This window comes from Bombus affinis, chromosome 4, assembly GCF_024516045.1.
Source record: "Bombus affinis isolate iyBomAffi1 chromosome 4, iyBomAffi1.2, whole genome shotgun sequence".
NCBI classification, from domain to species: Eukaryota; Metazoa; Arthropoda; class Insecta; order Hymenoptera; family Apidae; genus Bombus; species Bombus affinis.
In genome coordinates, this window is record NC_066347.1 from 11265756 (window position 1) to 11319670 (window position 53915).

Genomic DNA, 53915 nt, shown 5'->3' on the forward strand with positions numbered 1-53915 from the left:
CGATTCGATGCGAACGTCGAGCAGTCGTCGAGCAGTCACCAAGACTGAGGTGTGCTTGGGCCGCCATACGAATCCAAAGAGTTGTCCAGTGCACGTTGACCCGCACGTACCCGGAATACGCACGAGCGAGTACGTCACGCGACAGTTTGAAACAACTGAGCGATCGCGTACCGACAAATCGCGGATACAATTTTTCGTTCCAAGATGGATAAGTGTCGTTGTACAGAATGAGCTCACAATGCACTGAACATAGGTGTCTATCTTACCATTAATTAAGCCTAAAACGCACGCATTCTACGGTGTCCCCCGGCGTCCAACGATGTCCAACGACGTCCAACGACGTCCAACGGTGTCCAACGGTGTCCAACGGTGTCCAACGGTGTCCAACGGTGTCCAACGGTGTCCAACGATGTCCAACGGTGTCCCACGGTGCAGCCCAGTCTGGATCATCCAAAATTCTGTTCGCGGCATTTGGAGATCCAAACCGGACTGGTGCGTAGTTCTTAGCTTGGCATCGTTTTCCAAAGATTAATCAACGGATTAATTTTTTGGAAAACGATGCCAATTACCAGGTCTCACCACGAGGAGGTGACTACGCAAGAGACCCGCCCATGGGTTATTTATCTTTATACATTCATCTCGACATTCAACCCATTGGCAGAATGTCGAGTACCGTCTCTACTTGACCATGGGCCTGCGTGAAGAAATAGTTGTTTCGTACCCTAACTGCGAAACACATATCTCCAACGCAGCATTTACATGAATCTTCACAAACGTAGAACAACATACATAAAACAACATCTATCTCCCACACAAAGATTACATCGATCAGTACATATATCGTACATATATCAGTACATAATTCGTAGCCCTACCGGCAGCATTCGGTATCAAAGACACATTTATCTAACTTGGAACGAGTGAAAGAAAATGAAGCTAACGAACGAACTCACAAACTTACGCGACGTACTCCCGTGCACCGGATAACCCGAAGGATTAGCGGAAAGCCCAAGTATTGACCATAACTCGATTCCTGTTTCGCCGTTCGAAACTTATACGAGTCGCGGTCGATGGCGCCGACCGATGATGCCAGTGATCCGCTGGTGATCCAGCCGTGGATCCAGCACATAGGCCGGCAACTTAACACACTCCAACTGAACATGTGGAACCCGGGGAGGGGCCGCTGAACAGGATTACGAAGGCATGATCTTCGACTGAACAGTGGGGCCCACCCCCACGGGCCCGAACAGGATTACGGAGGACGTGAAATTACAGGTCCCTGCCCGAGTACCGAAGTACCAATCGGACAGGAGTGCAGATCCACGACTGAATCCCCAACAGATTCGCAAGCATCAGCGGCGCGACGACAACACCCGCGATTCGATGTGAACGTCGAGCAGTCGTCGAGCAGTCACCAAGACTGAGGTGTGCTTGGGCCGCCATACGAATCCAAAGAGTTGTCCAGTGCACGTTGACCCGCACGTACCCGGAATACGCACGAGCGAGTACGTCACGCGACAGTTTGAAACAACTGAGCGATCGCGTACCGACAAATCGCGGATACAATTTTTCGTTCCAAGATGGATAAGTGTCGTTGTACAGAATGAGCTCACAATGCACTGAACATAGGTGTCTATCTTACCATTAATTAAGCCTAAAACGCACGCATTCTACGGTGTCCCCCGGCGTCCAACGATGTCCAACGACGTCCAACGACGTCCAACGGTGTCCAACGGTGTCCAACGGTGTCCAACGGTGTCCAACGGTGTCCAACGGTGTCCAACGATGTCCAACGGTGTCCCACGGTGCAGCCCAGTCTGGATCATCCAAAATTCTGTTCGCGGCATTTGGAGATCCAAACCGGACTGGTGCGTAGTTCTTAGCTTGGCATCGTTTTCCAAAGATTAATCAACGGATTAATTTTTTGGAAAACGATGCCAATTACCAGGTCTCACCACGAGGAGGTGACTACGCAAGAGACCCGCCCATGGGTTATTTATCTTTATACATTCATCTCGACATTCAACCCATTGGCAGAATGTCGAGTACCGTCTCTACTTGACCATGGGCCTGCGTGAAGAAATAGTTGTTTCGTACCCTAACTGCGAAAAACATATCCCCAACGCAGCATTTACATGAATCTTCACAAACGTAGAACAACATACATAAAACAACATCTATCTCCCACACAAAGATTACATCGATCAGTACATATATCGTACATATATCAGTACATAATTCGTAGCCCTACCGGCAGCATTCGGTATCAAAGACACATTTATCTAACTTGGAACGAGTGAAAGAAAATGAAGCTAACGAACGTACTATCAAACCTACACGACGTACTCCCATGCACCGGATAACCCGAAGGATTAGCGGAAAGCCCAAGTATTGACCATAACTCGATTCCTGTTTCGCCGTTCGAAACTTATACGAGTCGCGGTCGATGGCGCCGACCGATGATGCCAGTGATCCGCTGGTGATCCAGCCGTGGATCCAGCACATAGGCCGGCAACTTAACACACTCCAACTGAACATGTGGAACCCGGGGAGGGGCCGCTGAACAGGATTACGAAGGCAGAGGCCTCAACTGAACAGTGGGGCCCACCCCTGTGGAGGGGCCGCTGAACAGGATTACGAAGGCATGATCTTCGACTGAACAGTGGGGCCCACCCCCACGGGCCCGAACAGGATTACGGAGGACGTGAAATTACAGGTCCCTGCCCGAGTACCGAAGTACCAATCGGACAGGAATGCAGATCCACGACTGAATCCCCAACAGATTCGCAAGCATCAGCGGCGCGACGACAACTCCCGCGATTCGATGCGAACGTCGAGCAGTCGTCGAGCAGTCACCAAGACTGAGGTGTGCTTGGGCCGCCATACGAATCCAAAGAGTTGTCCAGTGCACGTTGACCCGCACGTACCCGGAATACGCACGAGCGAGTACGTCACGCGACAGTTTGAAACAACTGAGCGATCGCGTACCGACAAATCGCGGATACAATTTTTCGTTCCAAGATGGATAAGTGTCGTTGTACAGAATGAGCTCACAATGCACTGAACATAGGTGTCTATCTTACCATTAATTAAGCCTAAAACGCACGCATTCTACGGTGTCCCCCGGCGTCCAACGATGTCCAACGACGTCCAACGACGTCCAACGGTGTCCAACGGTGTCCAACGGTGTCCAACGGTGTCCAACGGTGTCCAACGATGTCCAACGGTGTCCCACGGTGCAGCCCAGTCTGAATCATCCAAAATTCTGTTCGCGGCATTTGGAGATCCAAACCGGACTGGTGCGTAGTTCTTAGCTTGGCATCGTTTTCCAAAGATTAATCAACGGATTAATTTTTTGGAAAACGATGCCAATTACCAGGTCTCACCACGAGGAGGTGACTACGCAAGAGACCCGCCCATGGGTTATTTATCTTTATACATTCATCTCGACATTCAACCCATTGGCAGAATGTCGAGTACCGTCTCTACTTGACCATGGGCCTGCGTGAAGAAATAGTTGTTTCGTACCCTAACTGCGAAACACATATCTCCAACGCAGCATTTACATGAATCTTCACAAACGTAGAACAACATACATAAAACAACATCTATCTCCCACACAAAGATTACATCGATCAGTACATATATCGTACATATATCAGTACATAATTCGTAGCCCTACCGGCAGCATTCGGTATCAAAGACACATTTATCTAACTTGGAACGAGTGAAAGAAAATGAAGCTAAAGAACGTACTATCAAACCTACACGACGTACTCCCGTGCACCGGATAACCCGAATGATTAGCGGAAAGCCCAAGTATTGACCATAACTCGATTCCTGTTTCGCCGTTCGAAACTTATACGAGTCGCGGTCGATGGCGCCGACCGATGATGCCAGTGATCCGCTGGTGATCCAGCCGTGGATCCAGCACATAGGCCGGCAACTTAACACACTCCAACTGAACATGTGGAACCCGGGGAGGGGCCGCTGAACAGGATTACGAAGGCAGAGGCCTCAACTGAACAGTGGGGCCCACCCCTGTGGAGGGGCCGCTGAACAGGATTACGAAGGCATGATCTTCGACTGAACAGTGGGGCCCACCCCCACGGGCCCGAACAGGATTACGGAGGACGTGAAATTACAGGTCCCTGCCCGAGTACCGAAGTACCAATCGGACAGGAGTGCAGATCCACGACTGAATCCCCAACAGATTCGCAAGCATCAGCGGCGCGACGACAACTCCCGCGATTCGATGCGAACGTCGAGCAGTCGTCGAGCAGTCACCAAGACTGAGGTGTGCTTGGGCCGCCATACGAATCCAAAGAGTTGTCCAGTGCACGTTGACCCGCACGTACCCGGAATACGCACGAGCGAGTACGTCACGCGACAGTTTGAAACAACTGAGCGATCGCGTACCGACAAATCGCGGATACAATTTTTCGTTCCAAGATGGATAAGTGTCGTTGTACAGAATGAGCTCACAATGCACTGAACATAGGTGTCTATCTTACTATTAATTAAGCCTAAAACGCACGCATTCTACGGTGTCCCCCGGCGTCCAACGATGTCCAACGACGTCCAACGACGTCCAACGGTGTCCAACGGTGTCCAACGGTGTCCAACGGTGTCCAACGGTGTCCAACGGTGTCCAACGGTGTCCAACGGTGTCCAACGATGTCCAACGGTGTCCCACGGTGCAGCCCAGTCTGGATCATCCAAAATTCTGTTCGCGGCATTTGGAGATCCAAACCGGACTGGTGCGTAGTTCTTAGCTTGGCATCGTTTTCCAAAGATTAATCAACGGATTAATTTTTTGGAAAACGATGCCAATTACCAGGTCTCACCACGAGGAGGTGACTACGCAAGAGACCCGCCCATGGGTTATTTATCTTTATACATTCATCTCGACATTCAACCCATTGGCAGAATGTCGAGTACCGTCTCTACTTGACCATGGGCCTGCGTGAAGAAATAGTTGTTTCGTACCCTAACTGCGAAACACATATCTCCAACGCAGCATTTACATGAATCTTCACAAACGTAGAACAACATACATAAAACAACATCTATCTCCCACACAAAGATTACATCGATCAGTACATATATCGTACATATATCAGTACATAATTCGTAGCCCTACCGGCAGCATTCGGTATCAAAGACACATTTATCTAACTTGGAACGAGTGAAAGAAAATGAAGCTAACGAACGTACTATCAAACCTACACGACGTACTCCCGTGCACCGGATAACCCGAAGGATTAGCGGAAAGCCCAAGTATTGACCATAACTCGATTCCTGTTTCGCCGTTCGAAACTTATACGAGTCGCGGTCGATGGCGCCGACCGATGATGCCAGTGATCCGCTGGTGATCCAGCCGTGGATCCAGCACATAGGCCGGCAACTTAACACACTCCAACTGAACATGTGGAACCCGGGGAGGGGCCGCTGAACAGGATTACGAAGGCAGAGGCCTCAACTGAACAGTGGGGCCCACCCCTGTGGAGGGGCCGCTGAACAGGATTACGAAGGCATGATCTTCGACTGAACAGTGGGGCCCACCCCCACGGGCCCGAACAGGATTACGGAGGACGTGAAATTACAGGTCCCTGCCCGAGTACCGAAGTACCAATCGGACAGGAGTGCAGATCCACGACTGAATCCCCAACAGATTCGCAAGCATCAGCGGCGCGACGACAACTCCCGCGATTCGATGCGAACGTCGAGCAGTCGTCGAGCAGTCACCAAGACTGAGGTGTGCTTGGGCCGCCATACGAATCCAAAGAGTTGTCCAGTGCACGTTGACCCGCACGTACCCGGAATACGCACGAGCGAGTACGTCACGCGACAGTTTGAAACAACTGAGCGATCGCGTACCGACAAATCGCGGATACAATTTTTCGTTCCAAGATGGGTAAGTGTCGTTGTACAGAATGAGCTCACAATGCACTGAACATAGGTGTCTATCTTACCATTAATTAAGCCTAAAACGCACGCATTCTACGGTGTCCCCCGGCGTCCAACGATGTCCAACGACGTCCAACGACGTCCAACGACGTCCAACGGTGTCCAACGGTGTCCAACGGTGTCCAACGGTGTCCAACGGTGTCCAACGGTGTCCAACGATGTCCAAGGGTGTCCCACGGTGCAGCCCAGTCTGGATCATCCAAAATTCTGTTCGCGGCATTTGGAGATCCAAACCGGACTGGTGCGTAGTTCTTAGCTTGGCATCGTTTTCCAAAGATTAATCAACGGATTAATTTTTTGGAAAACGATGCCAATTACCAGGTCTCACCACGAGGAGGTGACTACGCAAGAGACCCGCCCATGGGTTATTTATCTTTATACATTCATCTCGACATTCAACCCATTGGCAGAATGTCGAGTACCGTCTCTACTTGACCATGGGCCTGCGTGAAGAAATAGTTGTTTCGTACCCTAACTGCGAAACACATATCTCCAACGCAGCATTTACATGAATCTTCACAAACGTAGAACAACATACATAAAACAACATCTATCTCCCACACAAAGATTACATCGATCAGTACATATATCGTACATATATCAGTACATAATTCGTAGCCCTACCGGCAGCATTCGGTATCAAAGACACATTTATCTAACTTGGAACGAGTGAAAGAAAATGAAGCTAACGAACGTACTATCAAACCTACACGACGTACTCCCGTGCACCGGATAACCCGAAGGATTAGCGGAAAGCCCAAGTATTGACCATAACTCGATTCCTGTTTCGCCGTTCGAAACTTATACGAGTCGCGGTCGATGGCGCCGACCGATGATGCCAGTGATCCGCTGGTGATCCAGCCGTGGATCCAGCACATAGGCCGGCAACTTAACACACTCCAACTGAACATGTGGAACCCGGGGAGGGGCCGCTGAACAGGATTACGACGGCAGAGGCCTCAACTGAACAGTGGGGCCCACCCCTGTGGAGGGGCCGCTGAACAGGATTACGAAGGCATGATCTTCGACTGAACAGTGGGGCCCACCCCCACGGGCCCGAACAGGATTACGGAGGACGTGAAATTACAGGTCCCTGCCCGAGTACCGAAGTACCAATCGGACAGGAGTGCAGATCCACGACTGAATCCCCAACAGATTCGCAAGCATCAGCGGCGCGACGACAACTCCCGCGATTCGATGCGAACGTCGAGCAGTCGTCGAGCAGTCACCAAGACTGAGGTGTGCTTGGGCCGCCATACGAATCCAAAGAGTTGTCCAGTGCACGTTGACCCGCACGTACCCGGAATACGCACGAGCGAGTACGTCACGCGACAGTTTGAAACAACTGAGCGATCGCGTACCGACAAATCGCGGATACAATTTTTCGTTCCAAGATGGGTAAGTGTCGTTGTACAGAATGAGCTCACAATGCACTGAACATAGGTGTCTATCTTACCATTAATTAAGCCTAAAACGCACGCATTCTACGGTGTCCCCCGGCGTCCAACGATGTCCAACGACGTCCAACGACGTCCAACGGTGTCCAACGGTGTCCAACGGTGTCCAACGGTGTCCAACGGTGTCCTACGGTGTCCAACGATGTCCAACGGTGTCCAACGATGTCCAACGGTGTCCCACGGTGCAGCCCAGTCTGGATCATCCAAAATTCTGTTCGCGGCATTTGGAGATCCAAACCGGACTGGTGCGTAGTTCTTAGCTTGGCATCGTTTTCCAAAGATTAATCAACGGATTAATTTTTTGGAAAACGATGCCAATTACCAGGTCTCACCACGAGGAGGTGACTACGCAAGAGACCCGCCCATGGGTTATTTATCTTTATACATTCATCTCGACATTCAACCCATTGGCAGAATGTCGAGTACCGTCTCTACTCGACCATGGGCCTGCGTGAAGAAATAGTTGTTTCGTACCCTAACTGCGAAACACATATCTCCAACGCAGCATTTACATGAATCTTCACAAACGTAGAACAACATACATAAAACAACATCTATCTCCCACACAAAGATTACATCGATCAGTACATATATCGTACATATATCAGTACATAATTCGTAGCCCTACCGGCAGCATTCGGTATCAAAGACACATTTATCTAACTTGGAACGAGTGAAAGAAAATGAAGCTAACGAACGTACTATCAAACCTACACGACGTACTCCCGTGCACCGGATAACCCGAAGGATTAGCGGAAAGCCCAAGTATTGACCATAACTCGATTCCTGTTTCGCCGTTCGAAACTTATACGAGTCGCGGTCGATGGCGCCGACCGATGATGCCAGTGATCCGCTGGTGATCCAGCCGTGGATCCAGCACATAGGCCGGCAACTTAACACACTCCAACTGAACATGTGGAACCCGGGGAGGGGCCGCTGAACAGGATTACGAAGGCAGAGGCCTCAACTGAACAGTGGGGCCCACCCCTGTGGAGGGGCCGCTGAACAGGATTACGAAGGCATGATCTTCGACTGAACAGTGGGGCCCACCCCCACGGGCCCGAACAGGATTACGGAGGACGTGAAATTACAGGTCCCTGCCCGAGTACCGAAGTACCAATCGGACAGGAATGCAGATCCACGACTGAATCCCCAACAGATTCGCAAGCATCAGCGGCGCGACGACAACTCCCGCGATTCGATGCGAACGTCGAGCAGTCGTCGAGCAGTCACCAAGACTGAGGTGTGCTTGGGCCGCCATACGAATCCAAAGAGTTGTCCAGTGCACGTTGACCCGCACGTACCCGGAATACGCACGAGCGAGTACGTCACGCGACAGTTTGAAACAACTGAGCGATCGCGTACCGACAAATCGCGTATACAATTTTTCGTTCCAAGATGGATAAGTGTCGTTGTACAGAATGAGCTCACAATGCACTGAACATAGGTGTCTATCTTACCATTAATTAAGCCTAAAACGCACGCATTCTACGGTGTCCCCCGGCGTCCAACGACGTCCAACGACGTCCAACGGTGTCCAATGGTGTCCAACGGTGTCCAACGGTGTCCAACGGTGTCCAACGGTGTCCAACGATGTCCAGCGGTGTCCCACGGTGCAGCCCAGTCTGGATCATCCAAAATTCTGTTCGCGGCATTTGGAGATCCAAACCGGACTGGTGCGTAGTTCTTAGCTTGGCATCGTTTTCCAAAGATTAATCAACGGATTAATTTTTTGGAAAACGATGCCAATTACCAGGTCTCACCACGAGGAGGTGACTACGCAAGAGACCCGCCCATGGGTTATTTATCTTTATACATTCATCTCGACATTCAACCCATTGGCAGAATGTCGAGTACCGTCTCTACTTGACCATGGGCCTGCGTGAAGAAATAGTTGTTTCGTACCCTAACTGCGAAACACATATCTCCAACGCAGCATTTACATGAATCTTCACAAACGTAGAACAACATACATAAAACAACATCTATCTCCCACACAAAGATTACATCGATCAGTACATATATCGTACATATGTCAGTACATAATTCGTAGCCCTACCGGCAGCATTCGGTATCAAAGACACATTTATCTAACTTGGAACGAGTGAAAGAAAATGAAGCTAACGAACGAACTCACAAACTTACGCGACGTACTCCCGTGCACCGGATAACCCGAAGGATTAGCGGAAAGCCCAAGTATTGACCATAACTCGATTCCTGTTTCGCCGTTCGAAACTTATACGAGTCGCGGTCGATGGCGCCGACCGATGATGCCAGTGACCCGCTGGTGATCCAGCCGTGGATCCAGCACATAGGCCGGCAACTTAACACACTCCAACTGAACATGTGGAACCCGGGGAGGGGCCGCTGAACAGGATTACGAAGGCAGAGGCCTCAACTGAACAGTGGGGCCCACCCCTGTGGAGGGGCCGCTGAACAGGATTACGAAGGCATGATCTTCGACTGAACAGTGGGGCTCACCCCCACGGGCCCGAACAGGATTACGGAGGACGTGAAATTACAGGTCCCTGCCCGAGTACCGAAGTACCAATCGTACAGGAGTGCAGATCCACGACTGAATCCCCAACAGATTCGCAAGCATCAGCGGCGCGACGACAACTCCCGCGATTCGATGCGAACGTCGAGCAGTCGTCGAGCAGTCACCAAGACTGAGGTGTGCTTGGGCCGCCTTACGAATCCAAAGAGTTGTCCAGTGCACGTTGACCCGCACGTACCCGGAATACGCACGAGCGAGTACGTCACGCGACAGTTTGAAACAACTGAGCGATCGCGTACCGACAAATCGCGGATACAATTTTTCGTTCCAAGATGGATAAGTGTCGTTGTACAGAATGAGCTCACAATGCACTGAACATAGGTGTCTATCTTACCATTAATTAAGCCTAAAACGCACGCATTCTACGGTGTCCCCCGGCGTCCAACGATGTCCAACGGTGTCCAACGACGTCCAACGGTGTCCAACGGTGTCCAACGGTGTCCAACGGTGTCCAACGTCGTCCAACGATGTCCAACGATGTCCAACGTCGTCCAACGGTGTCCAACGATGTCCAACGATGTCCAACGTCGTCCAACGGTGTCCAACGATGTCCAACGGTGTCCAACGATGTCCAACGATGTCCAACGGTGTCCAACGGTGTCCCACGTTGCAGTGCAGTGTAGATCATCCAAAATTCTTTTCGCGGCATTTGGACATCCACACTGAACCAATGATGTCCCACGTTGCAGTCCAGTGTAGATCATCCAAAATTCTTTTCGCGTTTTTTGGTGATCTACACTGGACCAACGGTGTTCTACGGTTTCCAGCGGCGTCCCACGATGTCCAACGGCGTCCCACGGTGTCCAATGTCGTCCCACGGTGTCCAATGTCGTCCCACGTTGCAGTCCAGTTTAGATTATCCAAAATTCTCTTCGTGGCTTTTCGTAATCCAAAATGGACTGTATTAGCGTGATTCTGAGCTTGGTATCGAATTATTGTGCAATGTTTGTACTTATCAATGTAGTCGTTTTCTGAAAATTAATCAACTGATTAATCTGCGAAAACAATTACATCGATCAGTACAAACATTGTACAATAATTCGCAACCGTACTGGCAACATTCGGTATCAATGATACATATGTCTAACTTGGAACCACAGAAAGGAAATGAAAGTACTGACACTGTATATACAATTTAGAGTTTTGCAAAAGAGACATACGACTCGTTGTACTAAGCTTATGAAGATATCGAAAAGTTATAAACTCCAACGTGGCCGCAATATTCTTCTTTTAAAAATGGGAAAACGGGCAGAAGCCTGAACAATCAGACGATGGAAGAAAAATCATTTGGGCATCTAGCATACATATTTAATATGCTGTGAAATGTTCATATATGTAACTGAAACGTATTTTCTGTAAATTGATAAATCTGAAACAAACTCATTTACTGGATTATGGTATATGGAAGAAACAGACATCTTTAAAACGAGAACATTTTATGAAACATTTTATGAAAAATAAACTATTAATAATGGCCAATTATAGATCAAATTACTATTGATTAAATTTTAGCAAATATAGAGAATCGTGTGTATCTTTTAATCGAAACTAGGGTTACGTTGGAAACAAGAATTTTAAGTAATTGAATTTAAACTAAATTAAAAATTGAAAAGTTAGTTTGGAATAACTAAGATGAGAGAAACCCCGGTTATTATACAATCACTTGCTTTATCTTTTAACTTTTAACAGTATCTGTTATATTCTACAACAACGTAGTGATTTGCAACATAATAAACCGAAAGGTATGTGCATAAGTCATTTTTTTCAGAATTTTTGCTACAAACGTGACGATGTCTTTGTTTCGTGACGAAACTTTTGTTTCATGCAAATGAAATTCGAATATTTATAAAATTCTACATTACTGTTAAAAGATTGAAGTGAAAATATCGCGGTCGAATAAATTCTAAAAGTTATGGTTCTAAGAACGAACAATCACCAGCACTAATTCCAATTGCAATGAATTAAATTTTAAAAAATATTTCCAGCCTTCCTAGCAACATTAAGGTATTTCGTTATAATACTTTGTTGCGCATGAAATCGCTCACAATTTCATACATGTAAATATATATATGTCGGAGATGGAAAAACACCGGAACCTCTCCTTGGATTCTCGGGAATACCGTAATGTCGTAATTTAGATTAAACAAATGTCGCTCCGATTGTTCGAGGTTTATGATAGTGAGCTTGGGCTCGAGGCGACAACCAGTCGCCGAACGTAGCCGCGGTCAAGGGATGAACGTTTTATCTAACAAAGGCACAGAGTAACTCTATACCTCTCCTTTAAAGAAATAGCCGTAGCGACACGTGGCAGTAAATATTTCAAAGGTTTCTGTTCCGTGGCTCGCCACACGCAGATCCTATCCTTCGGGTAAGATGATCTCCAGATGTCAATATACCTCCGCAGTATGTTTAGCTAACTTGAGGACCCGCAATAAATCTTAAGATTTAGTCAAGCAAAGTTCTTCATTTAGACAAACAGTCCTTGTTGCAACTACGGGACGATAGGAGAAGCCTATCTTCCACGAACGATGCCCCCGTCAACAACCTCCCCTCAAGGGCGGCCAGCATCTCTTTCAAAACGCCGATATGGAGATCGACCAATTAGCAACAGCGCTAATTTCCCTCACCTTTGGAACGAAAGCTTTCTTTGACGAATCCGAGGATCTCATGTCCTTAGACCCACCCATTATAGTTTTCCTCGACGGCATCGTCGAGACGGAGAGTCACTATCCGGTACGATCTCGACGACGATTCAAGTAACTCTCGGATACGTAGTGATGGCCCCATGCATTAACATTGAGTACAACTTAGACGCTAAAGAAGAGTAGAGTTCGTCATCCCGTTGACCGTGGATTCGTTATTGAGCCTAAGATCATTGTCATTAGCTTCTCGAGTATCAAATTATCGCGATTACTTGTCCAATTCCAACATGGTCATGTTTGCACTAGTAAATATCTCCTCTATTGCATAGTGATCACGTCTAGTGTCAATAGGGATTCGTTTACGCCCTTAACCCTAACTCTAATCGTAACGCCAACCCGACATATATATTATACATTCGTAATAAAGTTCTGTTTTTAGCAGTCATGGTAACGTTAACGCTGACAAAGGAATATGTCTTATAGCAGTATTTTCAGTAAAAAACGTAGTAATAAGGGGCGCAAAATAAGGGGCGCTGAAAAAGAAACAAAGCAGTAGCCAGAAGGGCTACTAAAATTCGATCGTCTTCCACTCTATATAAACCCGATCAACACGCCGAGAGTGGAACTGAATATTCTTGTTTCGCAACGCTAATTTACTACTAATATTTATGAAGCAGAAAATTCTCAAAATCAAACGCGACGAGTGCTTCGTTATATTTGCAATATCGATTAATCTACCATTAAAAAAAAAAAAAGAAAAATCTGAAAATTCCCGATATCTAATACGCAACGCTAATAAGTATAAATCTACGCACTCGTATTTAAGCAATACGCAACACTAATAGCGAGAGATTGCAGTGCAACCATTTAGGAGGTTGCCCATGAACGATCACACTTGTACAGCTCTTTAGGCTGTACGTGTGATCCAGGAGCAGTGTCCGACAAATGCAGTCGGAGGGTTTGGGCAGTTTGTGAACGCAACTCTACTTAACAAAACGCGATCATTCATTATCGCAACGCTAACAGGAAAAATAAGTAGAACTCGCGATGGAACAATGTCGCAACGCTAATTCTTAAAGTGAATTTAATGAAAATTACTATTTACTATTTGAAAAAGCTACTTTAAATATCCTAGTATTGCTACTTAAACAGAAAAACAGAAAAAATTCTAAAAATTGCAAAAGACAATCGCGATATCGTAATTCGCAACTCTAAAGCAAACGCGATTATCATTTTATCGCAACTCTAATTCAAACCGTAATCATTTTCTCGCCACACTAATGAAAAGCCGTGATATAATTTCGCAACTCTAATACAACCCGTAATTAATTTGTCGCAACACTAATAAGAAAAATCGCGATTTGCCCAATGGGACGATGGACCGATATATACATCGGCCAAAAAAACAAAGACTACTACTACTACTACTACTACTACTACTACTACTACTACAAATACTAAAAGCGAGCATAGTGACAAAGTAGTAACGATAATGACTTCCCATGCTCCGGATGACCCAGAGGATGGGGAGCCATTAGTAGTTGCCCTCTTGAGTGACAGTTTGTCGGGCCTCTTCGGCTTATAGCCTCTTCCTTCTTCGGGCGCAATGCCCGCTGTAACTTAAATCTAAGCTCGAGACTTCTAAATCGCAAACAAAAAAAAAACTTATAAAGGTAAAATAAAAATATAAACCGCGGAAGCTGATTGAAGTGCACATGGACTGACCAACGATCACAGCAGTGATCGTTGCCCACTCGCACGTGCGTGCTCGAGCAATAAACGTTCGTTTCGAGCCCATTCGCGACCGCGACCGCGAAATTCGAAAAATCGAAAGGCAAAACCAGAGACGAGAGCATGCTCTACTCGTGCCAGTTTCACCGTCGATTTTTCAAATAAATTTCCAGAAACAGGTTGGTCACGCGAAAACGCGCCTACCCGACCAGAGACTGTGCCAACCTGCCCGGTCCTACCTACTTATAATTAACAGACATACCAGAAAGTATGCTACCTATCCTACCTAGCGCTATATTTAAAAATGGCAAAACAGGCACACCAACACACTCGCTCCACGGTTCTCACACAAACGCCCGGGCGCAAAGGTCCTACACTAGAGAGGACGTCCCGGGACGCCTCCGACACCCGAGCTTAACATATCATGCATGCTCTAAGGTACGTACCTTTTTCCTGAAATCGACTGACGAAGGCTAGTGACCATTGCGTAATACGTGATAAAACACGTCTGAGAAAATTATATTTTTAAAATAGATATAAGTAAACTTGGAATTATAATTGCGATTGATAGCGATATTAAGAGTATGAGTACACTTAGTCGCGTGGATGATATTATCAGAAATTCTAATTGTATCGAGACGTAAATTGAATCGATATATGTCTCGACATTTTTCATATTTCAAGTTTTAAGGAATGAGAAAAAGCGACGCAATTCCACGACCTAACAACACACACACGTAATGTGGAAAATACGTCGTGCACGATACACTAACACATGGTCAGTCGCTGAGAAATTATTACATTACTTAATTCTAGGTCATCGTGCCCAATGTCTTTCTCCCATTCAAGTAGCACCTGGGCACGTGAATGAGATCCTGACAATGGGCACGGAAAGGGTTAAACCTGAAAATCCTGATCTAAAAAGATGATTAGTTTGTGTAATTTTTATTTAACGGACTAACGTTCTTTGCTGCTTCTTTCTGATTAACTCTATTTTATTAATTTAATACTAACTAAGTAATTCTACTTTATTAATTTAATAAATCGGAAGAAAATTTTAATATTGCAGAAAATGTAGCGTTCATTGAAAAAGACTGAGACTCGATCAAATGGAATAATTGACTCTAAATATATTAGTAAGAAAGAAATAATCTCAGGCGAACTCTTTATCAAAGCAAATACTCGAAAATGTAAAAGCAATGTTTAAAATTATTGCTTTGATTAAAAATTCTGCCTGTCGCGAAGTGTCTTCTTGCACGTAAAATTTCACACATTTTCGTACGGAAAAAATGAATTTTAACTCATATTTTAAGTTCTAGCCAAAGTGAAATAAACGAACGTGACTTAAGATTGTCACGATCAATTCATTGCTTAAGATCAAGTATATTCGTGTCATACAGATATATTCGTGTAGATATTTGCCATTTGCAAATATTCATACGGAATATTAACATGCATATTTATAACTAACACGAATATATTCTCAAGTGTATATGTTTAACCTAATTATTGAAAAACTAATTATTATAATCGCGATGTGCGAGAAGACCTATCCTAAACTAATAAATTTCAAAAAATGAGTGTTACTACTCACGGGTATAAGAAATACCCGCGGTCACTATGCTCGCAAAAAAATTCTACGTAATACAACCGATCACCCGTGCCGATTCGGACCTTTCATCCTACGACATGATTGAGTGACCGGAGGAACAGAAATGCATGCGACTCACCGTTCGAAGCGGAGAAACAAAGGACGTATCGTGGATGCTGCGCCACCCCAGCGAATATCATCAGGAACTGTGTAGAGTCCAGTGGTGGAAATGGAGATTGCGAAAAATCTGTTACAGAACAAAACACGATGAGTGATTGCTGATTATTTAAAAAGTTGGAGATAATGAAAAATGAAAGTTTATTAACTTTAGTAACTTTGGTAATAATAAAGATTGAAATTCTAATAAACTTTGATAAGTGTAAAAACTGAAACTTTAATATGAAAGTTTAAAATCTAAAAATTAAGAATCTAAAGATTTCTGAAATATGTTAGTCATTTGTTTCATAATTCGGTATTAAGATTTTAATAATTATTTTATTTTAATGAAAGAATAACCTCAGAAAATGCTAATCTCCTAAATTTTCAATCAAATTGTATTTCTTAATTGATAGTGATCAAAGAAAAATATACAGAATATACATAATTGAAGTACAATGTGTAAAGATAATTACATTTTTGGCTTTTTAGCCACTGTTAAAACATTCCCAAAGAAGACGAAGGAGTTGAAGCAGTGATATATCTATAACAAAACATAAGATATCATTAATATCGTTAATATATAATAACAAACTTGAAACTTTAGCAATAATAAAGACTAAATTCTAATAAATATGTAAATTGGAAATCTAATATAAAAATTTGAGAACAAATATTCAGTGATTTTTTATGAGTATCAGACAGTTTTATTGTACTTTAATGTTAAGACTTCAAGACTTTATTTCAATTAAAAAGGACATTTACAGCTTTCTAAATCATCCATCATTTTTATTTTGTAATTAACGACATTTCAAACAAAATATACTAAATATAACAAATTGAAATACAGTATATAAAACTACTTACATTCTTGAGCTCCTGGAGAGGCTTTATCCTCTTGAGCGAGGCACTGACTCTAATACCGGAAACGAATATTCAAAAAATAAATATATAAAAAAAGAAAAATAAAAGACTACGTTACCGCGACCGCTTAAATTATGATCGGCGAACAATAACTCTAATATCGCGTACAAATTTGATTGATAAAATTTTATTATTTTCGCGTGTGATTATTCGATCGAATTTGATCAAAACTATCGTGATTTTAAAATATTGAAAAGAAACTATTGCGTGGCAAACACTGACTCTACAACCGCATTGCACGCGATCACAAATATTTCCTGAAAATAAAGCAGTTTAGGGGCGGGGGGGGGGGGGGGTGAAAAAGAAGCGAAACGTTGTTTCGACAATTTTCTCCTTTTTCCTATTGAACGTTTATTTAGAAAATACTGCTATTTCTTTACACTTAAAAATTATTATTAAGAAACTGGAACAAGTATGAAACTATAAGTTGAAAATTGTGAGATATATCTCCATAGCAAACAAATGCTTACGAATACCGTGAATGCAATGCAATCGATTTCAAGAATTATACTGTTCGCAATTAGAATATATACTGTGAATTTTCGTTATTAGAATACGAAATATACATTGCACTAATACACTATAGACGCCTGTTATAAATATTGGAAAATATTTGCAAGAATTCAAAAGTTCGCCACTAAATATGTTTAAAGAATACTTGTTTCGAGGTATTTGAATCTAACTGTTACTATGTTGCAAGTTTATGACGTTAACTGAAGCAAATTCACATAATACAACAAAAAAAAATTGAATTCCATAAGTGAATTATTGAGATATAACTCAATTTGAAACAATAAAATAACTTATTAAAAATTCGTTTGAAATAAGAGAATGATCTCATATATCGGAAATAAAACAATAATTTATTTAACCGAACCTATTGACACTGCATGCACAATCTCGTGTTCTGAAAAAGGGACATTCGAGTCATTGTTCTGAACTGTTTAACGTTCTATTTTCGCGGCTCAAAACTTTTGAATATATCGAAAAGTTATAAACTCTAACATGACCGCAATAATTTTCTCTTAAAAATGGGAAACTAAGAAGAAGCCCAAACAAACAGACAATGAAAGAAAAATCGCGGCGCGAACTCGTTCGTTCGCGATCTTTCCAAAGAATCAATGGACTTACGCAACACACTCCCGTGCACAAAATAACTACAAGATTCAATGCAAAAAAAGAATCGATTTTTATACTAGATTCCAAGTCAGATAAGTACCATTATACAGAATGGGCTCAGAATGGATTTGAGAGACAAGACATATCCCACGGTGTCCAACGGTGTCCCACGTTGTCCCACGTTGTCCCACGTTGTCCTACGCTGTCCCACGTTGTCCAACGGTGTCCCACGATGTCCTACGCTGTCCCACGTTGTCCAACGGTGTCCCACGGTGTCCAACGTCGTAAAACGGTGTCCAACGGTGTCCCACGGTGCAGCCCAGTCTGGATCATCCAAAATTCTGTTCGCGGCATTTGGAGATCCAAACCGGACTGGTGCGTAGTTCTTAGCTTGGTATCGTTTTCCAAAGATTAATCAACTGATTAATTTTTTGGAAAACGATGCCAATTACCAGGTCTCACCACGCGGAGGTGACTACGCAAGAGACCCGCCCATGGGTTATTTAACGTTATACATCCATCTCGGCATTCAACCCATTGGCAGAATGTCGAGGTACGAACCTACTTGACCATGGGCCTACGTAAAGAGATTTGGGAGTATATCACGCGACAGTGTGAAAGAATTAAGCGACCGCGAAGCGAAATGTAAGGAGGACAATTTTTTCTGTGTAGTAAGCAAGAGGATGAAGAGAAAAGAGATTTTTATTTTTCGTTCCAAGATGGATCATTGTACCGAATAGAATCACAATGCACTTTACATCTGTATTTATCTTGTGAATAATTAAGGCCAAAGCGCCCGTACCCCGCGGTTGCCCACGACATCCCACCCATCAGGAGATATTAGTCCGGTCTAGATCATCGCGACAGTTTTGGATGATCTAAACTAGACTGTGTTGAAACAGTTTTTACCATGATATCGTTGTTCCAATGTTATAAATTAGTGGTTTAAATATTATAAATTAATGCTTTGATTGCTATTAAGTAATAGCTTAAAAGTTGTTCATTAATGGTTTGATTGTTACAAATTAATGAACTAATTGTTATTAAGTAATGACTTAAATGCCACAAATGAATGCTACAATTGTTTTTAAGTAATGGTTAAAATGTCGTTAATTAATAGTTTGATTGCAATAAATTAATTGTTTAATTGTTATTAATTAATAGGGCAGATGTTGTAAATTAATGATTTAAATGTTACAATAAATTTTTAAATGTTGTTACTTAAAGGTCCAATTATTGTAAATTAAAATCTTATAAGTTACAAATTAATAGCTTATATGTTATAAATTAAAGGTTTGACTGTTAGAAATTAATGGTTTAAATGTATAAAGTAGTAGTTTAAATGTTGTAAATTAATGGTTAACACGTTACAATTTAATAGCTTAAATGTTATAAATTAATGGCTTATATGTAGTAAATTGAAGAGCTTAAATGTTATAAATCAATAGATTAAATGTTATAAATTAATAGTTTCACAGTTAGAAATTAATGGTTTAAATGTACAAAGTAATAGTTTAAATGTTGTAAATTTATTGCTTAGACGTTATAAATTAATAGCTTAAATGTTTATAAATTAACAGTTTAAATGTCAGAAATGAATGGTCAAGAAGTATAAATTAATGGCTTAAATGTAAGAAATTAATGTTTTAAATGTATAAATTAATAGCTTACATGTTATAAATTAGTGGCTTAGACGTTGTAAAATAATAGCTTAAATGTTATAAATAAATAGCTTAAATGTTATAAATTAATACCTAAAATGTTATAAATTAACAGTTTAAATGTTAGAAATGAATGGTCAAGAAGTATAAATTAATGGCTTAAATGTTGTAAATTAATAGCTTAAATGTTATAAATTAATAGTTTGACTGCTATAAATTGATGGTTTAAATGTATAAATTAATAGCTTAAATGTTATAAATTATTGGCTTAGATGTTATAAATTAATGGCTTAGGTGTTATAAATTATTAGCTTAAATGTTATAAATTAATAGTTTGACTGTTAGAAATTAATGTATAAATTAATACCTTAAATGTTATAAATTATTAGCTTAGATGTTGTAAATTCATGGCTTAAATGTTCGAAATTAATTCCTAAAATGTTATAAATTAATAGCTTAAGTGTTATAAATTAATGGCTTAAATGTTATAAATTAATTACTCAAGTGTTGTAAATTAATGGGTTAGACGTTATAAATTACTAGTTATTATTTGATATTTTGTTATTATTTGATGTTTTTTTTATTTACCTTATGTTTAAATTCCTTTCCGATGTTCACTCTCCGGGAGTTCAAGCACGAAAAAGCTCGCGCGCGACTTGCGTGTTCCTTATATAACTTAACAAGGTGTCGGAACGTTAATCAAACGGTAACAATGTTTTGACACAGCTGGAGGTGGTTTTTTCATTATAACAAAATCAAATTGAACAATTTCTGAATTTTTATCGTAAATTGACGTCTTTAACGATTTAATACGATATCCATTCTTCCCATTTTTATAGTTTCTACTATAAACTAAGACTAAATTCACACTTCTTTGATACTAGTTTCCGACTATCAATTAGTTTGAACAAAGAGGGGAAAAAGCCTAACGGCGGTCGATAACGTTACTGTGAAATTAGTTAAAGTATTAAATAATCGGACCGATAAAATTTATATTATATTATCGATATTCGTTCATTTACTCGTGCTAATTAAAAAATAAAATGTTCTTTTTTCTTGAATAACACCTACATCACTGTCTGCGATGTTTAAAATTCTTACTTAATGCTTACTTAAAATTCAGGTTCCTCTTTAATTCCTCTCAAGTGAAACGAGTAAATTTACTCGTCATATTTGTAACGTAAAATGGCTTTTTTTCTTCAGTACCGCCCGCGTCGCTGTACGTGATACAGTTATTAATTTTGTAGCGAATAACATCAATTAATTGGCTGTAATCGCGGTTAGGTATTTCTTTGTTAAAACTATCGATCTATTAGGCTATTAGCGAGAGACTTATTGATGCCTTAAAGAATGGTTTGATTCTTATAAATTAATGTTTTACATGTTGTCCATTAATGTTTCAATTGTTATAAATTAATAGCTTAATCGTTGTTAATTATTTGCTTAAATGTTATAAATTAATGTCTTAGACGTTATAAATTAATAGCTCAAATGTTAGAAATTAATGGTTTAAATGTATAAAGTAATAGTTTAAATGTAGCAAATTAATGGCTTAAATGTTATAGATTAATAACCAAAATGTTATAAATTAATAGGCTTAAATGCAATAAATTAATAGTTTGACTGTTAGAAATTAATGGTTTAAATGTATAAAGTAATAGTTTTAATGTTGTTATTAATGGCTTAGACGTTATAAATTAATAGCTTAAATGTTATAAATTAATAGCTTAAATGTTATAAATTAATAGCTTAAGTGTTATAAATTAATGGCTTAAATGTTATAAATTAATAGTTTGACTGTTAGAAATTGTTGAGGTTATTTAGTATATAAAGAGAGAAAAACGAGTGGATAAAGTGTAAAATACAAAATATATATTTGACTTGATAGTGGAATACAGGAAAACAATTTGAGCTGGTCCAGATCCGCACGCTAGTAGTGTTACTTTATAACTGAAAACCCCGAAGCCAACGTCGCCTGTATACAGTTTATGGTCTGCCTCCCTGCTATTCTTTTGTCTATATGCTGTCGATGGCTTCAACGCTTGAGAAAGCTAAAAAGACCAGATGTGGAGTTTTCCTAGAAGTGACCACTTCAACAGAAATTAATGGTTTAAATGTATAAATTAATAGCTTAAATGTTATAAATTATTGGCTTAGATGTTATAACTTGATGGCTTAAATGTTATAAATTAATAGCTTTGATGTTATAAATTAATAGCTTAAATGTTATAAATTAATAGCTTATATGTTATAAATTAATAGTTTGACTGTTAGAAATTAATGGTTTAAATGTATAAAGTAATAGTTTATATATTGTAAATTAATGGTTAACACGTTACAATCTAATAGCTTAAATGTTATAAATTAATGGCTTATATGTAGTAAATTCAAGAGCTTAAATGTTATAAATCAATAGATTAAATGTTATAAATTAATAGTTTCACAGTTAGAAATTAATGGTTTAAATGTATAAAGTAATAGTTTAAATGTCGCAAATTAATGGCTTAGATGTTATAGATTAATACCCAAAACGTTATAAATTAATAGGCTTAAATGCAATAAATTAATAATTTGACTGTTATAAATTAATGGTTTAAATGTACAAAGTAATAGTTTTAATGTTGTTATTAATGGCTTAGACGTTATAAATTAATAGCTTAAATGTTATAAATTAATGGCTTAAATGTTATAAATTAAAAACTTAAATGTTATAAATAAATAGCTTAAATGTTATAAATTAATGGTCTAGAAGTATAAATTAGTGACTTGTATGTTGTAAATTAATGGCTTGGACGTTATAAATTAATAGCTTAAATGTTATAAATTAATAGCTTAAATGTTATAAATTAATAGCTTAAGTGTTATAAATTAATGGCTAAAATGTTATAAATTAATAGTTTGACTGTTAGAAATTAATGGTTTAAATGTATAAATTAATAGCTTAGATGTTATAAATTATTGGCTTAGATGTTATAAATTAGTGGCTTAAATGTTATAAATTATTAGCTTAAATGTTATAAATTAATAGTTTGACTGTTAGAAATTAGTGGTTTAAATGTATAAAGTAATACCTTAAATGTTATAAATTATTAGTTTGGATGTTGTAAATTCATGGCATAAATGTTAGAAATTAATTCCTTAAATGTTATAAATTAATAGCTTAAGTGTTATAATTTAATGATTTAAATGTTATAAATTAATGGCTTAAATGTTATAAATTAATAGCTTAAATGTTATAAATTAATTACTCAGGTGTTGTAAATTAATGGGTTAGACGTTATAAATTACTAGTTATTATTTGATATTTTGTTATTATTTGATGTTTTTTTTATTTACCTTATGTTTAAGTTCCTTTCCGATGTTCACTCTCCGGGAGTTCAAGCACGAAAAAGCTCGCGCGCGACTTGCGTGTTCCTTATATAACTTAACAAGGTGTCGGCACGTTAATCAAACGGTAACAATGTTTTGACATAGCTGGAGGTGGTTTTTCCATTATAACAAAATCAAATTAAACGATTTCTTAATTTTTATCGTAAATTGGCGTCTTTAACGATTTAATACGATATCTATTTTTATCATTTTTATAGTTTCTACAAACTAAGACTAAATTCACACCACCTTGATACTAGTTTTCGACTATCAGTTAGTTTGGATAAAAAGGGAAAAAAAGCCTAACGGCAGTGGATGACGTTACTGCGAAATTAGTTAAGGTATTAAATAATCAGACGAATAAAATTCATATTAAGCGTTCATATATCAATTCATATTCATATTATATTATCGATATTCGTTCATTTACTCCTACTAATTACAAAATAAAATGGTCTTTTTTCTTAAATGACACCTACATCACTGACTGCGATGTTTAAAATTCTTACTTGATGCTCGCTTAAAATTCAGGTCTTTTGCCATTCAGAAAATTGTTGCTGTAGCGGCACTCGACATCAAATACCGCTACTCGACACTAACTAAGCAACAGACACGGTAGCGAAGCAAGACCAAATTAACATCCCTATAATTTATCATATACAAAGAAAAATAGGGATGAAATCAATACAATACGAGGAAAACTTAGATGGTCGTACTGCAGACACTAGGTGGAGATACAACATGGCCCTCCCCCAAAAGGACACAGAAGACAAGCACAGAAAAAACATAAAAAAATATTGGTGGATACGGAACCCATCATAATAACAACGACATAAAGAGCCACAGAACGGCAACGCTCACCGTATAAAATTGTAAATATGTAAATATTGTAAACATATAAATAAATATTATAATAATTCCACAGAATACCCCTCCCCTCCCCTCCCAGTCCACCCTCTCCCATCCTTTCCCAAATAGGCTAACGAACTGTCCTGTTTTTGCGACCAGACTTTCAGGACATAAATTAATATATCGTACATAAGCGCAGAGCGACAGCGGCTTAAATTTAAGTTACAATAATAATCTTAAAAAAAAAAAAATATAATAATGCATGGCTATGTCGTACAGTCGCGTATCGGTACTTTAGCCTGAACCACTGAAATAATAACAAAGAAAAAAAAATACGTTAGCGAAGTGGTTAGCGCTTTAGGTTTCGAACGTTCGGGACCCGGGTTCGATTCCCAGCGCCCCGTCATTCCTATTTTTTTTTTTTTTTTTTCTTTCACGCATCTAACGTCTACGATCTTTTTACATATTTTACAATTTTCTAACAAAACTAACGCGTTTTTTGAGAAATTCCCATGCTGAATCAACATCGCTCTACCTTTCACACACCCAAGTTAGGAACGCGTTTATTTTATTTACGCATCTTTATTTCACACCTCGTCTTTTCACCCTATACTTTTACGCTCTTATCATTACCTCCTTTACGCAAAATGTTTCACATTTCTAAACGCTTTTATTTACACATCGTATTCACATATTTACGAGCTACTTCTTTCTGCCCTTTCCTCGTTTCACACTTTTCCTCCCGCGCTCGCACGCAATCAACGAGATGATGATACATTTTTTCATTATCAGCGATTAAATGCTTTTTTTCGTTCTTCCTCTTGTTAATCCTCTTGCTGCTCGTTGTTATTCCTCACAGTCTATTTCTCCGGATGCATCGTCCATCCATGCTCGCAGGGCAATATATACAAAGGAAAACAAACCGATAACGATAACGATAACCTATAACTAGACATGAGATAATTAGAATTGCCCTTCGCGTTGTATTTACTACAATTTGCGATCAACGTGCCTTTAAATTTCCATATACACAAGATATCTTACATAGTTCCGACCAACGAAAAATTCTGCATCGGTGGAACATGCGCTCGTCAGACGGCCGAGTCACCGTCATGAACTACGTAGAGTTCGGATCGATCACTTTTTCCAATAAACTATTCTAATACTTTCGAATAAATTTAATATCGTATAAAAGATCCAATCGACGTATTGCCTTTGTTGCGTCGCTATTGCGTCGATGTCGTCTTACTTCTCTGTCTTGCATATAATTTTAGTGTCGTCTTACTCAGTTTAGTTAAACTAAACTAATGCATACGCTGCCACAGATATTACCCAACTGCGGGTAGAATTCACTGCAGTGATACTGGTAACTTTAAGGGAATATTTCTCGACAAAATTTATGCGAGTTCGCCCCTTATGTGTATAGGAAAAAGTCGATTGAGATATTGATTTTTATCATCGAAATCGAAGTCTAGTCAGTCTTTCTACAGTTTCGCCCGAGTCTTCTTTTTAAAACGATCTTAAAATGGATTCTTAAAATGGATTCCGTGGATTTTTCGTCGAAACAACCATTTTCTATGCAAAGCTGTCCCATACGCAATGCCTAGGGTTATTGGTATATTGGTTCAAAAACGAGAAAAAATCGTCAAGCCTATTTAATAATTCGAGATTGTTTATGATTGGATGATGTACGCGTAGCGTGCAGTATGCTGTAAAATCCATTGACCGTCGCTACATATATGTATGTACCTCGAGAGGAACAACGCGCATATACACTTCTTACCTGTACTTACCGAATCTTTGCATTCAAAAATTCAATCACCGTAACGCAACGAGGAAAAAGGAAAAATCAAGAAGGAGATCAAAGTCAAGATAAAGTGCGAGTTTCAATGTGCGTGCATCGTGTATTGTCTTTACTTCAATACTTAATAGTTTTGCGTTTTACTTTCTATTTCTAATACTGGTGTTGCTAAACATGTCAGTTGTTACCCTGAGTTTTTTAAAACGTATCCTTATATTTATCGCAGAAATAAAATGAAAGCAATCTCTTTATCTATCAAACTCCTACGATCTTTATTAAATATGCGACTAAAATGTATTGCTTTTTAATTCCATTAAAAATTCATGTAGTTGAAAGCAACACGGTAAAATAACTCATTGCTGTTTGAATAATCTGAAAGTATGTGTTACAATAAAATTATGTATAATCTTAACATCGTATAAAATGAGTCGCGATAGAAAGTATTTACCGCGAGAAAAGTTTCCATTGACATGGTCGCTACTTTGAAAGCTGTGATTTTGCTAAATACTAAAGTCCTTGCGAGTAAAAATTTATATAAATTATGACACTTTTTAGGAAATATATACCACATAGCCTCGCATCTAGATGAATTAATCGTCCATTAACTCTTAAAATATAAGAGTGCAAACGTTTCAGAAAAGTAAAGGAGATATTCTTACGCCGCGTTGTACACCTCTTCGCTGTGATTCAATAATCTTTGCCCGGGAAGGCAGAGAACGAATATGTGTGCAGCTTGCGCGAATGTAAATGATCCAAATCGTATCGTATCAGCTGCATTGCCTAGTTTCATTACAGTCTAAAAATAGTGAAGCGTTTATAGATTTGAATCAGAGAATAGTATTAATTATATAATGTTGTACAAATACTCGCTTCGACTCTTGCAATGCTAAGGCAGACAACGTTAAAGAACAATTGAACGAATATGGATTTGGCGAACAATGATTCGACAAGATTGCAGTATCTAAGAAAAATAAAATCCATCTGTCGGTGTGACGTGAAAGAAATAAACGGTATGAATGTACACTAGGATGGACCTTACTCAGCTTATTTGTCAAAAATTAATTTTGAGTTTTTTTTTTCAAGTCTCCCCTTAGAATAGTACCACTGGATGAATACGTAATCTACGAAAAATTTAGAATCGAACGGCAAATCGTGTCACGTTGATTTTGAAAATTCGTTTGTTTTTTGTGACTCGTTTCTACGCGTTGCGGTACATGGTAAGTACGATATATCTCACGTGTCTCAGATATATTATTGAATTTATCTTTCTTTTTTTATCTTTTTACGCAAGGGTTGCCGGCAGTCTCGCGGCGGCCAGATTAAGAAAACAACTAGCCTGAAACCGAATACATTGATGATATTCATTTTTAAATGAATTATAATAGCCGTTTCTTACAGTCTTGCATGTGCACGTTCTGCACGAAGTCGTTAAGCTCGCCCGATCTTCGTGTATAAACAGAAGATAAGCGGCTGGCGGTCGGTAACTAATACGATCTTACCCGTAGGACAAAGTTGCGTGTGGCGAGCCACGGGACAGAAATCGTTGAAATGTTTACTGTTGTGCACCGTCCCAACTATTTCTTTTAAGGAGAGCTATAGAGTTACTTCGTGCCTTTGTTAGACAAAACGTTCATCCCTTGACCGCGGCTACGTTCGGCGACCGGTTGTCGCCTCGAGCCCGAGCTCGCTATCATAAATCTCAAATAAATACAGTCAGATCGAATGACAACAATTTCTTAATACGGCTATGGTGGAATCTAGATTACAGTATTAAGGGATCTTCGCAAAGTTCCAAAGGGAAGGTTCCGGTGTTCTTTCATCTCCGACATATATAAATCGAATACATGTTATACAGATATATATATATATATATAAAATAGAATAGAACACATGATCATAGGGAGTTCATACTTTATATCGCCCATTCTTCACATATACATATATAATGCGCATATATTTTTAATTTCTTCAATTTAAGGAAAATTTACACGAATCGTTTTGTACGTTTCCAATTATTGATTAGAACGGGATCGAAACAAGTAAGAAACAAAAATGTATTTAATAAAGAAAAATGGAGAACAGATAATCGGTAAAAGATTGTTTTCTCATTCGACATTTCCAAACATTCTTACACGTGTATATGTATATTTGGTAACTGATAAACGACGTCATCCGTTATCGTACCGAGCATTACGGACGTGGCGCGATTCTTCTAGAAAACATTTTTCTATTATTATTATTATTATTATTATTATTATTATTATTATTATTATTATTATTATTATTATTATTATTATTATCGTCTATATCATTGCTGTTGTTGGTCCTTTTGGTTTAATCATCATCGTGGCACGTTTCAAAGTATAATCCCAACCTCTCCAACGGAACCATACGATACCTTTTATTAAATAACAGAAAGGAAGAAGTCTTTTGTCGTTAAACGGATAATACGAAACATAAATGGCTGGTTGTACGTGACGGCATTATTTTGTAAGCAACCATACCTTGTCGAGCGGTTAAATCCTGAGGATCGTTCAAATAAAGGCCGTTTAATCCTCGTCCGCACGATTTCCACCACCATCCGCCTTTTAGCATGGAAGCGCAGTTCAACGATGACCTATCGTTGTCCCTGTGTGAAATGAAATATCGTCTCGAACGAATAGTTGACTCTTATTACGATTAATCTATCCGATATTATCCGTTCTTGATTGTTTTTTGCTCTATGCTTTCACATAACCGAAATTGTCATTTCATGCATTCTAACAAATGATGAAATAACGTGTTACCTGTTGTACGTGGAAAACGGACTATTGTTCGAACCGTACCATGGATCGTTTAATGAGTCACCGGCATTTCCGTCATAACCGTCAATCTCCAATTTATAATATTCTCCTTCTGAATAGATTTTGAAGTGAGAGTACTGTGCGTACCTAAACGAAAGTACATACATATATATAATTTTTGTCTGCGCACGGATATACGAATGTTCCGAAACGTTCTATATCTCAAATGTGTAGAGAAAATCGTCTTTGAAATCCTCTCCGATCTATTCTACACAGGCATTAAAACGTCCGAACTTCGCATCCAAAATCAGTTGCAATTGTAATTTTGATATTTCTTACCTTTTATTACCTTCGAAGTCTTCGAGTTCCACCCGAAGCATGTAATCTTCGTTGTTAGTTAACATATATATGTTTTCGTTGCCAAGCCAAAACTCTCGAGCAGGATCACCAAAACCGTTTTTATAATCAGCCCAATCACGATTGAAATTTTCTCTTGGCTCGCCGAAATCGTCTCTTCTTTGAATAACCTAGGGAAAAATGGAAATTCTTCTTCGAATTATGAGATAAAAAAAGTAGGAGGATTAAATATCTTTTACCAACGAACGCGGTTGTTTATTGTACGCACAGTCATTCTTTTTCTGTAACGACCTAAGAGTATAAGCTATCGATGACTAGATTCTACATTGCGAAATATATTTTTTTGGGAAAAAAAAACCCCCCGTTCTATCACACCAGTTCTTTCTCGATGCATGATCCATACGGGTATATATACATATTATAGTATTTGGACGAATCTCTGTTTTACCGTCCAACCTCCTTCGGCGATATCCTGCTCGCAATAAACCTTGAGAAACCAATAGGTTGTTCCACGAATTTGAAGGTAATAGACACCGCTATCTCTCATGCCAGCATTTAACAAATCAACGCATGAATAGCCCTGTAACGTTAAACAAGATGTACATGTAGTATCGTGTTTGTAAGCATTGATAACGTGGAATAACGTTTTCTTTTTCTTGCGTAGATTTTTCACTCTGTTACATATTACGTACATAGATTTGTATTTTTCTCTCTTCCTACGATATTGTTATGTATATTTAATTTTTCAATTATACAATCGTATTGTAAAAACTACTTTTCTTTCTTTCTTTTTATTTCTTCTAGAAATATAGTATAGATTTTCAAAATTCCCATAAAGGAAGGATTAATAAAAATTTCACCGACAGAGACTTTTTACGAGCCGTATTCGAATGTTTCAAAGTTGATGGTTGTACGTGATGCATATGTGTGCATTATAGTGACTTTGTGTGTTATTTACAGTTTGACGAGACGCAACTTTAAAATGACCGTTTAAACGAAACATTCAGAATGTTAATCGACGTATTACGTAATAAATTTTTCAAATCTGAACATTTCTTTGTGTTATAGCACATACGATATGTACGTGAACGAAGGTGGGCATATACGTGGGCATGTCGTGTATTCCATAAGTGATATAACTATGCTGTGTATGCACGATAAAATGCGTATGTTTAGGATTCCTTCTTTCTCTCCCCAACACCGCCCCCCCCCCTTGTCTACACATTCCTTCTTTCGCATAGAAATACAGCAGCGTTGTTGTTACGTTTACTCTCTCGTCTTCTCCTGTTTCATCGCGTTCGTTCGCTTATTCGCTTACAGAGCCTTACAAGGTAACTAAACTATAGAAAAGAGAGAGGAAGAAAGAAAAAAGTATGTTTGGATAAAAGTCATGCAGTATATCGATTATTTCACTTTGGTTGGTTAAAAACCAAAGAAGAAATGAGAAAAATATAAAATACTATATAAAAACTGTTTCTAATTCGTTTGAACGGTGCCGATTATCAGTGATGTTAATTGGTACGGGCTGAGAATGTTTTTGTTGTTTATTACCTTAACATCTTTGTAATTAAGGAACGCATCGGTGGTAAAGGTCGAATTTGCTGGACTTGGTTTGTTTTTGACACTTGGAAATATAACACCACGATTTTTAGACGATGATCGCTGCGAACTCGGGGATAATGGGGGGCCTATTGAAGGACTGGCTGTCGAGTTGGAGAAATTAGTGGAACCAGCTATATTGCTTGAATTAATGAAATTATTGATCGATACGGCGTTCGACGAGGTCGAGGAAGACATGGACATCGACACAGACGAAACTATGGTAGTCGGATTGACCGGTGAAACGGTTGTTTCAACTGCAATGTCATCAGAGAGTCCAACGTATCTGTGAATCGAAAGAAATTCGTTCTACATGAAACATATTAATTACATAGCAATGTAATAATGGTGTTTCGTTAGTTGAACGTAGTATATTGTTGCTACACTTTCTACATATTTATTTATTTATTTATTTATTTACTAATATTCTTTTACATCGTTCTTTCGCGCATCATATACCTATGTATAATAATATATTTGAATATCTACTAACAACAGATGCAATCAACTCGAAATACGATTCTTTCACATTACACGAAACAAAAGATTTCTTTTCATCGAACGGTACAAAGCAAACAGATAAAGATAGATATACGTATGTACATTGTCTGTTATTATTAGAGAGAAAAGATTGTTTCTCGAAAAATGGAACGAAACTGACAACGTCGTAAATGCCTTCGGTTTCTATATTATTTCGTAACATAGTGGTGTATGATGATAAAGGCGAACGAATAAAATATCAAAGAAGGAAAACTAACCTATTGGAGTCGTATTCGACAAGGCGATCGATCGTGGGATCCAGCAGCAATTCCGCAGGTATTGGACGTTGAGCAAGGCTAGCTACGTCGTCCTCCTGCTTTCGAAGTCTATTCTCCACTCCTTCTAAATTTTCGATAATCTTATTCGTTTTCGATCTTAAATCCGCATGAATTTCACTGATCGCTCTTTCTTGTCTTTGCGTTTGTGTAAGTAATTCATCGGATTTTGGCAAGAGATCGTCCACGGAACTTTTCGTGCCAACCTGTCGAAAAAAGTATACATACCTATCTATATGGAACGCCGTCAAGTGGGCATGTAAAACGGCGCATGCGGTCATACAACATGATTAACACGGCCAGTAAACAATGAAATTAACAATTTAGTAACATCTTCTCAGCTTACCACGACGTTCCAAACTTCATCCATTTTCTCCGATACAGTCAACATTGGATATATTTGTTCGACGAGTCGATCGATTTTACTCTGCCTTGGCGGTGGCGGTTCGGTGGTTGTCGTTGTCGTTGTAACGTTGAACGCCGGTCGACCGTTCGTACTTCCTCTCACTAATATCGCATCGTGCACGTCACTCATCATGTTGTAAATAGTTCCCAAACGATCGGAAACCAAGTTTACGTGAAACTGTAACTTTCTGTCCATATTGTTGGTCGCTTGCCTTAAATTTTCTATCTCGATCGTAATGTGATTTATTACTTCGTTACTCATCGCTTTAGTGATTTCGATTACGCTCATACTGACTGGCTTTTTCTCGCTGGCTTCGGCATTTATGTCGTCATTTTGTAACAAGTTATTATCCAATTGATGTTTCAAATCGATCAATTTATTATCTATATCCGATACCTTTTGATCAAGTGACAATAATTTTTCACCAAGAGTGAAATCGGATGATGATGGATTTTCTCGCTTCTGATGGATTGCTTGTAACTTCGAGCCTGTTTTGTCAAATAAATGCCAATTTATACGATAAACTTGAACAGCGAATGGCAAACGTAGAAAGAAAAGAAGAAGAAGCATCAGCAAAAAGATAAAAGTATGGAAAAGAGACGAAGAGAACGAAAAAGGAGGAGGGGGAAGCGGAGGAAATACAGGGAAAGCAGGCTTGTATACGTGTGTACATATGTAGGTATATGTATGCATGCCTATAAAATACACGTAAATACAATTGTTAAGTAAACGATATAGATAAAAGAAAACCGGCTGTAAGTGTAATACAATTCAAAAGACAATTTGTAGTTACAATCCATGTTTGTTCTAACCGACTCGATCAGTCCAATATTTTTTTTTCTTTTCTTTTTTTTTCTATAGATACGTCTGTTAACGAATTTCTGTTTTTATGTATATTTACATTTTGTGTATATACATACATACGTACCGCTTCTGATTTCACTGTCGTTTTTATCATCGCTCCTTTTTGTCGAGTATGCAGATTCAGTTGAAGAAAATTCAATTTGATGAGAATTGAAAAGTTTTAGATCTAATGTTCGTAGCTTTGTAATAACCGCATCGGTTTTATCGATATTATCATTCACGCGTGAATCCAAAGCTTCCACTCTTCTCATCAAGTGTTCCACCGCTTTGTCCAAATTTTCAATGCGCTGTAATTTTGATTCCAAAGTCGAGACTATAACCTCGAAAACGTTAAAGAGGTATTGCTCTCTGAAAAAAGAAAGTACCGAAAAGTATTACGATCAAAGAATGAAATTCGTTTTAATTTCAATTAAGAAATTTTCATTTCACTCGATTAATGCGAAAGCAAGAATGTTCATCCATTGATTCGTTACATTTTAACTATCTCGGCAATTAATAGAAATTTCAAAATATGAACAAATTATCAAATTTGATTAATATTAGTTACTACAAAAAGCTACAAAATTAATCCATTTTCTTTAAATAAATTAAACGATACTGGTAATCGATACATCATATCTATAAATGAGGAAAATGTTGCTCTATCTTATATAAAATAGTATCGGATCTAAGATAAAGCTGAATCTGAAACAACTTGCACAGATGTATCCTTTCTCTCGTTACGATGTAAACTGTAATTTTACGCAATCCATAGGTAGGTCAACAGTCGTACTCTCCATGGTTATTACGGTCCTTTCGAATCTTACAGATCTGTAAACTTTATAGTGTAATGCCTAAATTTGTAGAATTTGTATTCGTGTAAAATATAACGGCATTGTTGTCACATTACTTTTACCACATGTACACGACTATTGAACGATAATCAACATACTTAAATAATTAACATACATGTCCATTATTAAGAATTACAACATATTTTCGTAAATTTTATCATTTATTCTGTTTTCGTAACGCACACGCGATATTCGTATTCGTATTCGTATTCGTGTGTGTATTCTCTGGTTTACTATTCGTTGAATAAAAATGTAATTTATAATAATAATTATATATAAATATAGTATGTAACATGCAATGATTATAGAATGTGGAATTATAGTAAAATATATATAGAAAGAAAATTGGCACGATACTATGACTCGCAAATATTTGCTCACTCGCTTTTACTCGAATATACAAATACGATAAATATACTTTGTAAGAAGAGTAGGAAAATATCATAATTATTAATTATTCGAACGGGGAGATGCACCTTACCAGTTTCAATGATTTTCAAATATATTACTGTCAGGATCATCATTTTGAACAATTTTTTCCTACGTATGTTTGGAGCCCTGCTCGGCTGTAGCTTCCGAGATATGTACATATTCGTAAAAATACCTTTGCTACCTTTTATCTTATCTTGGTATCGATTAGGTTGCTGACAGCATTATGTACCTTATGGGCATGATGATATTACATATACGTATGTATGCGAGTTTATGGCTCTCGCATAGATAAAGCCAAACTTGTACTGTTTCGCATTGGAGGATCGCTGGATAGATGATTCCTCCACAGTGAAAGTGAACTACGAAAACCGAAGAGTATTTACACTAGTACACTGGTGGATGAATACTCCGGATTAACGCTAACATATTCTTGGCGACTGAAATAGTGAATTGTTTAAATAATATATTAGAATCTGTTACTTTTTCGCTAATATTTCTTCTAAATATTTTCATGTAAATTACAGTTTACGTTGACGTTGTACACCTATGCTTAAAATACGGATAAATCGAAATTTTGTTCCTTTTTTTCTTCAAATTGATGAACATCTACGATTATTATTGAAATTACACATTGCACGTAAGAGCAATCGGCCGAGACCCTGTAGCCTTGTAATTGAAACGCTCGCTCGTTGCAAGTTTGATAGTCCTACGTGCTAGAAATGAAATTACTATCCTACGTAAAAATGAATTAAAAAAATTAATGACAAGTGACTAATAAGAATTGTTAGTAAGGAATACTTTTGAAATCCTATTTAACTGATTTGATATGATGAAACGAAACCTTTCATAATCGTAAGAATATAATATAATGAACAGAAGACAATCTGCTATATTTTTATACATTCCTATGCACAGTTGCAAGCGCCACAACAAAGTTTGTGAAGTTAACTTATGTTTACTTTATCGTTTCCGATAATAAAAATACTTGTGATACTTATCAGCTTCTTTCGGGTAAAGTTATTTTATTTTTACGATATAAAAAGTTGAGTTCTCTCTTTTAATTCTTTAGAATTACGACGTTACATTTATTAATGCCAGATTCATCGAGAAGCAATAAAACAAAGTATCTTCAAAAGGTCACATCCATCGAACCCAGTTGTTAGAAGCAACGATAGACTTTATGTAAAATTTTTGATCGAGAGACCTTTACAAACACGACGATACTGCTGCTGTAGTGCGACATGCTCGACGTATCGTCGACGGATTGTTCGAAAAATGGTTCACAATTTGATCAATTGTATAGGCAGCTGAGGTTAGTATTGCTTAAATGCGATCGATGGTCGACTATGTCCAATGTCGCAGTTACGATTGGCTGAATGAGAAATAAATATTTATACAAGTACGTATTTGCTGCTGACGAGATTTGCTTTTGACTGATTTCTTCACATATACTTGAACGTTTCTAACTGAAAAATGAAATTTAAAATGTAATTTTATTGTATTAATTTCTACTTCGTTGCAGATCAGCTATTGCCGATTCACCTACAAGTATATTATGTACGTATGATTATACAAATTATAATAATAAACAGATCTCGTGTTCCTAAGCCCAAAATCGTTCCCTTTACTTTCCTTCTAATTATCAAATTGTCGGATTAATATTTTATACTTTATCTATACGTAAATGCAGTTGTCTATTATAAAATTCTATCATCTCAAACGTATCGCGTAATGTTAATCCCTGATATTTCTTTTGTTTCAATTATTATGCCGACATCGTTATATAATGTTACCTTAAATAATTATAAGACTTTGTTCTTTCACGAATGCTCCTCTTAAGTAAATCTCAATAAGAATAATTGATACCATAAGCGTAATTATTATAGATATCGGTCCTTCGGTTCATAGAAAACAGAAAATGCCGTTATTCTTTCAAATACAATTGTATCATATAAGGTCCATGACGTTGCAAAAAAAGAGAAAGGTTACAATATAAACATACTTGATAGAACGCAGGTTTTAATTTAATTTATTAAGCTATAACTGTATAATTGTTTTACTTGATCCACATTTTTAACCAGCTTATAACGAAAATGGGCATGAATATCATCGAAATTACTCTAGTGTAAAAGTACTCCGCAGCGAAACCAACGGACAAAAACTAACAACGACTATTGAAAGGTGGAAGCGGAATTACAACGAGCGCTTACAACGGACGACATTCCACAACTGATAACTTCCGTAAGATTGAAAAAGAAAGGTAACAAATTACGAGACGAATACCATGATGATTCTAGCGGAACGACTAACGTTAGTAGATATAGCACGTGTATACTTATATGTATAGCCCCCCCGCCCCCCTCCGCCGTCCATGTATCCTGACATTTACGAATTTCCTATTACATCGTTCTACAACCTTCGTGTTATTCTTGGGCAACAGAAGCAATATTTATGGAGAACTAATATCGATAAAGTTGTTATGCATACAGGTAAGTAAGCGTAAACGTACATATAGGAGTGTTGCAAGGGTATCATCAAACTTGTAATGATTTTGTCTCTCGTCTTTTTTCGCGTTACAATCTATTTACATATTATGTTTATTTTTGGTAGAGTCTGACATTGATATATCTACTACCCGATTGGTATCGATCGCTTAGATGATGGATAATCCTGAAGACAGTGCGATGCAGGCTTACAAATAAAATGTTTACAGTGAAACTGTTAAAAATTTACAGTTCTAGAAAACTAGATTTAACTGATTTTTGAATATGTTTAATTTTCTTGTAAAGACTCAACATTTTGAACAACTTTTTCCTATACATGCAAGAGTCTGTCGGCCATAATTTCCCAGATATTCCGAGCAAAAAACTATCGATACCACCACAGTGAGTAGCACTGCCTGTAATAATTGTACGTTCGTGGCAGCGTATGCGCTCGTATTAGTTTCCAGCGACCAGATAGAATGACCTGACGGAAACCTGACGCTTATTCTCTGTTTATTGTGTATACCATATGATGTATACGAACGAAGGTGGGTCGAGACTGGGATACAGCACCGTGGCCCAACTACACATGGGAGGTTCTAAGAAATGTCTGTCTGTCTGTCTTACAATTCAATTAGAGATGAATATCAGCAATGTATTGAGCTTAGCTCTCTTAAAAACCAGTCACCACGAGGAGGTCGGCAACGCTTACATAAAATAATAACAATCGTTCTATTTTGTAAAATAATATCAATTATTTGAGTCATAAGTTATGACATGACAGGTATTTTTCTTGCAACCTCGAATACGCAATTGTGCATGGAACCTTTAAACTCACCCAAGACTCTTGCTCATAAACAGAAAATATCTGACACATATGCTACTACGGGCGGGCAACGGGGTACAAGACAGCTTTTTTACAAATATCTCTGAAAACAAAGTCGAGCTGGAGTGATATATATATATTAAAGTTTTTCAAAATGTTGATTTCTACCACGTATTCGAGAATCATCGAAATTGATAGGGTGAGCTTCTCTATAAATAATTACAAAAATCTTTTTACGCTTGCATATAAAAATATAGGTGTCAACAAGATAACATACAAGGTCGGATTTAATAAATCGATTCCGAAATAAGTCCATATTTCTTTATCGCAAATTAAAAATGTCCCGCTTCCGTGTGAAGTTGACAAACCGATTATGCGAAAATCAACAAACGGATCGATTCGAAATTTGGTACTTTATCTCGACATAACTATAGTACTTACTTATCTCACAGAGCCTTGATACTGCACGACAACTTTGACTAAAGTTATAAATGATTTATGAAAAATGTACTTTTTCGCACATTTTACTAATTTACAATATAAAAATTGGGCATGTCGTAATGCAACGAGTCTCATTTTACAGATAATTTTATTAACTCATAACTTTCTACTGAAACTTTTTCATGTACAACAAATAGCGTTTAAGGTATAAAACGATATGTGAAAAAAGGTTGTGTTTTTTTCGTTTAATCGGTATTTCTTTTATAAAGCATCGGAGGGAAAATTATTTCAAATTCGCTTTATATAATATGCAAAAATATTTTTACTATCAATTTGTTCCTGAAAAAATATTAATTCGAATGGACTAGAATGAAAACGCTAGTGTATATGCCAACTAGGTCATCCCATAAGTTCGTTCCGTTTTTCGAGCGGTTATATATGTTAAGATTGTTTACATACCTTTCAGTTTCATGAAAAAATGTAATCCCCCTATCGTTGTACAACTTCTTCCCATTTTTCAAGTGCATCGGTCCCTTATCGCCGTATGTTTATAAATCGATACATGAAATGTATACACAAAAGTCGGCACGAACTTATAGGATGATCTAATACATTAGAGAGAATATATGGTTGTTCGTATTTGTTGTCTTATACTCGTACATACATACACATGTAAATCTTACGCATGAAAAAGAGAATGATGCACGGGTGATGGAAGTCGTTGAGTTTTTCTCGTTGACTGTTCATACTATTTTAATATATTGTATTATATTATGCAATTTGAGTTTCATTGTCGAAATTGTATTGATCTTACGCGCCAAAAGTTATTTGAGCTACACAAAAACCAAACTGATCAACTTATTCAAGTTAATCAAGATTAAAGATTTGTTTTTGAAAAATAAAATGTTGTAGATGCTAAAACAAAACAATTTTCTAGACAACGGAGATAATCTCGGTGTAGCTTCTGCTTACCAGTTTAATTAGTCGATTAATTAATTATTAGTCGTGGTTTGTGCAGTGTCGTTAGAAGAATGTGTATCAAATACAAAAATTAACAGATTTGTTATTGTTGACAAGTACCTTAGCGATAAATGAAATGGTAATTAAATAAAAGAAAAGCTAGTTTGGCTAATATGTAATAGGCACGTAAGTGGAAAGCGAGATGAGAAGGCAACCAGTATGTAATTTCTAGAAAGAAAGCAAGGTTTACAATCAACGATCCGATAAAATTCATAAAATTCTATTACATAAGTGACAAAATATTCTTTAGCAATCCCGCTACTATTATTAAGAATCAAACACCTTTCGCGTTGTTCTGCGAAGTTACATAAGGGAAAGTCTAGCATGAACCCCAATAGAACGACAACACAAGGCGAGACAACACGACGACGAGGGATTTATAGTTGTATACTGCAGATTGTAGATGTATGCTGCTACACGCTGCACGAATTGAGAGGATGGAAAGAGAAAGCGAAAGAAAAAGGCGAGTATAAACCTGTTTCAGTACAATAACGGAAATTCTTGGTTCAATTTCTTACGATTAAAGTCGTCGGATCGAAGCATTAAACTTAAACCAATTTTATTTGAATCGCCGTTACTTTTATTACCACATTAGTTTTAAACAAATAACTCGTTTTCATTTCCCTAATATTAAGTGGTACAAATTTGCTACACAAACGAGCAAATCACAATTAAATTGTACTTGTTTCAGAATAACAAATTCCAGAAGAATTATTCGATTTTTTAACTTTTCACCACGCACGAAACACAGGAAAGCTGTACGGACTGACTGTCCGTTGGTCAACTACGATTAAGTGAATATGTACACGCTTGCGCGAGCGCGCGCGCACATACACGCGCACACACATATGTTATACACTATATGCTATTCACAAAATTAAACAAGAAAAAGAAATTAGTCTTCTCCAATATTTATCATCGATCAATCTATCGAATGAACTTAAGTGATACATGCCTGTCATCTTACTCTATTCTCAACTTTCGATCTTTACGAAAAAACAATGTTAATTAATATATTTTACTGTCCTTTATGCCAACTTACCTATTTCGTTGAGAATTGCGGCTAGGTATCGGTATCGTGTTTCCAGTGACGTTGCCTCCATTGTTACTAACGTTACGGGTATTACGTTCATCGGCAGAGGTCCTGGGTAGTCTAGGACTTCCAGCAAACACGATACCCAATAAACATGTGGCAAGTACTACAGCTTCTCTCATGATCGAACAATCGAAGAGAATGAAAGGAATATGAAAGATATGGGAGTGAATGGATATTTAACGGCAATGTCAATGGCGAGGAAGTATAAAAGGGAAAGGAGAAAGAAAAGAAGAAGAAAAGAAATAGAAGAAGCAGAAGAAGAAGAAGAAACAGAAGAAAAGATAGAGAGAACGGCAGAAATAAAGAACGGAACGAAGAAAAATACGCGATTTTAAAAATTCACGTACCCACGGCACTCCCGACGAAGATCACTTAATGTTCGGTTAGTTGTTCGCATGCAAGTTCTTCTTCTTCTTCTTTTTAAGCCGAACATCCATTCATTCTCAACGCTTATATATATGTACAAAGCAATAAGTAAATTCACCAACGATAATGTTTCTAAGTTGAAGATATATACGCGGGAATGTAAATGTTCTTTCCGACTGGAACAAAACCAATTTGATCGAAGCACAAATCACGAAACACTTGGCAAAGAAAACACAACTATTACAAGTTACAACAAACACGAAAAGATTTTTCTTTCGCCATTACCAATTTTAAATTGTTTCATAACAATTCGTTATCATAACGAATGTTCAGAGTAATCACAGCGGAGTTTATTCCCGATCCTCTTCGATGTAACACTTTGACCACCGTATACGCACCAAGGATAAGATGAGATGATAAACTTAAGCGAATCCTATACTTTTCTCATTTTTCTCTTTGTAACAAAATCATTACGTGTTCTGTTGGTTTCGCTCTATTTTTAATATTCGTTCGCCTTGATCGAAGTATACACGACCGTTGTCATTACTAACATTAACATTCCCTTGATGAAGACACACACACACGATAAATGAGTAATTAGTATAATCAATATCTCATTTCTGTACACTGACGAATAGAGATTTTCCGAGAGAAGCGGACGAAAAAGTTAAATAAACGTATTAAAAATGAAACAAAATGTATATGTCGGTGTGCGCGGTATACTATGTCTCTTAGAAGCGACTTAAAAATGAAAGACAAAAGACTGTGCGAAATTGTTGTATTTATATATGCGCAACTGTTCCACAGACAAAATCAGAACCATTATTTAATTCTTTTGAATCTCGATGATTAAGCGCACTTCGCACCGAATGTTGTGTATGACACCTGTTCCGTTTTCTTCCGATGATCTATCCGTTCTTCCGTTCTTCCTAGATATATAAGTTCGATATGAATTGAAACATAGACAAACTCTATGTCATATACGATTGTGCATCACCCTTCCTTATTCTTATGTTTTTCACTTTATTGTTCGTACGTCTCCTGAAATAACGAACAAAATACACAACAATAATACGCAATTATGCGCACCGTATTTTAAATACGATACAAACAACCAGACTGCCGACACCATAAAGCACCAACAAGTTCCCGATCACCGCTGAATAGTAAGAGTTACTTTCACGTACATACGTGTCCGCTTTGAAAGAGTGCTTGTACCTCTCCCCACTGATCTACCGATCATTCTGTGGTCTTTTTCCGTCCTTTCCCTCTGTAAGGCTATGATCCGATCTGAAACGGTTCGATCCGTTTGAATTCGTACTGTTCCGTTTCGTTGCAACTTCTTCTTCCCCTTCCTTTGCGTTGCCATTCTCTTTCTCACCCTACCTACCACTCTACCCCTTCTTGACTGATGTCGTTGCCAGCGTCACCAGGAGAAGTTCCTATCGCAGGAACAAGATGACGTCACTTATAAAACGAAGACATACATGTATGTGGCCATAAGCGAATACGACTGTCAGTCCCCATCACTGTTTTGCCCCTTCGCTTATTTGAGTAAATCTACAGTACGAGTTATTCCGTCATTCTATACTACTACTACTACATACACCATAAATACTGTTTTAATCCTTATTGCTGCCGTTCTTCGTGCTTCCAAACTTTCAACAGTTTCAACAGCCACTTTACTCCTACTTTTGACTTTCTGACAATATCGATTACAGTTGATTGAGAAACATACAGGGATAAACCGAACATCACCTGCGTATGATATATCAATTTTTAAATACATATCTATATCGTATCGATATCTATCTAATATCTAACGTATTAATAACTTTCATTTTTTTCGTAAAGATTATAAATCATCTTTTTATAAATCATTATTTATATTTTAATTAAATTGTCTTAGAGCATAGTTGGAACGAAGATTAAAATTACATAACTTAAACGCAAAAAGAAGATCAAGGAAACGACTATTATTAAGGTAAGCTAATTCAAAGGAGAAAATTGCTTTTAAATAAGATAAATGTTGTCAGTTATTTATAGCTGAGCTTTTATCTCGTATCTATACTCTTCGTGTGAGATTACAAACAAATCAAAACATTATTTTCCGAATCTAAGAGAACTTGTGTGAAATATTTCGAGAATGTCATGATCTTACGTTCTAAGAGAACGTGTCAGACTTTTCACCTTGATCGAGACGTCGATACAATTGTTGATCAAGAAACGAGAACAGGCATACTTGGTATTACTGTGAAATGTGCATTCCATGATTATCAGGGCGCATCGATGTGAAATATGCATTAAAATTCCAACGACAACGATGAGAACGAAGAAATGAAAAAGATTAAATAACGAATCTAATCAAAAGCGAAAAAAAGAATGCAATACAGTAATTCGGTGAATGCGATAAAGGAAAAAGTAACAAGATACGATCGAAAAGAAGATGTACAAGAAAAATAGTAAACCGACAGACTGACAATGAGATCGATCGTAATATAAAAATGAAAAGAGGAAGAAAGCAGAGAGGAAAGGGAAAAGTACATTATAAATTCAAGTATACATAGGTATCGTCACATATGTATGTATGGATGCATGTATGCATGTATGTATGTATGTATGTAGATCGGTAAAATTGTTTCGTTTATCGACACAAATTAACCGGAATGTTTCGTCACGGACTGAATACAGGATAGAGCTGATACCTGTCGCTGCTTTTACGTGTCCCATGTTTGGGGGACCATGTGACCTGTGAGGCGTGATATATTCCCTATGTTAGAGCAATGTAACAATCAGATCGATCATTGTATAAACGCTTAAGCACGCTTGTCCAATGTAATAGAAAATACTCTGATCTTTTTAAGTTGGTATTCAGTTGAAATTTGCGAGATACCAAGTCCCATATAATTATGTTACGTCTACTCTGTACTTAATCGATGCTTTTACAATCTAATACATATCGCACGGTACATGAAATATGAAACCTACGTACAAATAATATATGTAACAAAACATTCACAGTTCATATTTCATTTAATAATTCTAATGAGCATTCATAATCGTACATACATACAATAAGAAAAACAGAGTAAACATCTATAGAAATAGAAACAAGATTAGGATTTCATTTATTATGTCACTGTAACTGTAACTGTAATCTATATGGTCAGTATAGTATTTCAAATATACAAAATAATGACAATTTATCTTCCAACTAAATGGAACGTCACGATATATAATGCCTCGAATACAATCTACTAATGTTACCTTCTTCTCAATAATAAGGTCTTCGAGGATTGTTCTAAAAATAAAAGGGAGAAGAATAAACATTTGAGTAGTGGTTAAGTATATGAAACATAACTTTGGTATTCCGAAATTTGTTAGATGTTTGACAAAATTACCAAAGGATTAGGCCTAAATCTGTAGGCAAGCATCATCCTCTTTCTGTAGGCATCGAATTCATCGTCGTCCCTGGATACACCATCCGGTCTTTCGGAACCTAAACCAGCACTGTCGAATCTATTGGTGGCTCTATAGAAAAGATGAGAAATGTCGGTACAACATCGAAGATATTGGTAGTAATAAATAAAGTAGGAAATGGTCACAGATAGATCAAATAAAATGCTAAGGAAATTCAATAATACGGCAAACTTCTATCAAAGAAATAATTCACATGTATTATATGTTTATATGTGAAATCAACGCGAATATAATAAGTACAATCAGTCAGGAACTACTTACTTATTAATAGGTTCGATGCGACCATTGCCTTCGCTACCTAATCCTTGTCCTTCGCTCCAACCAAGTTTTTGTAGCATCTGAAATCCTAAAGAATCGCAAACTTTGTTAATTTGCTTGTCAAACATAACTTACTGACAAAAAGATACATATATATTTTAATATATGTAAGTACATGCACACGCAAAGAAAGGCAGGCCGCGTACCGATGTTATCTTCTTTTAGTTTGTACTCCTTGTAATCGCTAAGATCAGGTTCCTTCCCTTGCTTAACCGCGTTATATTGTTCCATAAATTTCTTAAGTTCATCCGGCGGCAAGAAATCACCAATATGATGTTTTCCTTCTGCTTGGGCCGTCAATTCTTCAGCCCACATTTGAGTAGCCTCCATTTCGGCAGATCTGAGTTTGTGTTCCCAAGTACCACCCTCCGTCTCTTCGTCACTATCGTATTCGTATTTGTGCTTACCCTGTGCTTCTAAACGTCTTACTTCTTCTCTTTTTCTTAATAAGTTTTGGTAGAGAAGATTTATCTGAATGAAAGTTAAAATAGACGGTGAGTGAGTTGACAGAAATTACATATAGTTGAATTAACAAAGTACTAAGCTCGATCTTAATCTTAAATCTTAAATGAACGCTTGAAATAAAACAATTTTAAAATAAACAATCTTGTCACCTTGTAATGATCTTCGGCTTTTTTCCATTGCTCTTCAGAGAGATCTAACGTACCAAAAGTTTGCCGAGCATATTGTATCAAGGCTGGATCGTTTCTTGATATTTTAGTTAACATAGGGTTCTTTGTTTCCGTACGTTGCACTTTTGGTGATGGAATTATAACAGCCGGTTGTCCAATTTGTCCAGGAATCGCAATACCTGGCTGTGAAAAGCCACTACCACTTTGCTGTTTATTATGACTGGTTAACGTGTTCATTTCTGCTACAGGCACCTTATTATCTGGATCACCCCATCGGCTACGTCTTTTTCGTTTACGTTCTTCCTTGTTGTCTTCCTTTGATCGATCTGTAGAATTGTTATCGCTCTCTCTCTCTCGTTTCTTTTCTGTTTAATGTACAAATAATTATAATCAATAATGGTAGAGAATGACACGATGTAAAAATAAATATACATTATATATACCTTGTGGTGAAACATGCTTGTTAGAGGTAGGACCTTGATCGCTATCGTCATTATCGCTGAGAGCTTCTTCCGGACAATAGAGTTCCGCGCCGGTGTTTTTATTTTCCTTAACGGATTTTTCGGCGCGAAATTTTGCCACCAATCCCCTGTACTGCATATAGGCTGCACTTTGCTTTTGGTGCAGAAACCTTGATTAAAACAAAACTTAAAACTTCTGACGAGTAACATAGTCTCCTAAATTAAATTCCTTTAGATTAAAAGAGACACAATAAAGAGAAAAAGAAAAGAAAAAAAAAAAAAGAATAAGAAGAAAAAGTAGAAGAAAACAGGTGTTTTATAAGAAAACAAATCGTATATTCGTATGTTCGTTCAATATGTCACGCCTTTGATTCGACAATTACATTGAAGAATTTAGGTATTGTCTTTATTTTATAAAAGAAATATTTTATAAACTAATTAGGGGAACATACTCTAACGTATGTTGTTTTACGGAGGATAAAATAGTAATTATAAATAATTGTAAATAAGAAATGAAGAAAGATATTCGCGTTTTGGACACACGATATATGTATGATCAAAAAACCTATTGGTTAAATTTTAATTACAATTTCACGTATCGTTATTATCAAATATTATCGATAAGATTTCGCTACTTGATTTGAAAGGAAGCAGAGAATGGAGAAGTGATACAGACAAAGCAATCATCGTAATACATTATATCTAGATGCTGTATCTAGTGCTTGAAATAGAGCAATGTTGTACAAAAAAAGACGAACGAACGATACGTAAGGTGAAATAAAGAAAATGTGATATGTGCAAATGCTACACGTATAAAGACACTATAGATGGGGACCAGAGAGGACAGTAGTTACCATAATTTAGGATCTTGGGCATTCTTCTCTCGTGCTTCTTGTTCGATTTCATCCCCACAGTCAGCGACGATGCGTGCCAGCTGCTCAGCCTCTACGGGACACACTTAGAAGCCTTTGTCAGACATGCGTAACAACGCTAAAAACTCTGGATTTTGTTTTTGTTTCTGTAGTGTAGAACACGTATTCGTCTACACGAATGATCAGCACGAATTTGCTTTTTGCAAGTTTCGTATTCGCCCACGCGTCTTGTATTCGGCGTATCGCGCGCGCGCATACGCATACGCACGCACACTTACATATTCTGGACTGCGCGAACAAGTAATCCATTTTACAGGAAATAACTTGTTCTTCGTAAATATAAACACGCGGCGATACGTCGAAACGAAGAAATAAATGAAAATAATCGACATATCGTACCTAGCTGTTCAGAGGCTTGTAGATCAGTCAATGGCCTCACTGGTGGTGGCACTTGTACATTAGGTGGTCCCATAGGTACCTGAGCGACTTGATTAGGAAGAGGGTAACTGGTCGACATTAAAGAAAGCGGCGGCCTGGCGTTTGGAATTAAGGAAGGGGGTGGTACATTCGGAGGAGGAATATTAAGATTGGGCGCTGGAATTGAATTCATATTCGAGGCAACATTGTGAACTGGTGGTGGAGCGGACATCATCACAGATGGTATTACATTTGATGGCGGGACGTTTGGGACATTTGGCACGTTTGACGCATTCGGTACGCTGACAACGATTGTCTGCGTAGCCGGAATCGACATTATGTTTGGTGGCATTTGTGTCATTGTTGGTAACATATTAGGAGGAGGAATGTTTGGAGGTGGTAAGTTCATAGGTTGTAATGGTGTAGGAGGTGGTACACCGCATTGCTGTCCGGTTGGAGCTAAGTGTCGTCGCGTGCTCGATTCTGATGACACCAATAATGTGGACGATAACGAAGATAATGACAAAGAAGTTGATGGCGATGATGACGGTAACGACGACGACGACGACGACGACGACGACGACGACGACGACGATGACGACGAGGACGACGTCGATGAGGAGGACGACGATGACGAAGACGACGACGACGACGACGACGACGACGGCGGCGGCAATAATGACGACGACGACGACGACGACGACGGCGGCAGCGGCAGCGGCGGCAACAATGACGACGACGACGACGGCGACGGCGACGACGACGACGACGACGACGACGACGACGACGACAACAATGACGTCGACGAAGACGACGACGACGATAATAATAATGTCGATGAGGATAATGATGACGATGATGACGAAGAGGACGGTAACAACGATGGCGTCAATGACGATGATGCTGAGGACGATGATGACGATAACGATGGCGACGGCGATGATGATTTTAGCAATGAAGGTAATTGTAGTGTTGTTGATGTCAATGTAAATGAAGAAGAAGAAGAGGAGGAGGAGGAAGAGGAGGAAGGGGAGGAATTGGGGCAACAGGAGATAGTAGAAGAAGTAGAGCAGGAAGATGATAATGAGAGTAATGGCGACGATTGTGGTGGTGGCGGTGGTGGTGGTGATGATAACAGCAATGACGATGTTGGCGACGTTGATGACGTTGGCAATGTTAATGACGATGTAGATAATAAAGATGCTAATGGAACGGTTGAAGGTGGTGGTGGTGGTGGTGGTGGTAAACTTTGTAAATTAGATGACATTGTCCGAGAAATATGAATATTTGGTGGGGGTACGTTGGTATTTGGTGGAACAGGTTGCACAGGTATAGGAGGTGGAGGTGGAGGTGGAGGTGGACGGACTGTATGAGGTGATGTTATTTGCATTCTTGGATCTCCAGATTGGTCATCCAGTCTAGGAAAAGTGCTACACATACTTTTCGGAGGAGGCATTTTTGATAAATTTGGAGGAGGTACATTGGTTACGATACTTCTCACATTAGGCGATGGTACACCTGTGAGATACGTTATAGGTTGAGATGCAAGGGGCGGAACAGCAGATAGATTTCCATTCCGAGAAAGAAACTGTTGATTGCTGTGCTGCATACGTTGATCGTTAGAAGTTACTTGATTAAACGAATGTCTAGCTTCTGGATTTTCAGATGCCGAACGTTTAGTAGGAGATGGACTTGAAGAAGAGTTATGTCTTTTGTCAGAACTCTTTTCCCAATGAGAATCCTCTCTCCTGCGGTCTTTCCTGTTTTCCCAGTCTTTATTTCTGTCGTTATTTCTTCTTCGTTCCTTATCCTGTACACTTTCTTCCATTTTTTCTTCTATCTTCAAAGGAAACATTGTCTCCTGTTTTCCTGTTCCCTTATTACTTGCAATTTTTTTAAATTGATCCAAAAAACTTCCGTCATTAGCAAATAAATTAATGGTTTGAGATATCACTGGCTTGTTTTCGTCTTTTCTGTAATGAAACATAAGACGTTAGATACAGATATAGATATAAGATATTATTAAATCAAAGTACTAAATCAACAGGTGATTATTTACAACAAATAAAAAATGACTAAAACTATTACTATAATACATAAATATTTCCATAACCCTGTCAGCTTATCAGTATTTTGAGATCCACACTGCAGTTTTATTCACACATGGAAACTAATTAGGTTAACTGTTAACAGTTAATACGAAAAATTACGAAAAGGGAACAGAAATGTTTTCATAATATCGTTCAATTTATTTACGCAATAATAAATATGAAATTATTCTGGAAGTGATATAGATCTACTTACTTGGAAGAATTCGTTTTATTTTCTATCAAATTCGGAGCTATCGTATTTGTCTTTTTCAAGTTTTCCACAGCTTCTTTTGCTTTTTGCTCTTGCATCTTTGCTTGTATTTCAAGCTTTTTTTGCTGAATAATTTGCTCTTGCTTTGACATTTGTGCAAAACGTTCATTTCGCGATGTTTTCGAAACGAACGGATCAGAACCTTTCACACCGCGGTACGCCATATTTATTGTATCGCAGACGACTCTTCAACACATTCAACGATACTTGGACTGGAAATCGACTAATAATTCCGGCAATCGCATCCACGTAGCAGCACTGGCGTATTACTAGCAGCAACACTAGCGCAACCAAGCTGCAGCCAATTCAACTTAAATGATAACAGAGTTGAACAGCGAATTATGTATGTGCAAGCATACTAAAAATTCCGATTAACATTATTATTACGTATGGGGTTAGGAAACGAGTTAAGAAACACCGCAATATTGTTGGCTTATATAGATTAACCAACATGTTCTTTGAATTATTATAAATATGAAGGAAACACGGTGTATGAAATACAGTTCATTATATGTACTATGCATACTGTTTACAATTTAGAGCATTGATCATTTTCAAATCTCGGATACAATTTTCTATGACATTAACATTTACAATACAATACTAATTTTAAGCGCTTGGAATCGATACAATTTAATTCGTTAATATTATCAGAGAGGAATCTTCATTAAATAAAATAATTATTAAAATATAAATTCAAAGTGGAAATCTTTGATAATAATTTAATTGAATTACAAATATAAATTTGCTTTTATGGATATTCTTATAAATTAGAAAACGATACAACTCGCGAATTCTCAAATGGTTCCAATTATAAATCACCTAATAATTATGCAGGCACGTGTGTATATAGGTACATACATATATGTATATTTGTATTAAAGAATTTAAACGAGTTTTCATTTTAATTAGTTCTTTTAAATATCATGCGAAATAAAATGTTATCAAATCGTGAATTGAGTTTATCGTTAAAAATAATTTTCATGTTGATATCTCTCCGTTGATATGAAAGTCATATAGAGACAACAAATGTGCGTGTACGTAATATCCGGCAATCGTCAACTCGTAACTATGGACACCGAAAACTAATTAATCTGATTATGTACATACGTGTATGTATTTCACGTAGGCTTACGAACGATCGCATATAGTGTACGGATCCAATTTGATGTGCCACATTTTACGCAATTGTACAATTGATTGAAAGAAGGGAGAACATATTATATATTTATACACACACATATATATATATATATATATATATATATATATATATATGCATATATATGCATATATACGCATATACATATTATTCTAAATTCAGGTTGACCAAATGGATGGATGTTTAACGGTTCTCACAAAAGAAGTATGCATGCAGTCGAAAAGCAACCAGAGAGTGTGTGTGCGTGTATGTGTGTGTGTAGGAAAGAACGATAACGCATATGGAATATCTAGACAATTATTTATAAAATTATTGATAATAATTTTTTAATAACTCATTCTATATGAAAATTTTGTCTACTTGTTCGGTAATGAATAAATTATACATGTATGTAGCATTCGAACGTTGAAGTTGGAGAAACAACTGAACAAGATTTCTATTCACGGAAAAAGATATTATTCGAAAAAGTTGAGTTATTCTGTTGTTTGATCAAAGCTAATTCGAAGCAGCATTTCGTAAAGGAAACAACCTGGGACACTGAATTATATGATTTTACAAGAAACATTGACAAAGCTAAACTTGAAATGACACGTATGTATATATGTATGTATGTATGTATGTTTTTACGTAAAGCGGATCATGCGTAACAACATTATGCATTTTTTCAATAGAGTGGGAAATTTTACTCGAAAATGAGAAATCAGACTCGAACCAATTTTTGCAAAGTATTGAATTAAATTGGGAAAAAACGAAACTCGGAAGGAAGAATATTGAAGAAAGTTTGAAACAAAAGATAAAAATGCGAACGTAAGTAACTTTTTATTCTTTCTTGTCAAGCAAATCGAAAATAAGTTAAAAAAACATTATTGTTTCATAGTATCTCAAATACGTGTTGTAATATGTATACTTAATACACAGTTTATTATATTATACCTAATAATATATCAATATAGAATAGAAATGAATATCTATACATACGTGTATGTATACATATACAATATATTGTGCAAGAATCTTACAATTATATTAATACGAAGTAAATATTTTAGAGCCAAATTCTCGTCGAAGTTGTCCGCTACAAATTTAAGGAACGAAGTACGAAAAAGATCTGTGGAAGTAGAAGTTGAGTGGTTCGATCTTCGTTTGAAATCTCTTGACGGAATATGTTATTTAAGAATGAACGATTTATGCAATGAACGGTAAAGAAGAAACTTCTTATTATTATCATTATTTTTATCATGTCTTTTATAAATGACTGTATGACGAACATTAGTTACATTTAATAATGTAATGCAATGGCACGCAGTTATAAAGCGAGAAGACGATGTTTGGATCAATTTGAAAAATACGACAGGAATATCGGATCGCTTTATGCGTATAAACTTAGTCTTCGAATCAGACGGGATCTGTTGAACAAAGAATATGTCATTCTTCAGGTCTGTACAATCTGTCTTTATATCTATTTATTACATATTATCGTCCGCGTTATCAAAATATTAGTGCTGGTTCGAAAGATTGTGAAAAATGAAACATTTAGAAAGTCATCCAAGCATACATATACGATTACAGGATCAGCTTGTTGCTCAACGTAGTTTATATAAACAATTAAAGGAGGAAAGCGAGTTAGACGTAAAGAGAGCTTTCTTAGCGAACGTAGAATATTTTCGTGCAAATCATGCAGCAAGAATCATTCAACGAAATTGGAAATTATATTGTGCACGTATGTCTTGGAAGAAAAGGAAAAGTAGAAGATTGACGCAAAATTGAATGGATTCCTATATTTCCAGGCCAAGAGATACAATTATCTTCTTGTATTACGAATATAACTGATGTGTGGTATTATTGAGCGAGAGAGATATTAAAGAAAGTAAAATAATCGATATATGCATATGGAGACATTTTATAATGGAAATCATTTCATATTTAGAGATGAACGACCGTTACGATATCTCGATAATCTCGATTATCTTTTTCTGTACAGCCAACGAATTATTATTCTTTGCAATAATTACTTATGGTAAATATCTATTGCACAAGAGTAATTTTAATGATACAGAGAATAAAACAGAAAATGATTAAATATCTAACAATATTGATCTTCTACTATGTTTAGAAATCTCTCTCTCTCTCTCTCTCTCTCTCTCACTCTCACTCTCACTCTTTCTGTCTTGCTTACTCTCCTTTCCTTTTCCCTCCTTCTAGCTTTACCTCTTTCCGTATCGCCTTCTTTTCGCTCACCTTCTCAAGGCTTTTGCCCTTAGGGGGACGGACGCATCGCAGCCATATTTGCATCTCTAAAATACCTACAGAAGAGATACGACCAAATTATTAAAATATATATAACAGGTGAAATATATAAGTTAATTACTTTATACTAATTATGTGTAACAGATGTGGTCCCGGTTCAACGATTAATAGTTTCTATTCTAAATTAATTTGAAGATGCATCTAATGTATCTGTGTATTTTAAAATAAAACTGTGTCTCTATTAACGTGCTTAATATTACACTCCTCGCTAAAAAGATAGCCCAGGTGTGCTATCTTTAATTTCTCAATGACGCGTGTAGAGTTTCTCGTCTGTAACGTATAATATCAAAACATTATGAGCTGAGAATATGCGGTTCGTTGGAAATAATTAAAAATATTACGAGGTTTAGTGTGTAACAAAAAAAAAAAAATTGCTCTATTTTAAGAACGAAATGATAGCACATGTACAATAAGAAAATAATAATCAACATTAATTGTAACTAACAATAATTACTTATCAAACATATATACTTATTTAATAATGGTTACATCCCTCTCTATTTCCTATTACTTCTATTGTACGGTTTGGTATCGATTTGTATAGTTTCTGGATATAATTTTGACTTAACGTATCCCATTCGCGTACAATTGCATTTTTTTAATTCTTGTACTTGTTGATACTGCTTTCCATTCGCGTATACGCCGTGAACAAGTTCTGCCTAGCAATTTTCAATGATATTAAGGTCCGGGGAGCGTGCAGGCCACGGCAAAATATATATATATTATTTTCATTAAGATATGATTGGACTAGTCTTGATGTGTGTACAGATGCATTATCTTGTTGAAAGATGTAATCAGGTCCAGAAACGCGTTCTGCACGATTATTTATTTGTTCTTTGATTAATTTTATGTATTGGACATTATTCATTCTCCCATTGATGAACTTGATACGTGTCTTGCCGAAATAACCGATGCCGGCCCAAACCATCACGCTCCCTCCTCCCATTTGTCGTCGAATTGCTGATATTGTCTCTTTTCTTATGTCATGAAAATAATATTGGAACCCATCAGGATCATCCAAGTTGAATCTTTTTCGTCTGAAAATAGTACCCTTCTTCATTTCTTTTTCCAATGCACTCTTTCTTTTGCAAAGCGTAAACGTTCTACTTTGTGTTTCGTTGTTAACGAAGGTTTCTTTTTCAATTTCAATTTCATTAATATCTTTGCAGGATAGTAGAACTCGACAAACACTTGAAACACTAGATTTTTCCACTATTTGCTTCGTTGTTAAATGCGAGTTGGAAGCTACAGGCAAAATTGTTCGCTTATCATGATCGGATAACGATGACGACCGAGCAATACTTTTCTTTTTGCCATAATCTTCAACATTTTTTTAAGAAATTGTGTATCACTTTACGACTCCTTCTTATTACTTTCGATATTTTTCCTACTGATAACTGTTGCTATTTTAGTTCAAGAATTTGCTTTTTTTTCAGGCTGGTTTAATTTTTTTCCGCGTCCTGTACTTGGAAATCTATATAATATTGTATTTTCAGTTGATAGATCATAAATTACCGAGCAATTTCTAAACATATTAACAGAGTGTGCTATCATTTCGTTCTTAGAATAAAACAATTTTGTTCGTTACACACTAAACCTCGTAATATCTTTAATTATTTTCAACGAACCGCATATTCTGAGCTCATAATGTTTTGATATTATACGTTACAGACGAAAAACTCTACACGCGTCATTGAGAAATTAAAGATAGCACACCTGGGCTATCTTTTTAGCGAGGAGTGTATTTGCAATGGAAA

The 53915-nt window shown here is 37.7% G+C and overlaps 4 protein-coding genes across 9 annotated transcripts; 1 reads left to right on the forward strand and 3 right to left on the reverse strand.

The window, feature by feature from the left end:
• Positions 1-26095: 26095 nt before the first annotated feature.
• On the reverse strand, positions 26096-26640 carry LOC126915923 (odorant receptor 13a-like). The gene is made up of 3 exons (XM_050721075.1): positions 26487-26640; positions 26276-26408; positions 26096-26199 (listed from the first exon to the last, which is right to left on the reverse strand). Exons 1-3 carry the CDS (start codon positions 26615-26617, stop codon positions 26149-26151), a joined length of 315 nt encoding a protein of 104 aa, XP_050577032.1. The 5' UTR covers positions 26618-26640; the 3' UTR covers positions 26096-26148.
• A 1081-nt stretch (positions 26641-27721) lies between these two features.
• Positions 27722-43111, reverse strand: LOC126915072 (angiopoietin-2). Of its 4 annotated transcripts, none has more exons than XM_050719423.1 (10): positions 39729-43111; positions 32716-32999; positions 31728-32275; positions 31325-31587; positions 30519-30852; positions 29416-29547; positions 28950-29137; positions 28614-28757; positions 28332-28456; positions 27722-28225 (listed from the first exon to the last, which is right to left on the reverse strand). In XM_050719423.1, the coding sequence occupies exons 1-10, from the start codon at positions 39899-39901 to the stop codon at positions 28131-28133; spliced, it is 2286 nt and encodes a 761-aa protein (XP_050575380.1). In that variant the 5' UTR covers positions 39902-43111; the 3' UTR covers positions 27722-28130. The 4 variants fall into 4 exon arrangements, with proteins under 4 accessions (XP_050575380.1, XP_050575383.1, XP_050575382.1 ...); XM_050719426.1 differs by having other exon boundaries at positions 39205-39864; XM_050719425.1 differs by having other exon boundaries at positions 39162-39864.
• Positions 43112-43253: 142 nt separating this feature from the next.
• Positions 43254-48930, reverse strand: LOC126915062 (YLP motif-containing protein 1-like). 3 transcript variants are annotated; one of them, XM_050719402.1, is made up of 10 exons: positions 48633-48927; positions 46311-48301; positions 45894-45996; positions 45022-45209; positions 44831-44943; positions 44561-44761; positions 44093-44417; positions 43890-43974; positions 43550-43679; positions 43254-43449 (listed from the first exon to the last, which is right to left on the reverse strand). In XM_050719402.1, the coding sequence occupies exons 1-10, from the start codon at positions 48851-48853 to the stop codon at positions 43423-43425; spliced, it is 3384 nt and encodes a 1127-aa protein (XP_050575359.1). In that variant the 5' UTR covers positions 48854-48927; the 3' UTR covers positions 43254-43422. The 3 variants fall into 3 exon arrangements, with proteins under 3 accessions (XP_050575359.1, XP_050575357.1, XP_050575358.1); XM_050719400.1 differs by having other exon boundaries at positions 44561-44943; positions 48633-48930; XM_050719401.1 differs by having other exon boundaries at positions 44561-44943; positions 45894-45984; positions 48633-48926.
• A 1092-nt stretch (positions 48931-50022) lies between these two features.
• Positions 50023-51923, forward strand: LOC126915370 (uncharacterized). Its single transcript, XM_050719973.1, has 6 exons — positions 50023-50055; positions 50247-50442; positions 50523-50658; positions 50901-51050; positions 51158-51287; positions 51421-51923. The coding sequence occupies exons 1-6, from the start codon at positions 50023-50025 to the stop codon at positions 51616-51618; spliced, it is 843 nt and encodes a 280-aa protein (XP_050575930.1). The 3' UTR covers positions 51619-51923.
• Positions 51924-53915: the final 1992 nt, after the last annotated feature.

What these genes read in the sequence shown, in the direction of transcription:
- LOC126915923 (XM_050721075.1), bottom strand. Translation starts at nt 26,617, where the DNA reads ATGAAACTAGGCAATGCAGCTGATACGATACGATTTGGATCATTTACA. An exon ending in GAAGAGGTGTACAACGCGGC is followed by an intron (nt 26,409 to 26,486) that starts GTAAGAATATCT and finishes TAATTCATCTAG; the next exon opens with ATGCGAGGCTATGTGGTATA. An exon ending in CAATGGAAACTTTTCTCGCG is followed by an intron (nt 26,200 to 26,275) that starts GTAAATACTTTC and finishes ACATACTTTCAG; the next exon opens with ATTATTCAAACAGCAATGAG.
- LOC126915072 (XM_050719423.1), bottom strand. Translation starts at nt 39,901, where the DNA reads ATGAGAGAAGCTGTAGTACTTGCCACATGTTTATTGGGTATCGTGTTT. An exon ending in TTAATTACAAAGATGTTAAG is followed by an intron (nt 29,548 to 30,518) that starts GTAATAAACAAC and finishes TTAACGTTACAG; the next exon opens with GGCTATTCATGCGTTGATTT. An exon ending in GACTTCGAAGGTAATAAAAG is followed by an intron (nt 28,758 to 28,949) that starts GTAAGAAATATC and finishes ACTTTCGTTTAG; the next exon opens with GTACGCACAGTACTCTCACT.
- LOC126915370 (XM_050719973.1), top strand. Translation starts at nt 50,023, where the DNA reads ATGGATGGATGTTTAACGGTTCTCACAAAAGAA. An exon ending in AGCTAAACTTGAAATGACAC is followed by an intron (nt 50,443 to 50,522) that starts GTATGTATATAT and finishes TTTTTTCAATAG; the next exon opens with AGTGGGAAATTTTACTCGAA. An exon ending in AAGAATATGTCATTCTTCAG is followed by an intron (nt 51,288 to 51,420) that starts GTCTGTACAATC and finishes ATACGATTACAG; the next exon opens with GATCAGCTTGTTGCTCAACG.
- LOC126915062 (XM_050719400.1), bottom strand. Translation starts at nt 48,853, where the DNA reads ATGGCGTACCGCGGTGTGAAAGGTTCTGATCCGTTCGTTTCGAAAACA. An exon ending in ACAAGCCTCTGAACAGCTAG is followed by an intron (nt 45,997 to 46,310) that starts GTACGATATGTC and finishes AAGGCTTCTAAG; the next exon opens with TGTGTCCCGTAGAGGCTGAG. An exon ending in GCCCAAGATCCTAAATTATG is followed by an intron (nt 45,210 to 45,893) that starts GTAACTACTGTC and finishes GTTTTAATCAAG; the next exon opens with GTTTCTGCACCAAAAGCAAA.